The 72,089-nt window shown below is 34.9% G+C and overlaps 1 protein-coding gene and 1 long non-coding RNA gene across 2 annotated transcripts; one reads left to right on the plus strand and one right to left on the minus strand.

The window, feature by feature from the left end:
* The first annotated feature begins 18,390 nt into the window (after nt 1-18,390).
* On the plus strand, nt 18,391-35,514 carry LOC125935258 (COX assembly mitochondrial protein 2 homolog). Its single transcript, XM_049648898.1, has 4 exons — nt 18,391-18,681; nt 18,799-18,836; nt 22,457-22,512; nt 35,404-35,514. Exons 1-4 carry the CDS (start codon nt 18,473-18,475, stop codon nt 35,512-35,514), a joined length of 414 nt encoding a protein of 137 aa, XP_049504855.1. The 5' UTR covers nt 18,391-18,472.
* Nucleotides 35,515-59,183: 23,669 nt separating this feature from the next.
* LOC125934350 (uncharacterized) lies at nt 59,184-60,014 on the minus strand. The gene is made up of 2 exons (XR_007461341.1): nt 59,789-60,014; nt 59,184-59,274 (listed from the first exon to the last, which is right to left on the minus strand). It is a non-coding gene; the product is annotated as an uncharacterized LOC125934350 (long non-coding RNA).
* Between the last annotated feature and the right edge of the window lie 12,075 nt (nt 60,015-72,089).

The following is a 72,089-nucleotide window of genomic DNA, read 5'->3' on the forward strand; positions in this document are numbered from 1 at the left end:
GCAGTGCGCAGAGGGAAATATATGGATTTAGATACTCATAATTTTATTTTCTTCTTTTAACATCTTTCTAAAATACAAAGAGGAAAAGAGGAAAGAGAAGAGAAAGGAGTTATCTTTCTTTTCAGTAAGTGATGAGTCACTAGACTCTCTTCCTGAAATCATTATTATACTATATATTAACTAACTTGGATTTAAATTTTAAAATAATAATAATAATAAAAATAATAATAATAAGGAGATATCTTTTTTCTCAGCAAAATTATTAGATTTTGCTGGGCATGTGTGTATCTTCCTCCTTTTTTTGTCAGTAAGTGGGATATGGTCATAACTGATGTTATATTTAGTATTTTATAAAAAATTGCAAACAATTATAAAAATAAGAAATTAATGAACACCCGGTGTTTATTTTACCCATGTACTCACAAACCACCTTTAGAAAAATCTTAACACAATTCCATATTCATTTATTTCATTTTTCAAAGATACAAAAAGTACAACTATCATCAAAGAATGTTGTGTAAACCTCTCCAATTTCTGCCCCAGGCAGAATTAATTAGTATTGGCCTTTATTATGTTCATTCGTATTTGCTTTTTATTACATATATATGTCCATTAGTATTTCAAAATTTGGGGTTTTAAACTTCCTTGAACTGGTCTTAGTATGTAACTTTGGAGTTTGACCCTTTTTTGCTCAAAATACTGTTTTTGAGATAGCATATTCACAAATATAGCTACATATGTTTCTTTCAAGAATATACCTGGGTCATAAATTATGTTAATATTCATCTTTATTTAAACTTGCCAAAGAATAATCCTTTGTTTCTTTACTGCTGTTCAGAAGGCATGAATGTCTCAAATACCTATTTCTGATCTCGAGACTGCTCTCACCAGACCATTTCCATTTTGATGGATTTGAAATAATTATTTTATTGTGGCATTAGTTTGCAATTTCGTGATTACTAATGTGTTTGGCATTTTCCATTTTATTGGCCATTCTCATTTCCTTTTCTGTAAATACGTTATGCATATCTCTTGTCATTTTTTTCCTATTAGATACTGTGTGTTCTTTTATTGATTTGCTGACATTTGTATATTCTCCAAACACTTCCTGATTACATAGCTTGGGATTATTTTCTTCTAGTGTGAAGCTTACCTTTTTTGTGTATTTTTTAAAATATAAATGTTTGATGTCAATAAATATTCCTATGTCTGGAGGGCTTTGGTTTCTTTCTAAGAAATATATTCCTAAACTAAGGTCTTAATGATATATTTTCTTCTCAAAGTCTTAAGGATTTGCTTTTGACATTTACTTTATTCCACCAGACATTTTATCTTTTTGTTTAAGGAAGGGATCCAAATTATGTTCTTCTTATGTTAATAATCATTTTTTCCACCACCACTTACTAAATAGTCCATCTTTTTTACTCATCTGCAGTACTATTTCTGTAATATAGTAATATATGTGCAAATTTTTTCTCCACCCTATTGATCTATTTATCAACCCCTGTCTCTATCACTTCACCCTATATTAATTACTAAGCCTGAAAATGAAGCTTGATTTCTGATAAGAATTATCTTTCATACAATGTTCTTCAAAATTGTCTTACTTGTTTTTTGCCTCCCAGAGAACTTTTAGGATCAGTTTGAAAGGTTCTAAAAAGCAGTTTTGGTTTTGAACAGAAATAAAATTTATGGATTAATTTGGGGAAGAATGTATATTTTCAGGCTATTGATTGGCCTTCCTGTATATTTTTAAAATTTTTTTGGTATTTATTTTTGAGAGAGAGAGGGAGAGAGCGACGGAGCCTGAGTGGGGGAGGGGCAGAGAGAGAGACACACACATAGAATTCAAATCTCGCTCCAGGCTCCGAGCTGTCAACACAGAGACCAACGTGGGACTGGAACCCACAAACTGTGACATCATGACCTGAGCCCAAGTTGGAAGCTTAACCGACTGAGCCACCCAGGCACCGCTCCTTTATAATTGTTTTATATTTAGATCTCCCTATATATTCTTAACCAGTTTCAAACAGTTGGTTACATCATTTTAGGTTTATTTCTTTTTATTTTCTATTTATTTGTTGTTATATGGAGTATTTTCTATTATATTTTAAATAGATTATTTGTTTTGTATAAAAATGCTATCGATTTTTTACATTGACCCTTGTGTTCAACAACCTTGCTAAATTGTCTTTTTGGTTCTAATATTTTCTATGTAGAATTGAGGAAGGGTTTGGTGTACATATTTCCTCCATAAATGAGAGCAATTTGGTCGGTTATTTTCCAATTTCTATGCCTTTTACCTATGATTTATCCAAAAATGCCCTGAGTTTTTAGTAGAGGGTGTGTCAAAATTATGAGGTCATTGTGCTATCTTAATTAGAACTTCTTTGATGTTTGGTCCAAGTAAAGAAGAGGGCCCAGTGTGGCAGGCTGTACATCAAAAGAATAATGGAATGTTTTAGGAACAAATTACAAATTTCTTCTTTTTTAAGTTTATTTATTTATTTTGAGAGAGAGAGCAGGAAGAGCAGAGAGAGGGAGAGAAAGAGAATCCCAAGCAGGCTCTGCACTGTCAGCATGGAGCCTGATGCAAGGCTTGACCTTGAAACTATGAGATCATGACCTGAGCTGAAATCAAGAGTCAGACGCTTATTCAACTAAACCACCAGAGCGCCCCCACAAATTTCTTGTTTTTTTTTAATGTTGATTTATTTTTGACAGAGAGTGTTATGTGAGCAGGGTCAGGGCAGAGATAGAGACAGAGGATCTGAAGCAGGCTCTGCACTGACAGCAGTGAGCCAGGTGTGGGGCTTGAACTCATGAACTGTGAGATAAAATGACCTGAGCCAAAGTTGGATGCTTAACCGACTGAACTACCCAGGTGCCCCATAAATTTCTTATTTTTAATTTAGACCTTAGTTATCTTTGAAAATTTTCTCAAGATAAGAGGAGAATGCTGAAAATGGGTTTCTGTACTTCTTGGTGTTCTCCCTTAAAAGATGAAATTATCATAGGAGGACTTAACTCATTAAGAAGTGATTTTATTGATGTTAAGAATCTATATAATAATACATCATAATATATAGCAGAAGATAATAGAGGACCCAAATCTAAATGACATTTCTTTAGACTTACATAGTCAGCCCCCTTGGTTAGTTTTCTTCTTTAATTAGTGTCCAATTTTAAAATTCATACTTTCACCTTCTCTTGAAAATCAGAGATGAGGCAACATTCCAGATGGCAATATTCTAGTGGATTTAAATACTGCTTCCTCTCGAAATAGGGCATGCATTCTTCTGTGTGCCATAATCCAAAGTACTGCTTTTGGCTTCTTTTATGCTGAGACAAAGTGTCACTTGCCAATTTTCATCCCAGTTTCTGCTTTTATTTTTCCTCTCTTTTCACTGTAAGAGTTAAGATCTTCCCACATTTGTGCTACTCCCTATCTGCTATAGGCATTTGAGTGTTCTAACCTTCTTGTGGGCTTTTCTTATGTAAAGTATTTTCCAACTACCAAACCTCCTCCTTCATGAACATGGAGAGTCTAATTCATTGGCAATAAATTCCTTTTTGGAATCCACCCAGTTCTGATGAAACATAACCTCCATCTCTCCAACAATATACATTTCCCCCAGATTCCCTCCTTCCTATATTCTTAGTCTCTGCTTCACTCTGCTTTAATCAGTTTCTCGTGTAACTACGTCTTTAGTGAGTTCTGCTTCTATGCAGCTGACCTTTCCAGAAATCCTGAATATGCTTTTGCCTGTCTGCCCTGGTTATTAGTGGTGACCTGGCAGATTCAGTTCATTCAAACAGCAGCTACAGTGTAACACTAAGCTGCCTAAGGGCTTATGGACCTGCTCCTCTGGACCTGGAATCTCTGCTGTTCCTCCCAGATTGTCTTGTAGAATGTGAAGCCATGGGGACTGCACCCATGAGGTAGCTTCTCTCTTGAGGTTATGCAGTCTGACTGTTATATATTTCATACAAGGGAATTTTCTCATACATTCCACATTCACCTGAAATTTCATTTCATTTCATTATTCCTTTCAAAAGTGTTCAGTAATTACTGTCTCCATTTGTTATTTATATTTAGACTATTATCGTTTTCTTACTTTGTTGTTCCTCAGAACTCACAAAAAAATCTTCAGCACCTTTAATCTTCCTTTATAAATTGTTTCTTCTATCCTTTTTGTCATGTTCTTATCAATCTTACCCATTGCTTCTCTCAGAAGTTCTTATATGTGCACACAGCTCTTAGATAATGAGGTGCCAAAGCTGATCATAGTGACCCAGCATCATTCTGGACAGCCATTCAGAGAGGGCCCTTCTCATCCCAACTCTGGGATGTGGGGCCCTTCACATTCCCTTCCAAGTAATAATGGGAGTGTTTCTCCTCTGTGTCTCTACATTATTTTACTTTAAATCATTTACTAAACATGTCTCATATTAGATAGCTTTCTTCCTTCCTTTTTCATTCAATTATATCTTCTGACATTTATTAGTCAATAGTAAAAATGTTTTTATTCTGTCTTTTCATATCTCCTCACATGCTGACTAAGATTTATGTATTTTATGTCATTCACTTACTATAAATGCATTTGCTGGTATTATATGGTCTTGTGTGGCATGTCAAGCAACTAACAAATCATATTTTGTTAAGTTTTTAGCTCAAGATCAGACTATGACAAATAATCTTTCTATAAGATCATAAACATTATAAAGAAAAAGATTCAGGAGGACCTAAAATGTCGGTGCACCCAAGTAGCTCAGGCAGCTGAGCATCCTACTTTTGATTTTGGCTCAGCTTGGGATCCTAGAGTCATGGGATCGAGGCCCACACTCAGCATGCTTGAGATTTTCTCTCTCCCTCTCCCCTCTCCTCTGCTAGAGCTCTTTCTTTCCCTCTCTAAAATTTAAAAACAAAAACAAAAAACCTAAACTGTGAATGTATATATCCTTAAATACTTTTTTACATGTTAAAATGGTTAGTTTCAGTTTTGCATCTCTTGGGACTTATTCAAACATTTTAAAAACTGAAATGAATAGTAACTAACTTTAAAAAAAAAGTTTGGGTAATTAAATCTTAAATGTATAACATATTGGTATAATTTAAATCACATATTCTGTTCTTAAATAACATTCTAGTTAAAAACATCTCCTCCATTATAAATATTCTATAACAGTATATGAGAATTTGTGAGCTCCTCTTAGGTTTATCACACCTTAATACAATCTTTAAAATATTCCTTTTGAATTATGAAATATTTTAACACCAAATAAAGCTAAAGCAATGTTGACAAGTTTGCAATAACTAAATGGATTATAACTGATTTTCCTATTAAAAATCTAAATCAGTCTACTTAGATTATTTTCATCTCTAATGTAAATACTAATCACTTATCATGTGATTAGCGGTTATCTTAGAGGTCATCTCTGCCTCTGTGATATGCTCCATTATTCAGTTTTTGGTGCTGATCCAGCTGCATTACAGGGACAAAAGCAGAGAATTTCCATGCTGCTCCACCATCTTGGCCCCTCCTAAGCTAATTATCCATTATTCGGGTTTTAATATGTAATTTCCCCTTCCTGAGACCTAGAAAATATTTTCAAGGAATCCACAAAAATATTATAGTTAATTTTAATAAATTATTGAGCAGGTCAAATTATTTCATATAAAATCATGTTAAGAAGAAAGGACGTCTGTGAAGAAGGATAATGGTGGTTTATCCTTGGTTTAGGTAGGAGATCAGATCTGAAATACATAATGGAAGAAATGCAGAAGTAATAAGTACAATCTCTCTGTTACTCCTTTCTTCCCAGGTTAAATGGCAAAGGGCACTGTCACCAACACATAGAGTAATTTTGTAGGACAAGAAGAAGGGACCAAACCAGCATGTGTCTTTTTCTATACCTGTTATTTGCTGTCTCGGACTATTCCATGTTCTCCCAGACACAAACTTCCTACTTCCTCAACCCCAGTGTGACAGGCCCATTTGTTATCGGTGACCTGAGTGAACATCCAGTCTGGGTCAGAGATTTTCCAGTTAAGGAACTATACACATTCTACAGGCGCACCAGATGAAACGTTTTTCTTTTCTGCAAGAGAATGGGAAAGTGTTTGTTACCAAGGATCACAACCGAATTAATAGAAAACTATTCTTCTTTTCCTTTGAAAACAGCATGAAATTCAAACTGTATAACGTGATAAGATTAATTGGTTATTTTATTGGCTAATATTAAATTTAATTGGCTAATGAAAAAGTTTACATTATCAATGGGGAAATAACATTTTTTGAAGTCAACTTGGAATTATTTCCACACTCCACCATATAATCTTCTGTGTTTAAGTCCCTTCATCTGAAAATGGAAATAGTTACAGTTAATACCCTAAGGTTGTTTTGAAAATTAAAGGTGACAATGCTTATAAAGTGCTTAACACAGTGTCTACAGCACTGTAATCTTTCAATACATGTTAACTCATTATTTTTGTTATTATTATCTCAGAGTTGTTTTTATATAATCACCAAAGGGCATTTTAGGGTTGCACTGTGATACGTCAGCTATTTGGTTTTTTCCTGGGTAGATTATTTCATGTATAATAGTGGTGAGTGTTAACTAACTGTAGGTAAAGATTAGTTACAAATAGGAAAACAAGGTAGTCATATTTCACAATTATTAGTGCCGTACCAAAATAGAGCTCACCATGAACATAGAGGTTCTTAATAAATGTTGCAGGCTTCCTGGGTCAAAAGGAGTCAAAATAATAGTTAGAGACTATTGGGTAGCTAACTCTGAAATCAAAAACAGTAAGAAGTATCCATGATCCACATTCCAAGAATGCTTCAAGCAAAGTAAACATTGAATGACATTAAAAGAATTAATGAATTTTGTAAAATGGGACTACATATACTAACCAAGGAAGATGTTAGAAAATGACATCGTTACATCGTGTGAGCATACTGAAGTTCTCCAAACAATGACTAATGGTAACGTGTTTACTAAGCATTAGTCACTTTGGATGAAAAAAGTCTGTTAAATTCTCATAGTTACAACGTTTTAAATGTAATTACTGTTTTCTAGTGAACTATTTTAGAACTTTATTGCAATTTTCAATGTCACAAGAAGAAATTGCATGGACTGTGGCTTTTAGACCGATAGTGCAAAATGATAGAATATCTCAATTTATTAATTTTTAAAGGAACTATAGTTTACTTGAGGTCTGGATAAAAAGAAGACATTCTGCCTAATAGCAATATATCCCATGATCATAAAGAGAGACCTCACATTTATTATGCTAATTTGTACCAATTGATGAAGGGATCGGATGTAATATACTTGTCTCTTGAGACAAGTATAACAATAGGAAATTTGATCATGCCATATTTGCAGGAAGAACAGAATGTTAGGATAGGTAAAAAGGTAATATGAGAGGTAATTTGATTTGGTGAACTCCAAATGACTTTGGAGACTGCTCATGAAATTTTGATGAGTGGACACAGCTAGGTTGGAAGAGCCAAAGATCAAACTTCATACTTCTGGCTGTGTCTGTTTCTTTGTCTTTTCCTTTTGCCATCGAAAGATGCATTCAGTCTCTGAGAAAGAAAATTCTCATTGAAGGGAAACAATATATTAAATAGCATAATGCCACTGTTCGTAAGCTCACATGTAACAATTTTAATTTGTTTTTAATCTATGTGTAGAAAAGAGATACTCATTATCTCTTTATATTATACTAAACAAATAATTTCTATGAAGTCTAAAAGTTGGGTAAGGATAAATAATATGAAGTATAGAGATACTTCTTTAAAAAACAAATTAAAAGGTTAAATGAATGATAACTGGAGAACATAATATGATGGCAGACAAAGATGAGCCTTTTCAAAACTCATAGAAGCAAAGTACTTCAATTATTTGAGAAAGAAGTTCATGCTTAAAGAAGTAATACATAAAATATTACTTTATGCAATCAAAATATTCAATCATTCCCATCTGCCTCCAGGACTAAATCCAAATTCTTTACATTGATCTAAATTTACCTATTTCTTAACATTTCCCTACTCAAACAGTTTATTCAAGGAAAACTGTTTAATGTATTATCCCTGAAAATATTCTTGTGTGTGTCCTGATTTTAGTATTTGCTCACACTTTATGTCTTTTTTTAAATGCCCTTCATTTTTCTCCATGATCAGCTAAAATCTGTCTGTCTTCACAATACAGGTCAAGACTCATTTCACCTTTAAAGCTTCTCCTATCACTTCATCCCATGGAAGGCTATCCCTCTTTTAGTTTCCCCTGGCATTTGTCAAGATCTATATTATATTTGTCAAGATCTATATTAGCCTGGAACTAGCTCTAGGATTAGAACCCTGGAGATCTTGCCTTTGAAACCCTTATATTAAGTAGTAGGCTTTGCAGAGATGAATGTGCAATAATCACTTTTTTAGGTAAGGATGCTGCTGATGAAATGAAATGTGATCAAATTTTACATCCAGATATACTGTTTGCAGGGAATTCTACAAGGAATTGTTCCTTGACAAGCCTAGAGTTACCTACATATGAGTTATCTTTCTATCACTCTAAATCCTACTGTAAGAGGTAGGCTATGGTTCTTCAGAAGATTGAAAGATACAATCTTAGAAAATGTTAAATATTGTAGATCTACTTATAAAGCAGCTAAGAAGTGATTATTATGTACTAGGCATCAAGATAGGTACCATTTGGGAAAAAGCAATCAGTGACTGTAGAATATTTCTCTATGCTATTTGTCTTCAAAATGGCTTTGTCCTTATTTACTTTTGTCCTATTTTTTATGTTAATAATTCTACAAATAGAGAATAAACAGACTAAAAGAATACATTAGGTTTTCTGACAATGATTTAATCTATGTCCTTTAGTAGCTGCAGCTACCTTTATCTCTAAAGGGATATATATTAAATATTACATTAATATTATTAATATTATTAATTAAATATATTGCATGTTTATTAATATATATTAATAATATATATATTAATATATATTTTTAAGGTTGCTGATTCTTACAAATGAAATAAAGAGAAGGGTTAAATAATCAGCATACTTTGTATTATACATGAAGTGAATAATTTCCCATCAAGTCAGTTAAGAAACCAACAAAATAATAGGCATGAAATCATTAAATAAGAACTGAACCGGCTGCAGTGGGCGTAGGGGTAAATAAATGACAAAAGAAAATATTTAAATGGTATTCGATGAAAAGTTTTTTGTTTATTTATTTGTTTTATAGCCAACAGCAAGTGCCATTTTCAGATGACAGGAAGAAAGCCACTTGTTTTGCCACATGGAATTTTAAACCCTTCCATCACTGAGCCCAGGTCTGCAGCATAAAATAGCACACAAATGCAAGGGGAACAGAACAGGCAAAAAAAGTCTTATAAAAAAAAAAGGACTCCCCTAGTTGGCCAGAATGCATTTAGTCACAGGGCTTTGAAAGTCAAATGTCCAAAATAAAAATCAAATTCTGTATGAAATAAGGTACAGTTATTCCCATGCAATTAAAAACAAATACCTTAAATAATTATGCTTTTGGAGTTAGGGTTACAAGAGATTATGACAAGAAAACAACCCAAAGCTTCCAGCTCAAAATTTTTTCAATGTTTAAGTGGACACATTTTAAATGAAGTAAGCCTTCTGATTATTCAAGTTACATATATACTAAAAATATGTTGTCTGAACAAAGCATTTATTATTAGCATAAACTTATGAAGTCACTGTAGCTACCATTCAGCAAAAGGGTAATTTTTCGGATGATTGTTAAGCAGTTCATGAATTCCTAGAAAGGCAAGAGAATTAGATTAGCAGCTGTGCAGCCAGGAATAAAACCCAGACCACACTAGGATAACTCCAGTACCTACTGCCCCTTCATAGCACACCCTCTGATGCAGGGCAGTGTTCACCTCATTTATAACCCACCACCAATTCCTTTTTTCATAATTTATAGGTATGTGTGCGTGCAGATGTGTGCTGTGTAGATACCTTTATATACCTATATATAATCTGTACATCCATATATACTATCAAGTTCTTGTAGATCTCCTTCAATAGGGTGGGTTTAGCTGTTCCTCAGTACAGCCTTTGATGGTTTGCATAAAGTCCTGAAGTAGGAGAACACTCCAGATATCATGTATCTATATATAGAGATAGAGATAGATAATATCGATGTATTGATTGATACTTCTATCTCTGTCTCTATCTCTGTATCTATATATATTGATATATAGATATATCGATATATCCATCTCTATATCTCTCTCTATCTCTGTCTCTATCTGTATCTATCTATAGTGGGTAAAATGGGGAGAGCAAGTTTATTTGTGGTTTATTTACATCGTATGAGAAGTACTTTGGAATCTTTCATTGCACCACGCCCAGAAGGTATTGGATAGAAGTTGGCAGGAGGCCAGTCAGGCAGATGCAGGTGTACAGGGCCTGTGGAGGGAGTCCTCTTCTTTCCCTTCATTCTACCAACTTGGACAAAAACCATCTTGCCATATGTAGAAGAATATTTTCAGAGGTTAAAAGAGGAAAAAAAAACTGAATTAAGGATATCACGTGCCAGCAATCACAAAACTTGAATTCTCAAAAGGATTAAAGGACCCAGGAGAGCTAACGTTCTTTAACATTCATGAAACATACCCCTGAGATTAAACGTTGATTTCTCAGGAAAAAAGCATTAACTAAATTCTGATTCAACAAAATGTTTTCCTCCAATTTAAATTTAATTCTATACAGAAAAGCTTTCTTGTTTTGCACCCAAAAAAAGATTTATTTATAGACATTCTCTTTTGCAACTATGCAAGTGCTAGAAATTATAAGTGATGGTATGGCTTTCCCCATTCTTATTCCTTTCTAGTATTCCTTTGTCTCCAGTAATTCTTCCTTCCTGTGGTATTACTCTCTCAAAAGAAAAAAGATGGGGAACCTGGGTGGTTGAGTCAGTTAAGCGTGAGACTTCTGCTCAGGTCATGATCTTGCGGTTCACGAGTTCCAGCCCCCATGTCAGGCTCTGTGCTGACAGCTCAGACCCTGGAGCCTACTTCAGGTTTCCTGTCTCCCTCTCTCTCTGCCTCTCCCTCACTCGTACTGTCTCTCCCTCTCTCTCAAAAATAAACAATGAAAAAAAAAAGGAAAGAAAGGATTTACTAGGATAGAAAACTGTTATTTCATTCTTTTTTATTTTTGCTTTTATTATCAAAACCTGTTTAAATTTACTGTTAAATTTAAATCTACCTATTTAAATTTCTTCTTTTAAGAAGAAAGATGATTGTAACATTTTTCAGATTAAGTTGGCTACTATATTATAAACATCAAAAAATCTGCAGTTTAACAAATCCAGTCAATGAGCTATCGAAGTCTTAAGTTTTTCTGGTGACATTACACATTGACAGTATTCAACTGAGACAGCTCTCTGGTACATCAGAGAATAAGGGTGGTCTCCATTATTCCAAGTACTCCACAACATATTTGTTTCAAAATGTTTTTCAGAGATTACAGTTCTATTAAATGGAGATGATCATTTGTATAATGAAAAACATCTTAACTAAAGAAATTATAATGGAAGATGTATATCTGTTATTAACTTCTTGGCCTCAGTGTGATTTTTAATCTGGTCTGAAAAACAGAGGCTATTCGACTTACAGATATTGATGAGGGAACAAAACCTCCCTCTCAGCTAAAATTTTGTTCATATGGATATTGATATCTTTGAGGTAAAAAGATCTGGTGAATTCCTCCTGGTCTTTCTTGGCCAACAGTAACAATACCTAGTAAGTAACAAGATACAGCTGGCCCCCAGGTATGTCTGACTCAGGTTTCCACTATAGAACATGATGGTTGTTACCCAATTGTGCTATTTTATTATAAGCACTTTCTCTTCTCAAAAAAAAAATGTCAAAAATATGGCAATCATAATATGCCAATCTGTCATTTAGGCAGGGGAAGAATTGTTTCCTTATAAATTCTTGATTGAATATTTTGTCTACCAGCCTCCAGAGGGCTCTCTGAGTTACAAGGTGGTCTGGCAGTCTTCTCAGATATGACGGTTTTCTTCCTGGGTGCTATTTTCTCTTCTTCCAAACACTGATACAGGGCAACAGGGTTAACCATAAATGTAGAAAACCAGTCCATCAGCCCCCAGCCAAATGCAGGTTAAAGTGGTGACATAGAGAAGAATATACTATTTTTAAGACAACATAATTCTTTCCTCTACAAGTTTAAGGTCACAAACATAGTATGTCTTATTTCTAAAGAAATGAGAAAACTGAATCTAAGTGATAGTCAAAAATGCTGATAAGCAAGTGCCAGTGGGAAGAAGTAACTATCAGAGACCACCTATACACTACAAGTGAGCCCCCCACCCAATAGATAAGGACTTAAATCTAAGTGACCTGCCCCAAAAAGAGCAAGTAGATTTCTAGTCAGGCACAAGTTTAACATATACATATTCTACTACGTATTATATATACAGCAACATGAATAAGAAAAACTTCATATGATTGAACTAGAGGATATGACAGAAAGTAAGGTAAATTTAGGATGAAAGCTTGAGCAAGTAGAGCAAATGAAAAAGATTAATTCCCCTAAAGTCTCTCAAGACCCAGGTTCCAAAACAATTCTCATGTAAGAATTATAATGTAAAAATTTTCTAAATGCCAGTAACACAGTAATGCATTTGTAGTAATTTCAAAAAAAAGGGGGGGTGGAGGAAACAAAAAAAAGATAATGCCCAGTTGCCCACCAAGGATCTGAAGTCATACTTAATTAGGATGGGCCCTAATCCTATAAGATCGGTGTACTATATAAAGACACAAGACTCAGACACACAGAGAGAATCCATGTGACAAAGGAGACAGGGGTTGGAGTCATGGACCTACAAGCCAAGTATTACCAAGGACTGCCAGCCACACAAAAAGCCAAGAGAAAGTCATGGAACATATTCTCTCCTAGAGCCCTCAAAGAGAACATAGCCCTGCTGACTTCTTGACTTCTGATTTGATTGGTTGCTTCCAGAAAAGTGAGAAAATAAATTTCTGTTTTAAATAAACCGGATATACCAAAATAAATTTCTGATTTAAAGCCACCCAATTTGTGGTACCTTATTACAACAGCTCTGGGAAACTAATACAGGGAAGATACTCCCAGTGATTCCATCCAGAAAGTATCTTCTCTTCAGAAATGTTTGCATAGTTCTGAAATTCTCTAATGGAAATAGAAGGAAATAAAATGTAACATCTGTGAGTGGCATAATCTTACATCAGGGGAAAGCTAACGTGTTCACTTTGAATATCGGAAGAGAAATGGCTAGTGCAGAAGAAACACTGGTGATAACCGTGAAAGCATTTTAATTAACATATCATTTGATGCAAACAAAGGAACATATGTGTTATTCCAAAGCATAAAACTATAACAAATATGCTTGAACCACCACAGAACCCAGGAAGAGTGGTAGGAGATGAGGAAGGGAGCAAAATAGCCAGATTATACGGGATTTTGTAGCCCACATTGAGGACATAATCTTTCACTTGAGAAAAAAAGAGGAGCCATCCTAGGATTTGATGCAACTTAGATTTTAAAGCTGAACACTATGCAAGGGCCATGACATAAATATCTCTTCTATACACAAAGCTTGGGTGCAGTACTGTGTTTCCAAGTTGATTGGCCAAATGATAGATGAGCCCTTTTATGCAACATTGTTGCCTTCACAAAAATGTTCAGGATGAGAGAGCTGAAAGGCCAGCCTGCCACTCACTTAAGTAAAGTATAATCCTTATAGGAAGGCAGCATTACATACTGACTGAGACCACAGACTCTGGAAGCAAGCTGCCTGGATATGAAACCCTGTTCACCATATGCAAGTTTCAAGTCATCAGTTTCCTCATTTTAAAAATCCCTACTTCCTAGGACAGGGGGAGGTGATGTAAATACTAAATGTGAAATTGTATCAAAAGCCATGGTATCATCTTGAAACAGAATAAGAATTCACTTGTAGTCATATGATATATCATAGGATAGTTGTAAGGATTTAATGAGATAATCCAAGTAAGCACACATAGTAAGCACTCCATAATATATGTATCTGTGTGTCATTATTATTGCCGTTGGCAAAACCAACTTTCAAAATACATTATTAAACATTATGCATTTTCAGGCAATAATTTAATAGACTCCATTGTAGTTAGCATGCAGAATGAAAATGACAATTACAACAATTACAATTTCCATTTTAATCCAACGCAGTTCAACAGAAGATTAGATACTTGTATGAACACTAATGATGTTTGCAGAAAATTCATGACAAAAGAAATTGCAGGCATCTAGAAAAAGGGTCAGAGGAAGAACATAAAACAGAACCTTTCACAGTTATTGATATCATTCTTTTAAAATGTACACAAAATGTTTTCTTTGAGTCATCAGACATTTTTCCTGCAACGCACTGTTTACATCATATTTGTGGATGAAGATATTTTACTAAGATCATATAAAAGGAGATAAAATTGTCCTTTTGATCCCTACCCCACCTTAATCATACCTCATGCTCAAGAATCAAATAAACCCCAAATGGAATATTAGCCATAGTCATTTTGCAAATCAACTAACAAATATTTAATTGGTTTCTTGAAAAGATATATAGAAGGCTTTAGTGGAGTTTTATCACATTATGACAAATTCTGAAATAGATTGGCATCTGGGTAAATTGAAATCTCAATATAGATAATATTTTTCCCTATAATCACTTTGCAATGAGCAACCTACCATTTTATCTTTCTTTACCTAGAAGTTCTAGAGATTTTGCCCTTTAATTTAATGTCTAAATTGATTCCATTCTCTTCCCACAACTAATGACCACATTTGGTTCATTTTCAATAAAACTTAATGACTAAATTAAAAAGGTTAATCAGGTTTAAATAAAGATGAGGGTGACATTTCTTCCATATTTGTCTGGCTCCCAACCTGCTTTCTGCTAACTTTGAATTCTGTCTTCTGTGAAAATTATGCCCTCTAAAAACACGTGTTGTGAAAAAGGCCATATGGGGCAAAATTGAGTTTTGGCATCCAAAATGTAAGAATATTTTAAAATAAAAACATTATAACAAATGAGGTAGCCATTTAATTAACATTTTAGGTAGGGGTCATTGCTTTTCATTTGGATGAAGAGAAACCAAAAAGAAAACCCCAGGAGAAAATATAACATCAGAATACTTTACTAAACACTAAAAAAATGGGCATGAGACAGTAACATGAGGTCTAAACTGAATCCCATTGAAGGCTGTAATTAGCCCATGCTTTCGTATTTTGTACAATACAATGAAGCACTATTTTACCCAATATATCTTAATTAAAAGCAAAAACACAATACAACACAAAGCTACCATCAAAGAGGCGTTATTGGCACTCACATAATACAGAAGATGGGGAAGGATTTTGTTTTCTTTGTTTGGCAAGAAAATTGGAACTAGGCATTCTATTTTCCACACAGCTCTCAATATAGAAGCATTTGTGTACCAAAAATTGCATTTGCACTGTAAATTATATGGATGAAAGCCACGGAGAAAGAGATAGTTTGTTGTTTTATAATTCAATAGTAGTAATGCTTGGATTTCTTTTCTTTCTTTTTCACAAAGAAAATAATTATTGAAAGCTTGGTTTCTACCACAATGTGTTAGTTGAATATTCTAATGTACATGTTTTATATTCCCTTTTCACTAGGATGCATTAATTATGCTGTGGCATTAAAATATACACACAAAATAATTTTCCTGTCACCTCAATTTTAAATTTTCAATATCAAAGAAACCAGAACTATCCACTGTGGTCTGTTCTTTATAATTTGCTAATATGAGGGAAGAAAAACAATGAAGTAAATTCTAGCCTTTAACAATTATGAATAAATTCTCTCCCAGAACCCAGTTATCTCTATACCGAATATAAGCACGAATGTAAGCAATGAATATAAGTTGATTTATATGGCATCAAATACCCATGATGTGACCATTTATGAAGAGATTTTAACGAATGTAAGTGAACCAGTTGAAGATTAAAAATGAAAACAGAATTCTCAATAATCTGTATAGAGAAAGATAACCCAAATACCAGTCAACCATAAGACAGACCATATGGAGTATTTGAAGTTCAAACATCTTTTATTTTACATCTGATATCTAAGATGTTATTTCTATCAAATTCCTCAAGGGTTTATAAACTGCAATGCCTTACCAACTGGGGAACAAAATGCACAATGGTATACCAGCTGACTATTTCCACACAGTGCTGAATGAATTTCTCTAACTTATCATAAACCTTAAACTCAACTATGAGAGCTGGTCATTCTAACTGCCCTTGGAAAGTGGGAAGCAGGCGAAAGGTCAAGAAAGTACAGCCTATCATTAATATAATCTAGATGTATTAATTACAGATGAAGAATCAGATGAACTTACTTTCTCCAAGCCAAATAGAGAATACCAAAGGGAAGACCAGAACCCAGAACACCTATTTCCCAAGCTCTTTTCTTTGATACCAACATTACAAAGATGAAATGCTATTTTATTTATTTATTTATTTATTTATTTATTTATTTATTTATTTTTACTTTAGAGAGAGAGACAGAGCTTGAGGGTCAGGGGGAGTGGCAGAGAGAGAGAAAGAAAGAGAGAGAATCTTAAGCAGGCTCCATGCTCAATGCAGAGCTGGACACCAGGCTTGATCCAACCACCCTGGGACCATGATCTGAGCCAAAATCAACCAACAGAGCTATCCAACTCTACAAAAAATAAGCCAAATGACCAAAACAATCTGGAAGTTGTGAAGTAGGATTCAAGTGCCTATCCCAAACTTCTATACCATCCTTGTGATAAATGTACCATGTGTTGCCCCATGGCATAGTGGAAGAAAAAAATCCTACAAATGTGCCAAGGAGAACAGAAAAGTAATGGTCTTCAGTGAACAGTTCAGAACTTCATCTGTGTCTACTGGAAGAATTGTGGCAACTAACCTAAAACTGTGGAAAGTGAAGGTCTTTAATGAGATGGAATAAGAAGTTTAGATGGATTAAGCAGTTTAGGAAAACTATGAAACTAAGGTTTGCTGGAGAGTGCCTGAATCTAGGTCATATGTAAATCTTGATTTTAGCAATAATAGATTAAATCGTCAAAGTGTTGGGTCTGATAAATGTGGCTGAAATAACAGGATGGATATTCAAATATAAATCCATTAGTACAACACTTAGTTATGTCATAAATACCTAATCAGTGAATATTAGATATCGTTGATGATTTTATCACAGTGTAGCAGAATGCATTTGTGAAGATACATTCTTCATTAGATTCAAAAGTTGATAAGAAAAACTGTATCCATGGCAGAGCAGCGCCTGCTAAAGATCAGTGGGAAATAAGTTGGGTTGAAAAAGTTAAAGGAGAAACAAAAATGGGGAGATAAGTCAAAGGCTCAAGTCTAAAGACATGGTACATAAAACTACGTAACACCACGAAGTAGTCTCCAGTGGTGTGCTTACGTAAACAAATGTCCCCCTAATCTGCAGGAGGAAAAGAAAAGAGAGTGGTGGAGAGGAGAAAGACTGTTCTGCTTCTCCATCCCTTCTAGCTCCCCTGTGTGTTTAGACTTATTAAGGAATCCATCAGGAAAAGGTCATCTGTAGAGGCAGAAAAGTGGAAACGTTCTGCTCTAATGATTTATACTGCATAGTTTCCTTACTGGAGTTTTTAAGGGCAAAGTCTTCCCGAGTCAGTGTTAAGTTTGCTTCACTTTGAAGCCATTAATAACCTATTACATATTATTTTTTTTCAATTAAATGAAGTATCTGCTTTTTTGGTTTTCATAACAGGAAATATATTTAAAGAACTCAATTGTGCAAACTACAACTGAATGAATTTCATAGCAATATGTTTGTGGCCCTCTTAAATCCAAATTTCCAATTTACCAAATTTCAGAATTATTGGCCAATTTTTGTATAGGAAATCTTAAAGATAGGGATGTGCCATCTTTGTATTCTTTTGCTGCCCGAAGTCTAACAAGGTGACTGGTATATAGTAGGTACTTCAAATATATAAGGAATAAATATATGTGTAAACATGGAAATAAATGTTAACATGACAGAACCTTAAAGGATTAGATTTTATCTCAAAATGATTTTATTTTTTTATGTCGTGATTTAAAAGCCAGTGGTTCCTCTTTTATCATATACTTCACATACTTTTTCTCTGTCCATTTGCTCTAGTATCTAGGATTGCCTAAAAATAGTAATAGTTGGCCTGTGGAGGGCATGAGAGACTTCACCAATGCGAACCTGCCCAGCTCTGGTGCCCAGGTCACTGCTTTTTGGATGGGGAGTCTTGGCTGGTGACTTTTACTTCAGCCCTCCCAGTGAGGCCACAACTGGTGTTGTTCTGCTGTGCTCCATCACGTTCTCCTAAAGATGCATCCCGACTTATCTCGACACTGGCCCACTGAAGAATACAATGTCTTCATTAACTGGCTTAGGGAGTGTCACAAAAATTATAGCATTTGGGAAATTTTTAGTCATTGCAATGATCCTGATCAGGAGAGGAGAAAATGCTTGAATAGTGAAGACACAGAAAAGAAGACCAAGAGCAGGGAGTATAACAATGCATGCAAAAAAGATGTGTGTTTTGTTTTGTTGTAAGTGAACTCCACACCCAAAATATGCCTGGAACATACCACCCTGAGATGCAGAGTCGCATGCTCTTGGGACTGAGTCAACCAGGTGCCTCTGAAAAGGAGTTTTAATCCTGCAGAGGAATCTGAAAAACAAATTACAGGCATACCTTGGGAAAAAAATAGTGATAGTTGGCTTTGTTATGAATGCTATGATACCTCCAAAATTCAGTCTGGAGAATAAAAATATATCCACCCTGAGTGATCTAGTCACCTTTATATGTATTTGGAAAAACTTGGTAGGTAGTAACTTTTTTTCCCCAAATTCTAACTCAGAGAAATCCCTGCCTTTTTCCTATATACATATGGGACTCCTCCAGATCCCAGACATAGTAAAACAGACATTCTGGGACTTGAGTTCTAACTTGAGTAACTAGAGGATTTGAATTCTGTAGAATAAAATACAAAAAAAGTCTTGCATCTGTATACGTTGTGCCTCACATTCCTTAAGTAACTTGATTTGATTCCAGTTGAGATTGTGGAGGGTTCAAACAGGGCTTTCATGTTTGCTTGTTTTTAACCGCAGAACACCCCTGTATTCTAAGAAATTTGACAAATGAGTGCAGGACGGCAAGTCAATGCAGACTGGACACTGTCTTTAGAAAACCTCTGTGCAGATCTGTCACCACCTTGGCTGCTAAAACATTCAAGCACTGTAGAAACAGTGAGGAACCTAAATGAAATGGTAAATAATTGTCCTGTCATCTGAGCATAGATACGTGTTTGGAATCAGTATGCTTCCTGTCTTAGTCTGGTGAGATTGCCGTAACAAATTACCATAGACCAGGTGGTTTAAACAACAAAAAATTATTTTCCTACAGCCCTAGAGTCTGGAAAGTCAAAGAACAGGGTGCCAGCCTGGTCAGTTGGTGGTGCACGCTCTCTTCTTGGCTTGCAGACAGCCATCTTCTCATTGTGTTCTCACATGGGAGAGGAGAGATCTCTCTCTTTTCCTCTTCTTATAAGGCCACCAACCTCATCTGGTTATGACCTGGCCCTTAATTACCACCTGAAGATTCTCACTCTAAATGTAGTCATATTAGGGGCTGGGATTCAACATAAGAATTTCAGGGAACATAATTCAATCCAAAGCACTTCCCTTAACCAATTTCAGTTGCAAAGACCATGTGGGATAAATGAATGAATATAGACTGAAAAATGGCAAGGCCAGAGTCCGTTTGAGAATTAGCAAAGTCACTTAAATTGAAATGTGTGGTACCTTGAGCCATTGTTTTTGCAATGTTACAGATCTGACAATGGCAGATATTGGAAAAATGTGACCTAGTAGATGTTCTTTGTTTGATACAAAATTGTTGAAATAAATCAACAGGTATTTTCCCCGATTTTAAGTAAGTTTTAATGTAATCTTCAAGTTATCCCTTCTGGGCGATTCTGAGCATCTGAAAATAGCCATGATATTTTTCCCATTATAATTTCCTCATCCTACATGTGAGTGTGCCCCAATCCCTTTCTTCAACATGCTGATTGCTGCCCTTAATGCTGCTATACTATAGCACTAATATGATGCTCACTTCAGTTAGAAGCTTTCTGCATATCTTGCTTTCATTTCCTGTTCTATTTGCTATAAACATAGTTATTTCCATTCTGTTGCTTTCAGTCACATATGGCATTTTGAAACAGTTAAATAAAGAGATTATCAATATTAGATCTATCTCAGCTGTAAAACCTACATTTATAGAGAAATATGATCTATTCAATTTCATTTCTGAAAGCCCAGCATCCAAGCGATGGTCATAAATTCACATGATTACCCTAAGCATTAGATTTTGCATTTGGATCACTATTTAACTGGAAAAAGAAATCAAACATTCATGCAAGCAAGGAAGCAGCTCTCTATTAATGACATGTGCAAGGAAACTGAAAAATATAAATGATTCTGACCAAGATCATCAATAAAACTTGACACTCAAACAAAATGACTCTATAGTATCTCCTTTGGGGACAGAGAGCATGAGAAGAATATTAATATTTTGCCAAATTCAACATTTTTCAGGAAATCACTTTCTGTGTTACGAATTTGTCAGGAAAATTGTAAAATAGTAAAAATGATATATACTATTATCTGTAAAAATGCAAAGTACATATTGACCAATATTTAATTGAAGACTTCCTGAAAGAGCGTCAATAACATCAATTATTTTAAGCACAATATTATTATAATCAAGTCCGATTCAGAGCCTAAGGAATGATGTACGCAAAACAGTCACTTTAACAAATAAAACTTTTTAAAAAATCATAATCTTAATGGTTGCAGATTATAAACAAGTTCATTTAGAACATTCCTGCAGTGAAAAGGAATGATGCTTGCAGATCTGAAAAAATACATATGACAAATTAACATGGCATTTACTTTTTGTTATGATCTGGAAAGAATTCTGAAAATTATTATTTCACTGAAAAACAAATGCATTTGTTTTTCTTCCTTCAGCCCCTCTCCTGAAAATAATAGTCCAACTTAAACATGAAAGCAAAAGGGAGTCATCAAAGGGAGTTCCTTTCCTGACACTCCAACTTCTCCATGGTTGTTCTGATAGTATATCCCTTAAGAATGTTTGGGGACTAAGACATATAGATGTTATAATTGAAAACCAAACAGGGGCTAATGTCCACCACGGGGGAGATAATTAGAAAAATCATGTATTGGGCTACTGTTGTGAATGATAATCAAGTAGAGCTCTATCATTTGATTACAAGCCTCATTCAGTAGAGCCCACGTGTTCTTGGGCATGAAGTGATTAAGCAATAAGCATGCTGAGCTGCTGCTGGGGGGTAGAGGGATGGCAGAGATAGGAGGGATGGCAAGGAGTTGTTTATTAGCATAGCAAGGGAGTGTCACGCTGCTGAACAGTAGACAAGAGAACCAAACTGAAGAACAGTGTTCAGAGAAACTCAGAAAGGACACCATGATGTTGCATAGTCATTGCTGGTATGAAGCAGTAAAATGGGAAGCCCGTATTTTACAGATCATTTTCTTGCCATTGGAAATAATAGATTTGATAAAGACTGATCTTTGAGGTAGCGTAAGCATAAGTTATGGTTATCGTAACTAGTAGGTGTGCCATTTTCAAATGCATGCCCACTCCACTAATAAATGAGAAACTCCTTGATTGCGGTCTTGGCACTGTTAAAATGTTGCCTGATAAATTCTGATCCACCAGGTTTGAGAGCCTCAGGCACATGTAAACATAAACACCTTTGAAAAATCAGCACTATCTTCTCTGAAGCAAAAACAGATATCTGAGCAGAACACTGAGGGATAAGAGTAACCTGGGATGCATAAAATAAAGTCCAGAGCAGACCCAACAAAAGCAGAACATTTTGTTGGCTCCACCCTTAAGCGGGCCAAAATTGATATTAAAATCCACTATATATTCTTTATAGCGCATTTAAATGTTGACAAAATTTCTGGCTCATGGATCTGAATCGAAGGAACATCTTGAAGAACTTGTTTCTGTTTTTTTCCAAATGGAAACTCTCTCATAATTTATTTAAGGACTTTCACAAGATTCTTTTGGTATGAGTTAAGAAGAAAATAAAAGACTAGAAAATCTTTGGCCAAATCTCACTTAGTATACAACAAAGATCTCTTTGATATTTATTCCAGCATATTACAAATCTTAGTCTAATATCTGAATTTTTATCTAATCATCCATAGGATAATTTATTTTTATTTCCTCATTTCCTCCATTTCATCTTTTTATAGGATGTCCTTTTGGTGTGGGTGAAGCGTGGTCCATACAGTGTAATGTCATCTATGCGGTAAGTGCATTTGGTTCTTAACGTTTTACAACATACTATCAAGTAAGAAAGCTATAGCTAAGAATCTTTCACATTTACATATGTTCATCTTCAGAAACCTCACGTTTAAACTCCCTAACTATCAATTATTAAATTAGGGGGACAAATACATTCTTCGTGGCCAGCAGGCATTTTTTGAATAAATATAATGAAAATGTAAGGCAACCTAACACTATGCAAATGATTTGGCCTTTAATAATAATAAAACATGGGACATAGTCAAGAATATGAAACTTCGTAAAGCCGTGTGCTCTATGGAAACATGTAAGAAAATGTTTTTACTTTCAGGGAACAAGACAGTGGGGTAATTCTGAAAAATGTCTGGTAATTCTGATTGCACAGATCTTCAGGAAATCTTTCATATTTCCTATGAATGAATGTGTTCCAGTAGGGTTAACTGTACATTAAATCCTGTATCTCACATTAGAGATTAAAGGATATAATTCTCTAAATTGTAGTTATTCAAGTTATATGTGTTTGAAAAGCTACTGTTTGTTATTTTATATGTTATACATATTTAGAATACTGCCATAGCCAACATTCATAACACAAGTATAAAATCACATGAAATAATGACAATAAAAAGAGATGTATACTCAATTATGTTTTTAATGATTAAGGTTTAGATATTTTTTCCATGACCCTTTTTCTTTTCTGAAGCTAGATTTAAATTTTAAGTCTCACCTTTCGGCTCTAAAGACCCTAACAGGAATGCTCAAGAAATATTTTTTAAAAAGAGAACTAGAATATATGACATCACTTTGTATCTGTCATATTTAGTGTTATAAATTTTAAACTATATCTCTTGGATTCATTTTTGGCTACAAATGCATATTATAGTTGAAGAATGCCTTACAAAATAATAGGTATGTTCAAAGATAGGAAAGAGCCTTAGAATGTTCCTCTCTCCACTCAGAGATGACATGAACTCCATCTTCAGGCTGTAATCTACCGACCCAGTCATTGATGTCTAACAGACATAGTTTCCCACTTAATAACCCCTTAAACTTTATCTCTTTGACCCTCTGCTTTAATACCACACTTTCCAAACACTGCAGGATATCAAAAGAAAAATACAGAATTACTTGGCATGTTAAATTACTATTCCCAAAAAATGTCCTGTGGAATTTTTTGTGAGATAATCAATATATCTTTGAAAGCCTTAAACTTACATAAATGCTGAATATATAATTTATTAAATTAAGTTTCTCTACAAAATTTTCCCAATAGTTGCATCAAATTAGTTCTTGAATTCTCACTACCAGTACGGTAACCTGTATTAGTCAGGGTTCTCCAGAGAAATAGAATGAATAGAGTGTGCATACATATATAGAGTGAGATCTGGTTTTTTTTTTTTTTGTTTTTTTTTTTTCAACATTTTTTATATATTTTTGGGACAGAGAGAGACAGAGCATGAATGGGGGAGGGGCAGAGAGAGAGAGGGAGACACAGAATCGGAAACAGGCTCCAGGCTCCGAGCCATCAGCCCAGAGCCTGACGTGGGGCTCGAACTCACGGACCGCGAGATCGTGACCTGGCTGAAGTCGGACGCTTAACCGACTGCGCCACCCAGGCGCCCCAGAGTGAGATCTGTTTTAAGGAGTTGGTTCACAGAAGAGTAGGGAATGGTAAGTTCAAAACTTGTAAGGAAGTCCAGCAGGTTAGAAATTTCAACAGGAATTGACTTGCAGTCTTGAGTCTGAAGACAATATGAATGCAAAATTCCTTCTTCTTCAGAGAACCTCAGTCTTTCTCTTAAGGCTTCAAATGATTGGATGAGGCCCACCCACATCCAGTAGATTAAAGAATAATCTACTTTATTTAAGGTCTACTGATTTCAATTCACAGCTGAACATTTTTTTTTCATGGCAACACGTCTAGGCTGGTATTTGACCAAACAACTAGGCACCATAGCCTAGCCAAGTTGACATTTAAAGTTAACCTTCATACTAGCTAAGTCATCATACTGGCTAAGAAACTATGCTTTCTTCCCTTGTCTTCCTGAAAATCACACCAAAGCAACAAAGAAAAGGAACACCACCCTGTAACTTCAATTTTTTAGGGAAATTAGGAGGCAGCTATAATAAGCTGCCTTCATCTTACATGTGGGGGCTGCCAACAGAAGCTTAGATGGACACAAGCCATGAAGGAAGAAATCATAAGAAAGCAGAGAGTTCAAGAGGCCCTATCAGGGCAGTCCTCTGACTGCATCAGTGAAGATGAGGGGCTCACTCAGAAGTGCAAAATCTACATCTCTTGAACAGGAGAGAACATGATCTCTGGACCAGATATGATAAAGAGAAACAGAAGTTGCGGGATGTTGTAGGAGTGCACAAAGACACACACAGAAGCCACATTGGTAGGAAGCAGTCTGTCTCTATGGCAGCAGGAAGAGAGCTTTTAAGTTGTGAAGGCTGGAATGCTGCCTAGGATCCTTTCAAGCTACTTTCATAAGAACCATCTACAAATATCTAGTTTAGGAAAATGTAACTTATTCAGTGATAGGTACTAAAAAAAGATATGGCACAGAATCAGTATATAAATACTGTAAAAATGTGGTAAAGATCACCAGATTAACCAACAGATTAAAAATACTCAGAATTCTTTCATCTTCCACTTCATATATTTGTAGGGCTCCCTCTCCATCTCACTCGGCAAAGCTAGACTTGAGAAGAACCTGTGAAGCTCAAGATGATATCTCTTCCCATTACCTCTGACTTCTAAACCTTTCTGTCCCCTAGCCATCTTTCTTTTCCAAGAACATAGAAGGCATAGTCATCCCTCAAAGACTTTTCTTGTTCTTTCCTCTGCCTAGCATATTCTCCCCAAGACAGCAATATCACTCACTCCCTTATCCCCTTCAAATTTTAATCAACTGTCACCTTCCAAGGGTGATTGTCACAGGTCACATTATTTAAAATTGTGACAAACGCATCAACATTCCTTATTCCTCCACTGTGAGTGGTATTTCCCTGCATAATACAAGTCACAACCTGATATAGTATTTTCACAAAACTTTTATTTTATTCTGTATTATCTACTGCTATATCCTCAGTGCCTGCTACAGTGTAGGAATTCAAAATACATTTTTTAAAAAAAAATTAGTGAATGTACACTCTTCAGACAAATGTTTCCACAGAACAGATAAAGGGTATGCCCAAGCCTATTCTTAAAAATTTAAAAAAAAAAAAAACTGAATTCTTCACTTCCATGAAGGAAATTCAAAAAGAATAAATTTAAGAATGTAGGACAGAAAGAGGGGGACAAGGAAAATATGCAATAAGATTACTGGGTGCAGACAGGCGCAGTAAGAAAAAAATAAACACATATAGAAAAATGAAATTTGAAATTTGATGAAAGAGACACTTCAGAAAATCCAATAAAGAACATATGAAATAGAAACAAGCAAAACAAGCAAAAAAGTAATAGAAAATAACTGTGTATACAGATTAAAATAAACAAAATGTGACATATCCATATAGTGAAATGCCACCGACTCATAATAAAGGAAAAAACCATACTCAAAATACAGATGAAAGAAGTCAGATATAAGGCCTACATATTGTATGATTTCATTTCTGTGAAATCTGGAAAAGGTAAAACTATAGTAACAGCGACATGGATCAGAGATTGCCTAAGGCGAAGGGTGGGGGCAAGAATTGACAGCACCCAACATGAGAGAGGTTTTGGGGGTCATCAAAGAGTTCTAAAATTTGACTGTAATGGTTATTGTACAACTATATACATTTGCCAAAACCCACAGGACTCTATGCTTACACTAAAAAAAATCCCAATAATTCTTTTTGGTTTTGCTATTGATTAAGGATTAGAGAGAAAATAATGTATTAAGAAGACAGGCAAATAATACCTAATATACATATAATTAAACTTCTCTAAGAACAAGGTTCAAATAACATTTAAATACATAAAATCAAGAAAACTTTTCTGAAAGAAATTTATTCTGGTTTATTTATTAACTTATTAATTAAAGAATATCATTTACTATATATCAGGCACAGTATTAAACATTTTTAAAATGATAATATCATGACAACCTTCTTTGGCAAATCCAATTATTTTCCCTGTTACACAGATGAGGAGACTTAAATACAGAGAAGTTAAATAATTTTATCAAGTTTCAGCTAATAAGTAGCAATGCCCTTTGTACTTACATATTAATAGCCACATTATTTGGCAAAGCAAACTGAGTAGGATGCTCATCACCAGACATATGTTAGTAAAATTACTAGAGTTTAACTATAAGTAGCCAAGGGAAAATAACCAGATATCTAGAAGGGTAAAAAATAAGGCTGGCTACAGAAAAAGTCAATGCCAGAAGACAGTAGAAAACATTATAAAATAAAAAGATAACAAAAACAAAAAAGAAAGGCCGTTTATAAATTTTATAATAAGTGCAGGTGTCATGAAGTCATTAAAATTTAAAAATGAACAGATTCAGAAAATACTGTTCACATGAGCTCCTCTTAAAACTAAAACAATTGAGCAAAATGATAAAAGGGCAATTTAGACTAAAAGGCTAGGTGGTGATTAGGGTTCTTCAGAGAAACGGAAGCCATAGGATGTTTGTGTGGAGAGACAGAGAGACAGAGAGATTGTAAGACTTTGATTCTTGTGATTTTGGAGGCTGGTGAGTCCAAAATCTGCAGGGTAGTTAGATAGGCTGAAGACCCAAGAGAGCCAGTATTCTAATTCAAGTCCTAAGGCAGTCTGCCTTAGAGCTAAGAAGGGCCGATGATCCAGATGAAATCTTAAGGTAGTCCTCTTCTTTGGAAGAGGCCAATGTTTTTGTATTTTTCAACAGATTCAATGATTGAATGAGATCAACACACATTGTACAGAACAATCTACTTTACTCCTAGTCCACTGATTTAAATGTTAATTTCACCCAAAACATTGTCACAGAAACATCCAGAATGATGTTCGATGAGGTATCTGGACAGGCCAAAGCCCAGTCAAGTTTATACATAAAATTAACCATCACAGGTGGTAGAGACAATATTCTCTAATAAAAATGCAACAAAATTAGAAATTAACATAATAAGTAAATGTATGTATCTATAAATCTGGAAATAGAAAAAAATCTCTCTTAACTCAAACACTAATCAAAATTGCAAAACTTCTAAAAAAAAATAGTCCATATTTGAACATTTGGAATTTAGATAATCGGTGCTCAGAGAAAAATGCACAGCCTTTAATACTTAAACTGGTTAAAAAGAAAAAAAACAAAGTAAGGAACTGATTCAGTTAGAAGTACAGAAATAAATTGAAAGCAAGCATAAAGAAAAAAATAGCAATAAAAGTAGTATTTAGTGAGATAAAAATATGCAAACAACAAAAACAATTTTAAAAAACCCTAAAACTGCTACTTGGAAGAAAAAATAAGCAATAGAACATACAAACCGCTTGTTAATAAAAATTGATTAGAATAAAGCATATAGGGACCCCCGAGTGGCTCAGTCAGTTAAGCATCCTACTCTTGGTTTCAGCTCAGGTCGTAATCTCACCGTTCTTCAGTTCGAGCCCCACATTGGGCTCCACCCTGATAACATGGAGCCTGCTGGGGATTCTCTCTTCCTCTCTCTCTTCTCTTCTCCTGCTCATCTTCTCTCTCTCTCAAAATAAATAAATACACTTAAGATTTTTTAAAAAAGAAGAAGAAAGCATTTAATTGGAAGTTATTATGAAGAAAAATTCATAGAAATAGAGGAAATTGGATGACTAATAAAAGTGCTATTTCAATAATATAAAAATAAATTTGAAACCTGGATAACTGATATTTTTTCCTAAGAAAAACAATTTGTCAAACTTATATTCAAACTCTGGAAATCAGAAAAGGTTAATTTCCATAAAACAATTGAGAGAAAAATAGTCAAAGATTAAAGGGCTTCACAGGAGAATTCCAACATGTATTTAACAATCAGCCCATTGAAATGCTATTAAACGGCTCCAGGCATAAAAAAGAAAGCAAGCTTATAAAAAGAATATGACATTGATACTAAAGCCTTAAGACTTTGAAAACAAACTGTAGAATAATCTCACATAAATATTAATACAAAAATAGTAAATAAAATGCTGAAAAAGAAAATACAGCAAAATTAAAAGATAATTGTACCATGACTCAGTTTTGTTACATAAACGTAATGATGATTCAACATTAGGAATTCTATTAATATAAGTAGTATAAATCACCAACATCCATGATAAAAAAACATTTGAAAGAATTTAGCAACCACCCCTAATAAACATTTAGTTGAATTATATGGAAGGTTATTTTTGTAGGTGAAAAAATAAATCAAATATTGTTCAGCCTAATAATACTAAGTGAAACAGAAGCCAATGAATTCATAATAAAAAGAAATCTATCTCAGCTCACAAGCCAATGAATTCAGTTAGAGTAAGAAACTGTAGGTAAAACATTTTGGAAGGGGGTTGTAAAATTACTACTATTTGCTGAGATATGATTGCTTACCTGCAGAACCAAAGAGAATGAACTAGAAAATTATTACAAAACATTCAGCAAGCTAAAGGGATATTAAATTAATATTCAGAAACCAATAGCTTTCATATATGCAAATAACATCCAGTTAGGTAATACAAAGAAAGAAAAAAAAAACCCATTTACAATACCAAGGTTAAATAGGGAAGAATAGCAATAATAAAGATGAAAAAAATCTCTTTTAAGAAAGCTTTAAAGCAGCTTTGAAGGACAGGACTAGACATGAACAAATGTAACAGCATACTGTATCATTCAATAGGAATACTCAATATCATAAAGACTTTACTTCTCTGTAAGTTACTCTATAAATGTGATACAATCTAAATAAACAGTGCTAATTATGCAAACTATAATAACTAATCATATATAACCAAACATAATGTTTAAGTAGAAAAATAAAAGTCCCCGGCAAAACTCTGGAAAAGAATAAGGTAAACAGCAAGGAGGACCCTCCTTATGACATAAAAATGTGTTTATAATGTTGTATAATAAAGATTAGTAAAGTTTCAACATTAAAACAGTGAGGTGTTGGTTCATAAACAAGCAGAGCAATGGCCCAGAATAAAACATTCCAAAGTCCATATAAATAAATAAATATATATATATATATATATATATATATATATATATATATATAAATTTGAAAGAGGATAAAGTTAGCATATCAAATCAGTGGGGAAAAGATGAATTATTCAAAAATGGCATTAGAATTACTAGAGATAAGTAAGCTATATCCATACCTCACACCAGACACCAAGATAAATTCCAAAAATAGCAAATATTTAAAAAGTACATAAATGTGTCAGAAGAAAACAGGAATAATAACTTCATAAAACTGAAGAGACAAAAGCCTTTCTCAGTTTAACTCAAAATCCAGAAGTCATTAAAGAAAAGATAGATTTAACTACACAAACATAAAGAAAGACTGCAAGGCCAAAGAAAAAATATTATAACTATAGTCAAAGGGCAAATAAAAAGTGAAGACACAATATTTTTCAAAATCAGTTAAAATATCTCAATATATAAATTCCACAAATATTAGTATTAAAGAGTATCAATAAGAAAAAGAACAATAATCCAATGGATCTTTGGTAAAAGGATATGATCATACAGTTCATAGGAAGGCAAATACTTTTTTTCTAATGTTTGTTTATTTTGCAAGAGAAAGAGAGAGATAACACAAGTAGGGAAGGCATAGCAAGAGAGAGAAAGAGAGAGGAAGAGAAAGTGAGAGAGAGAGAAAGTCCCAAGCAGGCACCACACTGTCAGCACAGAGCCCAAGGAGGGACTCAATCTCATGAGCCATGAGATCATGACTTGAGCCAAAATCAGGAGTCAGATGCTTAACCAACTGAGCCAACCAGGTGCCCCAGCAAATGTTCTTTAAAATATTAAAAGTAAAGCATAAACTCAATGAGAATAAAAGGATACACATGAATGATACAGAAATGTCATTTTTTTAACCTATCAATTTGGAAAGAAATGATAATATTCCATTATATGCTATAGGTCAGACTGTGTGGGAAGCCAATTTCATATATTTCTAGAGTAAATACATATTTACAGCTTTTATGATGAACAATTTGGTAATATCTATGAAAATTTTAAATGCATATATATTTTGACCTAGTAATTTCACTTCTGGGAAGTTTTCCACGAATATATTGTGTTTTAAAGAATGTAAGCAATATATTACTAATTACATTTAAAAAGTTTTCTTAAAAAGCAAATGTTCATCAATAGGGAGCTGTTTAAACTATGGTGCATCCATATAATGCGATACTATGCAACTATAAAAAAATGAGAAAGCAAAAAAAAAAAAAATGAGAAAGCACTTAATGTGTGCATATAGATTTATTGTTAAGTGAAAACATCAGGGTATACAATAGCATGTGTAGAAAACAGGGAAATAAAAATACATATTCATATTTGTTTAAGTATAAAGAAACTGCTAATACTGGCTCTCTGTGGGACAGAGGTGATAGGGACAAGGAGAAGAGAAAGCCTTTTTTGATAACTTATATTTAATATGTTTTATAATTTGGGGCCTCAAAATATTATCTAGTAAAATAATTAAATTTTTAAAAATATATTATAAATTCTAATGCTTAATATTGCATGACTATCTCTGAAACTTATCTTTCAGTTAAATATTTATGATAGATTTAGAATCGTTGTCTTCATTCTATGTTTAAGTATTCAGTCAACAGTTCCAATTCTGTTTATTTTTGCATCATTCTCATTTAGTTTAAAACTATAGACATCTCATATTACACAGTTGCCCAATGTTTTATAGGTAGCATAAAGCATGAAATTTGAGTTCATATTGATTAAGAGATTTTGGGGAATGTTTTAACATAGTAAAAAAAAATTAAAACTTCAATAGAAGCATATCTACGTTTTAATGTAGAAATACGCTATTTAAGTCATGGATTTTATAGCCCTCCCATCCTTCCCCTCACTCCCAAATAAACAAGAAAACAATAGCACATAATATTGGAAACTAATGGGAAAGTCTCTTCAAATGAAGCCCTTCTCTTCTTTCCACCACCATAACCATACGCACCCACTTGGAAATGGATTCATAGGATTAGAGCAATCCAAGAAAACTATACTTACATTTGATGTTTTCCCAGACAGCGAACCAAAATTAAAATGTTGCCATGCTGTCCAAAAACATTTGTTGAAACTTGTATGTTTGATATGTGGAAAATGTTTATAGTTTTGACACCCTGTAGAAATTAGGACAAGATGTATCTTCAAGATCAGCAGTCACTGAATGGCTAGCATTCATCAACTCCAGTGGCAGTTAATCAGTACGTGCTGCCTCAGCATCAATGGAAGGACCAAATATGGCCCAATGGATAGGCCCTGAAACTCCAAGAAGAAAAAGAGGCAGCTAGGCCAAAACTTCTATTCATCTCACTGTCTTGTACTCCCTAGAGTAGACCAGCCACCAACCAAGTACAACCAATTGATTCAGGTCAACACAATGTGGGCCAGAGGAATTACCTAGCCAAGCCCTACCCAAATTTCTGATCCCTCACATTTTGAGATATAATAAAGAGTTTTCTATTTTAAGACACTAAATTCGGAGGTGTTTGTTACGTAGCAATATATAACAGGAACAATCAGACAGGAAAAACTATTAACTGACGGTATAATTTGGCATATTTTTTTAAACGAAAAATGTTTCATTTGATTTTCCATCTTCAAACAAGCAAAAAACCCTTTCCTAACAAAGTACTCTTTAACTAAGGTCAATTATCATCTCCCTATGAGTGTTTTGTCACTATTCAACCTCCATGCAATTAGGGTACTATGTCTCATATTAAGTAAATACTACATTTTCATAATGCAAAGTAAACTAGAAATTTCAAAAATTAAGAAATTATTTCCCCAATATTTGAGTAGATATTCATATAACGATAATATCAAAGATTCACCATGATGATATTTTATTAGATATCAACCACCTCAAAATAATGATAATTTTTCGATTATTTTAGTCCTTTTTCATTTTTCAACCCATAAATCCAATATTTCTAAAAGTGAAGATTTGACAGGTCTCTGACGGCCTGACAAGCCTCCTTTAATAACTCCTTCTTGGGAGGAACAGCACTGCCGACATGGGTCTGCGTAGAGAAGGCCTGTTTAATATTAGCTTTCCATCAGTCCAGTTGTGTGACTGAGACTCTGAGCTACATTGCTTTAGGCCTGCTGGCAAGAGAAAACCTGTTTAATTACCTGCCCCAGCTGTACTTACTAAGTGGAATGATTATTAAATCTGTCTCTCTATTTCACAGTTTCAGTATACAATTCAAATCTGTGCCAAAAGGAATGGGGGACACAGATTCTGTAGGAGTAGGCAGGATTAAAACCCTCATCGCGACAGGTGTCTTAAGAGTATTGTTGCCTAGGGCTCAGCCGACCCTCTGTCCTCTAATATAAAAATGGAAGGTTCTTAGATGCTCTGCCAACTTTGAAACTGAATATAACCTCTCATCATTTACCCACATTATTGTCCAGTTCACGTTCAAAGGCAGATAATAATAATTCTTGGCCTTTTTCTACTTTTTTTACCTGCCGAAGGATAATTTGAGCCCTTTACTCTTAAGTCCTAAGACATGATAAAACCACAAACTTGTATTGTTCTCATTTGTAAATTCCCATCATCTGTTTCTCAGAGTTCATTGCTCTCCTACCATTTGTGACAGAGGGAACAAACACCCACCCTTAGAGCAAACTAAGTGACCTGCTTCCATTGTAATTCCTGCTATGTTGAAAAATCATGCAAGGTTTGACTCTACCCCATAATATATCCGTGTTCAGAATTTACAAAAATAATGGTTAAATCATTAAAATGTTTACTAAAATAGGGCCTCCAAGAAAATGAAATGTGTTTATTTTGTAGTCTAACCTATAACTTTAAAGAGCCTCTGCACACTTTGCAGAGGTAAGCACCAAACTTTGGGAGTGTATACTAATGTGTACTCACGCTTTTCTAAAAACAGCTCTTCATTCATAAAATCCTTTTATTGTCTAATCTTGTAACTTATCTTTCTTTCTTTGGTATTTACTTTGCTTTATAAATCAGTGGCAAATTAAATCTCATTTTTTGTCTGTAAACTTTAAGATAGTTTTTGCTAAATTCTGCAACCAGAAAGTAAACTAGCTTTTGCACTAACTCCACTTGTGTCATTGATGATGTATCTAAGTGCCAGTTTAAATAATAGTCTCCCTTTTAGTGTTTCACAGTTAGAATTCATTTCTGTTTTGCAATTTTGTTTGGAATTTTAAATCAGGGTGTTGTTAGTGCCATGATTTAACAACGTGTAGGTTAAATGAATACAGTAGGCCATGAGAATTGGTCAGAGGAATACTGTATTTCCCTCTTGTCATTTATGATAGACAGAAATTTGGTGTGACAAACAGTATCAAATATGAATGCAAATCATACAAATAGTTTATCGATAAGCATTTATGGAATTAGTAAGGGAAAAACGGCACCCTTTCTGCACTCCATCAAACCATAACATTTTTGGTATAAATAATGCATTGTCATTTGGGGTATCTATGCATCCTGTATGACCAGCCATGTCTTCTTGAGTAAGTCACAGAGATGATATCAATATCAAATAAAATTCAACAAGTTAAGCATCTCTTTATGCTCATTCTTTATGAGGATTACACCAATAATTTTGCCCAGCTGTATGAAATGTCACAGAGCCTCGTGTAATCTTTGAGATCCAAATCATGGACATGAGGAATAATGTGGTGGAGGAAAAACACTCTCAACTTTCCATTCTGAGTCCAATCTGAGTTTGACTCTTAACCCTGCAACTCATTTTTTATGTTATCTGAGACTCATCATTTTTTTTCCTTTTTAACTTACTTATTTTTTTCCTTTTTTTGTATGAGTGTCTGTGATAAATAAAAATGCCTGGGTCTCCTGATCATAGGATGGTCATTTTTGTTTGCCAGTCTGTCAGCATCTTTTGAGGTTTTTGGGGGGAGGAAGGGTCTTGTTGTTCACTTGTCTTTTAGTAAGGTATAATTGACATACAACATTATATTTGTTTCAGGTGTACAACATGCTGATTCGATCTTTGTATATATTGCAAAATGATCACCATGATAAATCTAGTTAACCTTGAGTTACAATTTTTTTTCCCTTGTGACGAGAATTTCTAAGATCTACTCTCTCAGCAGCTTTCAAATACGTAATGTGATATTATTAACTGTGGTCACCATATTGTACATTATATCCCCACAAATTATTTATTTTATAACTGGAAGTTTTTACCTTTTCATTTCACTCTTCTTGATATCAGTTTTTCAGCTGCAAAATAAAGGCTTTGTTCTAACATGACCATTCGAAAGTTCTCTTCCAAGTTTGAAATTCAAAAGTTACTAAGTTTATTGTGTTATTGGACGGTTGTGAGTGTTAAATTACTGAATTATTTTAATATATGCAGTTTTAGCACAGGGTCTGGCACAGAGTGATCTAGTACAAAGTGAGTGTTCAAAATGTTTTCCTGTGGCCAAGTTTAGCCTGTCTTATGCTATGTAACTTCACATTCACATTAGAACAGATTAGCATCACCTCAAGTTCCATCATGATTCACTAGTCATCATCAGTATTTGGTTCTCCTTTCCCCCTGGGCATCCTGAAGGTTACATTTATCAGGTTTCTGTGTAAATTGTAAGTTGGATGAGAACGCATGACTCGTTCTGATCAAAGAAATGTAAGCAGAAAAAAAGCGTGTTACTCCTTGGCTGCGGTGAGAAATGCCTATGTACATTTCTTCTGACTATCCCTCCTCTGCTGCTAGGATATGACTCCATCGCTACAGGTACAAAATGGTGGCACTGTGGCAGCCTGGTCCCTGAGTGTTTGTATGGAGCAGATGTCCCTGACAGACTACACGGGATATATACCATGAGCAAGAAATAAACCTGCTGTTAATCAACAGAAAGTTTTTGTTCTTTTTCTGCAGCATAACAGCCTATCCTGAGTAACATCCTTCATGCCATTAAAATGAATTTACACAGTTTCCGAGCGGTATATTTAGCTGTGCCTTCCTCAGTGCCATTCAGATACAGTTATTTATTTCCTTCCCCTCAACTTCATAATTAAACCACAAACCAATTTGGTTAATAATTAATATCTTTATCCTGTGGGGGAGGAAAAAATAAATTTCCCTTTACTTTTCTAAGTTCTTGGTCGGGATTTGCCCCCCTCCCCACTGTGATAACAGGAGCAAAACAAACAAGTTTAATATCATGTATATACATGATATATATATACACATGGGAGAGACCCAGGAAAACTGAGTAACTCCCCCAAGTGGCACAGTCACCTCCTTAAATATCATCTCCATATAAAGACAAAAGAAAGATGTTGGGGGATAGGTGAGGTGGAGAAGAGCAGTTATGGGAAGTTATCAGTCAAAGCACATTAAACAAGGCTATGGTTGTTATGCAGATTTAAGTCTGTGCCTTCTCCTTCGGTAAGAGTTTCTAGGGAGTAGGTCATCTTTGTCTTCCTGGTACACAGAGGGAGACACCCTTACAAAGGGAGATTTCCCTTGTAAATGTAAATATCTATTACAGAAAGGTAACTTCTACTTGGTTTTCACAGCTTCTCCTAGGTCTGGTGTTTCTTATAAATAAACAGTCTAAAAGAATGTTTACTCCAAACAGGGATATTTGGGGGCAATAAATTCTGCTCCCCTTCATCTCCTAAATCTCTCCCACAGGTAGCCCTTCCCTTCTAGTCCTACCATTACTCCCCCAGGTCCAGGCCTTCAGCTGTTCTCACAAGGTTACATCTGTAGCCTCCTGACAGAGTCTCAGTGCCTCCAGATTACCTCACTCAGATCTCTTTACCCTTGATTAAATTTAAAATGCAATTTTGCCTTACTGGTCTCCTTTAAAGAAAAAAAAAAAAAAGTTTCCAATATCAGGAGTCCAAGCCTGGCAGTGTGACATAAAAAGCCCTTCCATGAATTTGCCTGTTAATCTCTCCATTTCCTACTTTTCTTTGCCTGGAAAACTAATATCTAGGAGATCATGAGTTGCCTATACTTCTAGATACACCATGGTGATTCATACCTTCTGACGTTGCTCATGCTATTCTATCTATCTAGAATGACCTCCCACTCTTTCTTCATCTGATTCATTCCTACTCATTCATCATGATTCAGTCAGTCTAGAATCCCAGATCCTGTTGTATTCTGCTGTGTGGCTACACCTACTCTGTGTGTACTTCTAAGCTTGTTATAATGTAACTGTTTGTGTCTTTTTTGCCTACTAGATCCAGAGCACCTAAGGCAAGGATATGCCTGTCATGTATCTTTGTATTTCTCGCCTGCCCTCTATAATGCCTGCTAGTGCTCTGTAAATGTTGGTGAAAAATTCTTACCCCTAAGGGTCACTGTTCTTAATGCCTGGAAAATCCCACGCTCTTGTCTCTGATTCAGCTTTTACTTGCCCCCATTTTGCCATCATATTGCGTCCTCACACAGCAGTCCTTCTGACTGAGCTTCTGTTTCAGTTTTCCTGCTGAGACAGAAGCTATGCCATAGACCAACCCCCTTCAACGTGGACTAGCCCCGCTGTGCTGTTGTCATTTCCTTGTTTTTCAAAGCTAAAGTCTGTTTCACATGCACCTTGCTAAGAGTTATCTTGCCAGGAACAAACTGATCACTTTGTGATTCATGATGTAGCCGTCTTTTTGACGTCAAGTATCACCTACATCTTTTCTTAGAACCTTCCTTCCTGATTCTACCTATTGGAATAAACTGCTCATATAGAGCTGTAACCCAAGTCAGGCCCAAAGGACCACCGTTCTACCTTCCACTTTTCAAAGATAATCACTCTCCTGCAATAGAAAGAACCATTTATGAACATCTGCCAGTGCCTCCATACTTTCCAGAAAACGTTAGAACGTGTCAGCCCAGTTCTAAAAGATCTTTCCACTTTTTTTGGAGGGAGGAGCAAGTAGAGAAAAAAAAAAAATAGGTAGTTCATATTGAAGTGGTAGGTGACATGGTGATATGGTCCCGAAGAAAAGAAATGTAGTTTGAAGCAATAAGACACCAGTGCATAGAGAAGCTGAGATCACCTGCATTAGCACCTGCATTGTACCTTTTCAATCTAAAGTCTTTTTAATCCGGACAATGCCACAATTTTCAGTTATTTCATGTTAAAACTATTACAAAGGGGAAATGGAATTTTATAATTAATATAATTGTATAATTCAAATACATGTATAATTCATTTTATAATTAGGTTCATTTCACAGACATTACACCAGGTAATAGTCACGGTTGCATCTACCACAAAGGCCTGGCATGTTCTCGAGGATCACTGAGTGTGTTGTTGGTGATCAGTTAAAGTCCCAAGTTTTAGGGTTAACTTGGAACCCTTTTGAGAAACAAATCCATTCCTCATCTGCACTACATCGGCATCTCTTCACAAAAGAAGCAGCACAGATTAACCTCCCTGGAGACAAGGTAGGGATTGGAAGAGCAGGTGTACAAGCCCCATTATGTGACTGAGCAACTTGTGGCATTCAAAAGGGCCCCACACTTTGTTGAATGCTTTATTGTCAATCTGTCAAGCTCTCAATATTTTTGAATAAGAGACCCACATTTTCACTGCCCACTTGGTCCCACAACTTAAGTAGCTGATCCTGGCTGAACCAGTAGATATGTGTTTCTCATGAAACCTTTCATTAAGGTGCCATTGACCATTCAGAGTCTGTAACATATGAATCAGGGGATACATGTGAAAGTGAGAGTTAATTCTTCCTTAGCTATAGTCCTTATCATTTCTAAAAGTCCTAGAAAATGTATAAAAGCTAGATAAAAGAAAAAAAACACATGACCCAGAAATACAGCTGTGCTCATCAATATAATCTCTACCAAATATTTAGCTTTATGTGTTTGGGGAAGGAAAAAGAATTTTCCCTTTACTCTCCTAGCTTTTCAGCTGAGAATCCTTGTAATAAAAGACGGATTAACAGGAGAACGACAACAACAACAACAACAACAACAAACCCAGAAGTGTAATAATATATATACCTCTTGTATACAAGACAAATACCCAGGAAAACTGAGTAACACCCCAACATGGCCCAAGCTGCCACCTTGAATTCCATCTCCAGCTAACTACAAAAGGTGTTGAGGGAGGGGGCAGTTATAGGATGTTATCAGGTAAAACACTATAAACAAGACTATGGTTGTTATGAAGCTTTAAGTCAATGCCTTCCCCGCACATAAGATTTTCTAGGGTTTTAGTCCTCCTTCTCTTCCTGGGACAGAGAGAGCCACCCTTGCAAATGCAGATATCCCTTATGAGTATAAATGTCTCTTACCAAAGGGTAACTTTTACTCTGTTTTCAGAGCTTTTCCTATGTTGTGCTATTTATTAAAAATGATCAGCCTAAAATAATCCTTATGCCAAAGAGACATATTTTGGAGGCAAATTCTTCTTTCCTTCATGTGCCATTAACAGAAAATTTGGTTAGGAAAAAGGTCATTTTTAAGCTCAAAGTCTCCTGCGAGGAAAATGTATAGATAAAAGACTAAACAATTATCTTGACAACAGTTAATGTGCTCCTCTCCCTTTGTAATCCAAATTGTAAGAAGAGTCGTTAACACTTCAGTTATTATATCAGTATAAAATTAAACTATTTTCTTTATAGTTCATCACACTGCAGCCCAGTTAAGAGTTGTTGCATTGTAAAGAGCTGTACTTTGTTTACAATTAATTCATTGAGCTTTCCTTTTAGTAGTCTTGATCAGAACAATTTCATTTGTTATTCATGCTGATTTACATAAATACTCCACAGCGTTTTCCTATTAAAGGACACTTAAAATGAAGGGCAACATTTGCTTCTCTCCTCTTCTATGCAATTTATTTCATGTTTTCTTTGAAGAGGGTTGTTATGATCAGCAGACAGGAGCGAGTGAAAACATAATTTTAAGTCTTGAATGGTGATCATTTTCAGTCTTTTAAAGACTGCTAGCCTTAATTGATTTGTCTCCATGTGAACTGAACTGTTATGTCTGAAGAGAAGCTTCCTTTAATCTCTCGTATACTCTGAGGACCTAAGCATAATGAATAACTTGCTTCTAACTCATTCATTCATTCATTCGTATAGTACTCAAAAAGTACTAGTTGGGTATCTGCTATGTGCAAAGCACTGTCCTTAGGCATAGGAGATATAAAAACAGGAAAAAACCAAACATGATCTGTAACCTAGAACATAAAGTCTAGTAGAAGAGATAACATTTAACAAGTAATCGTGAAAACAAAGGCAAATGGCCTCTGTGGCAAATATATGAAAGAGAAGTACTCAGAGCTAGGAGACATACGGAGGAAGTCAGATGGGTTCTAAAGCAACATATTTGAGTGAAGATCTGAAAAATAAGTAGTGTGCAAAGAGTAATTACAGTAATTATTTACATCAGAAACAAACATTTAGAAAACACATTTTAAAAGAAGATATTTCTTCAATTACAGTTAAAATTATGACATACTTGGCAATGTTTCTTTATAAAACATGTTCAAGAAATTCATGGAGGAAAAAAAGTCGATTTGAAGATGTAAAACAAAACTTTTAAAATGTCTATGCACTAAAAACTCATTATCAAAATTATGTCACTTTTCAACAAATTAGTCTCTAAATTCAATGCACTTTTCACCAAAATTTAAATACAGTCTTTCATTGAGTTTGATAACCTAACTAAAGAGAATGCATGTGAAAGAATAAAGAGCTAAAAATAGCAAAACCAAGGGCACCTGGGTTGTATCCAAATCCGGATTTCGGCTCAGGTCATGTTCTCACTGTTTGTGAGAGTAAGACCCCAATTGGGCTCCAGGCTATCAGTGCAGAATCCTGCTTGGGATTCTCTCTCTCCCTCTCTCTCTGCCCCTCCCTCACTCTCTCTCTCAAAATAAATAAATGTAAAACAAAAAACAAAACAAAAAACAAAAAAACGAATAGCAAAAACATTACTGAATAAAAACACTTACACTACAAAATATCAAAACTTCCTTTATACAGTAAGTTTTAGTATATTCATTATTGATACAAGAATTTTAAAAGTAAACCAAATGGAGAATTCATGATATAGGACAAATTTGATATTGTAAATCAGTGGGGGAAGTATGGACTACTTAGTACACGTAGGCATTTGGTTATATATGATCATAAAAACAAAATATGTCTCATATAACACACAATTGTAAATTTTAAGTCTAACTATAACATTAAAGCACAATAAATATGGACCGCTTTAAAACTCTGAGAAGAGAATGTAAGATAGTACTCTTACAATCTTAGGATACAGAGATTTCTGGATATGAAGCACCAAAAGCAATTTGTAAGTAAAAAACTGAAAAATTTAATTACATTAAAATTTAACATCTGTTCAATAAAAGACATCATAAACTAAGTTAAAAGAGAAGACACATAGGTGTGCCTGAATGGCTCAATTGGTTGAGCGTCCGACTTTGGCTATCATGATCTCATGGTTCGTGAGTTCGAGCCCCACATCGGGCTCTGTGCTGACAGCTCAGTCTGGAGCCTACTTCGGATTCTGTGTCTCCCTCTCTCTCTCTGCCCCTCCCCACTCATGCTCTGTCTCTCTCTGCCTCTCAAACATAATAAAAAAAAATTTAATAAAAATTTAAAAAATAGAGGACACATATAAGGAGAAGCTATTTGAAACACATGTGATGAGAATATTTTAATGTCTAGATGTAAGGCATTTTTATAAATCAATAGGAAAAAGACAATGACCCTATATAACATTGGATAAATTAGGTGAATAAGCAATTTATAAAAAAGGAAATTGCCAATAAAGTTATGAAAAATAGTGAACGTTATTAGTAATCAGGAAAATGGAAATGAAAACAGAATAGTTGACCAAATTTTAGGAAGCAAGTCAAGAAATGGATGTTTCGATATGAGGATGAATTGGTAAATCTGTATTAGAGAACAATTTAACAACATTTTATGAAATTGAAAATGTCCAAGCCTTAACCCAGCAATTGTACTCATAAGTATATATATATATATATATATATATATATTAGAAAAACTCTTACATTTAGGCATAAGTAAAATGTGGAAAAATATTCATTGAACTATTACTTATAATAAAATAAGATAATAAGAGGAGGCATAAATTACCACATGATTACACTGTTAAATATAACCATTAAAGTGAATAAATTAAGTCAACATGGATACATTTACAAAAAGCAATATTGCTTAGGTAGCAGGAACTGTGTAAACCATGTGAACCCATTATATGCATTTTTTAAGATGCAAAAAAAACTATACATACACACACGTTCAGGGATCCCTATCCGAACTCTTGTTCTTCAAACATAGGAATCAATAGATTCAGGTAAATTTTCATATAAATCTCCTCCTCCCCCTCCATCTAAATTCTCACTACTTGCTATTTGAAATTCCAGAAACTAATAGATTCAGATAATTTGCTATTCTTTGCTCCCTAATCCTGTACCCAAGCTCTTATTATCCAAATTCAGATAAAGATTATAACTGTACAGAGAGGGTAACTTTGAGTCTAAAATAATTACTGGGGATGCACCAGATTCCCAATAGTGTTGATTTAGGATTAGGAAGGAAGACAATGGAATAATAGCTACACAAGTTACTTTTAATGTTTCTGTAAAACATTTAGTGTTTAAAAAAATTCTGAAACAAATGTGAAAAAATATTTAACTCAATAAATAATGTGTAGACAATAATGTTTGCTGTTATTCTATGTATGTTTCCTAACACTCAAAATAATGCAGACTTTGAAAACTGTAAAGAATTCATTAGGATATGAGGTGAGTTAAGAATATTCCAGATAGAGTAGCATATGTGAAGATTTGTGGCAGGATGGAACATGATGCACTCAAGAAAGTTAACCAATTCTTGTGTTCTAGGGTAGAGAGGCCAAGAGAGGCAGGGATGTGAAGGGATGGTGTAGGCTCTCTAGGGACTGTTAGGATCCAGTGACTTTATTCTGAGAGCAAAGAGAATTCATAGAGAATTTCAGATATTTGTGCAAGGGTAAGGAGGCTTTGGGTGGTAATAAGATTGATCTTTTAAAAAGGATTTAATTTAGTTGCAGTATGAGAAATGATTTGGAGTGAATCCAGTGGATGTGAGTGGGTATTAGGAAGCCATTGCAGTACTCCAGGTGATTAAGAAAAATTGTAAGAAATATTACAACTTTAGCAGAAAAAAACTGAGTTAGGTATAGACATCAAGGTTGACACTTAACACTGATATACTCATTGGAAGATGGAGAGGACTACACAAAAATAAGAGTCCGATCCAACTTGATGATTCTTGCATCTAAAACTGAAAATTATTACCAAGAATGGCTTCTGAAGCACTCTTATGGTCCCTTAAGCCTAAATGAAAAGATAATAATAGGGGCGCCTGGGTGGCTCAGTCAGTGAAGCGTCTCTTGGTTTTGGCTCAGGTCATGATTTCACGGTTCTGTGAGTTTGAGCCCCATGTCGGGCTCTGTGCTAACACTGTGGAGTCTGCTTGGGACTTTCTCTCTCTCCCTCTCTCTCTCAGCCCCTCCCTTGCTCATGCTGTGTCTGTCTCTCTCAAAAATAAATAAATAGACATTTAAAAAAAATTTTTAAGATAATAATAATATAAGATAGTGCCTCCACATACAGAATTTAAGCCAAAAAATGTCTACTAATAGTTACTACACTGTTTTATTTAGATCTCCATGGGCTCCAATATATATATGTATATATTTTTAATATATATTTATAAATTAATATATATTTTAATATGATTTTTACAGGGACTAGATATCATCATTTAAGATTCAATTCAGATATCACTTTCCCTAAGAGATCTTCTCTGATCACTACTCATATCACATTAACTTCATAGGATTTATTACTCCATGAAATCATATGTTATCTTGTTATTGTCTCTAGGAGAGTATAAGTTCCCTGAGAGCAGGAAAATTATCTGTTTTATTTTTATTTTTTAAATGTATTTATTTTGAGAGAAAGAGAGCACAAGCAGGGGAGGGGCAGAGAGAGAGAGAGGGAGAGAGAGAGAATCCCAAGCAGGCTCCACACGGTCAGTTCAGAGCCCAATGCGGGGCTGGGACCCACAAACCGTGGGATTGTGACCTGAGTAGAAACCAAGAGTCAGTCGCTTCACTGACTGAGCCACCCAGGTGCCCATGTCTGTTTTTTAAATGTTCTGCTTCACCATCTACAGCAGCACTGGCACAAAGTAGGTACTCAACAAATAGTTGTTAAATGTATAAGTGAATAATTTCATAGGCACACGGGAAGAGAGCACAATAGAAAGACGGTTTTATTTCTCGATCCCATCAAATTTTGAGCAAAAAAGGAAAATAAAACAGAAAAAAAAAAAAAGGCTAAGTAATGTCTTTCAATGTATTTATAGATTCTTTCCTCAAAAGACCTTACAGTCATTTTCAGAGATGTCAGCCTTATTATCCATTACACATACACTGGCATTTGGTATGGAAATTCCATATGCGTGTAGTCCATCTCATAAATTCTGGTGTCATGCTTTACAATTAATAAATATTTACTACCACAATTGTCTACTTCAAATGCTGAGGAGCATATTTAAGGCTCCTTGGGAGACATAAATATTTCATGTTAAGCATTCTATGTGACAAGTACAAAATATAACAACAAAATTCAATGGGTGGAGCACATTTCACATAATCAATCATGTCCTAAGACAAGTGTTACAAATAAAATGGATGAGTTCAACATTTCTGGGTCAAATATAATTGCCACAATGCACTTACATATTTGATAACAGTGAAGTGAGTGGAAACATTAGATATGAAGCATATTTTACTTAAATATAATAATGCATATGAATATAAAATTGTTAAATTATATTATTTATATTGAGAAGGAATTGTTTTTAAGCAGACTGAATTTTAAAAGTATCTGAATAGTTCTAAGTGTAAGCATACACTCATAAACTGCCCACTGGTAAATAAGAGACCCAAGTTGGCAGATTTCTTGATGTATTTGTCACAAGGGACCAGGCTGCAATAACAAATACCCCAAATTTCAAGAGTTTAGGACGACAAAAATTTCTTCCTTATCCATGAAAATTCTACATGGTTCTAGGCCACTACCTAGGCCATCTGTCTACCATTCAGTGACTCGGGTATTCAGGCTGCTTTAATCATTTGATTCTGACATCTCAGCTAATGAAGACTACAACCACCACAGACAAGGAAGGGAAGACACTAGCAGGTCTCTAAGTGGCTTTTAATTTCATTACCCTAGTGTAGCACACATCATTTCAACACACATTTTATTTGCCTGGAACTAATTACATGTTCCCATGTAATTGCAAGGTGTTGGAAAGAGTGATTTTTTTGTGTGCCCAGGAAGAAGTGACAACCACACTTGATTTTTTTAAACTCTAAAACTCTTCAAAATTAGCATGATAACATATCACAAATCCATCACAGATTAAGCAAAATAGATTCCCCATCTAAAAAATATATTCTGTATAATCATGGTAAATTATCATTCAAGAGTTTACAGAATACAGATGGCAAGAAATAGTCCTAACATCTAATTTGATGTATGATAGAATTTAGTTGGCAGATGTTGGAATTACTTTTCAAAAGAACATTTGGTCAGCATCAAATTGTAACCAAATAAGCAAGCTTTTACTTTGTGGTACAACTAAATCAATCTTTCAACAAAAATTTTTAACGTCACTCACTGGGACTAGAAGGAAATTACTAGTAAAATGTAGAAAGACAGTCAAGAAAAGGATCTTTTAGCTCAGAAATATAGTTTGAACTGTCATCTCATTATTCTAAAATACTAAAGATTAGGCATATTTCCATTTTCAATATTATTCTCCTTAGAACGTTATTCTCTCTTCAAATATGCCCTGAAATTTTTGGAAATTGGTAATAATTTGTCATTCCTTATCAGAAAAAAAAAGAATCCTCAGCAAATATTTAACATAAATTTTGAGCCGAAAATTAAAATTGTAGAAATATATCTAGAAGATAATTCAAATATTTATTTGACTTTTACATTTGAATTTGGACTTTTGAGTTGAATGAATTCCCCAAAATACATACCATTTTAACTATCCACTAACAAACAAATTATTTTTATGGTAGAGTAAAATGTTATTAATTGTGTTATTTTTCACTTTTATATGCTCTTTTATCTTTATAATTCTTTCAAAATACTATCTTTTTCTGAACATTTTTACTAATTGAATTTATGTCACTCACATTTTAAAGTTGATGGTGTTAATTACAATTTATCATGGCTTCCCTACCTTTTCCAACAATTATTGTCTGAGCTTTGTTGTATATGACATTCCGAATAGACATATGAGAATATTCTCTTAGAAGTAGGTGGTTTGAATACTATTACTTAAAAGGAACTACATAAGAAAAAAAAGCAGGAAAAAAGCAATTATAGTGCTTTTTAAACCCACATAATTAGTCAAATAAAGAAGGCAAAATATGTAAAAAAAATACAAAAAAACAAATGAAATAATATAGACAGTAAAGTTTAATTGATAACACATGCATGTATACATCCTATAAATAGAGACTACACAATTTTTTAGCAACATGAAACAATTTTTAGGATTTATGACTTATTGATCATAAAGAATAAAGTCAGTGAATCCAAAGAATGCAAAACATGTGACTACATTTTTATACCATAATACACTAAGTCAAGATGTTAATAACATAACTATAAGTGAACAATAAGAAAATAAAACTATAAAATTATTTAAACAACTTAATATAAGCAACTAATTAGTAATATAAATGAAGGTGTTTTATAAATGAAAATAAAACATATTTTAATGTGTTTTCTTAAAATAAGAAATGGTAAAGAACAATTGGAGAAGACTTTGAAAGTTATGAGATGTTGTGTTATGGTAATATATTTTATATCTTACTCTAGTGGATTTTCTGATGAAATTAGAATCCCCACAATTATCATACATAAAAATGCCAAATAAAACACCAAAATTGAATTTAATAATTTATTAAAAATTAGTTCACCACATCCAAATAAGGTTTTTCCCTAAACAAATTTTTCCCTATACAAATGTTTTTGTATAATTTATAACACCAATAAAATTGAGATGAAAAGCTATATGATCATCTCAAAAGATACTCAAAACATATTTGATGAAACTTGACCATAATCCCAAGAAATATTCTTAGTAAAATAGGAATAGATGAGCACTCCCTAAAAAAATGCTATGGAATATCTATCTTAAATGAGCAAACAACACATTAATGAACAAACATTAGAGGCTTTTCTAATAATATTTTGTTTCATAATAAGGATGGATGCCTGTCATGCTAATTACTATTTAACCCCCTTCTATCCAATGAATAAGAAAAGAAATAGAAATAATAGATGCAAACTTTATAAAGTCAAATCTGTTATCATGTTTAAGATTTATGGTCTATCAAGAAAGCCTAAAATAAAATACTAAGCTACAATTAGATTTAAAAAGCAAGTTTATTGAGGTAATAGACAAAAAAACCCCTAATATTACAAATCTAAAATATATCTAATAAATTTGCAATAACAATTCACAAAGTACCCTTAAGAAGATAACTTAAAAATATAAAATAAATAAAAATATGTGAATAATGTATAGAGAAAAGTATCAAATTTTGCTAAAAAATATAAAACAGGTTTGACTATATAAGAGATACAGAAAGTTCTTGACGGGAATAATGAGTGTTATGAATATGGTAATTTCCTCCAATTTAACATAATTCCAATTAACATCCTCATTAAATCAGTTTGAATTTGATAAAATTACATTTTAAAAAAATGATTATGTAAAACAGAAGAATTTTGAAAAAGAAAGTCGTAAAGGGAAATAAGAACCAAATTAGATTCCCATGAATTCATCCACATATCTCCTAAAAAGAATGTTGTTAAAGCTTTTAATTAAAATGGGTCTGGCAAGAAAACCAAAAAATGTTCTAGGTCTTCTCTCAATTCATCCATTTTGCAGCAACTTGGTTTACTTCAGGGAAATGTAAGTTGCTTAAAAAGAAGCATTGACAAAATAGCACGCACTGACTAGAAACAGGTCCAGAATTTCATTAATGTCTACAGGGATTTTAAGAGACTGCCCACAGAAATAAAAATTTAAAACAAACATAAACAGTAGTTTTAAAATAAAAGAAATTGTGTGTCCTTTTATCAAGAGAATATTTTTCCTCTTGAAATGAGATTCTTTCTAAAGACAATTACTCACCAATTTGTCATAAATCTAATGATTTTAAGCTTTTATTTCTCATTTGAAGTAAGCTTAACACAAATTTTTATGAAATGTTCATAATCTTAATTATTTTTTGTGAAATCTATATGTTTATTTGCAAGTAAGAGTGAATGAAGAAAAAGTTAATAAGTTAATCTACTCAGAGGGAAACAAATTTAAATACTCACTTTCCAGAGAATATACAGCATTATCATAGGCAATAGCCTCCTATATTTCTCCCTTCATTCAGAGAAATGAATATTCCACAGACATGGATTTAAATTAATATTTAGGTATATCACGGGCACCTGGGTGGCTCAGTTGGTTAAGCATCTAACTTTGATTCAGGTCAGGATCTCATGGTTCATGGGTTCGAGCCCTGCGTCGGATTCTGTATTTTCAGATCCTCTGATCTCCCTCTCTCTCTGCCCCTCCCCTGACTGCTCACTCACTCTCTTTCAAAAATAAATAAACATTGAAAAAAAAAGAATTAAAAATTAAGTTTATCAAATATATTACTATAATTTGAAAAAATAAAATGGTACTTAAAAGCTACATAATTGAAAAGCTACATAATTGAAGTTCCCTGCAGTTTTTGCATATATCCCACTACTTCTTAGGAGTTTTAATGTGTATATTGTCCCTCTAAATCTTCTTTAGTGATTTTAATTGTAAATTCCAACTTGTAAAATAACTTTACCATTTTTAAATTTCTTTTGCTTTCAAATACCTTGTACCTCTTTGTCCATCTCTCTGCTTTTTCTTTCTTCACCTCTTCCTCCTCTTCTTCCTGATATTGATGATGATGATGATGATGATGATGATTCTTCTCTTATCATTATTATCATTATTATTATTGTTTTAAGCATTTTCCTTGCAAACACACACATCTAGGTTTTGCTTTGAGTTGTAATCTATGTCTGTTTTTTTAATGGATAATTTCAGTCTATTCATATTTAGTGTAATTAATAATATATTTGACTTTATTTTAATTTACTCTTAATTATTTTAGATTTTATTTTATTTTATTCTTGGCCTACTTTTTGCTGGCTGTTTTACTGATTTCTATTCTAGGTTTCTCCTCCCAATTAGTTTGAAGATTTTTTTCCTTTCTACAGCAATGTTTTGTATCATTACTTTCTTAAACACACATGATTCTACTATTATTCATTCTATTACTATTACATTAACCAATTTTCCTCATGTATACTCACTGCCTCTCTCACAATGATGTTTCAATTCCCATCTTGCTTTGCTTTATTTCTTCCTTCCATAGAATAAAACCTTTAAAGTAGGGTTTCTTCTCTTTCTTCCCCCTTTTATTTATTTATTTTGAGAGACAGAGTGAGCAAGTGTGCAAGCAGGGAGAGAGGCAGAGAGGGAGAGGGGGAGAGAGAATCCCAAGCAGGTTCCATACTATCAGCATGGAGCATGATGCAGGGCTCGATCTCACAACCATGAGATCATGACCTGAGCCAAAATCAAGAGTGGAAAGCTTAACTGAGTGAGCCACCCAGGTGCCACTTTATTTTCCTCCTCATGATGAATGAAACATTTGGCATGTTTTTATCTCCTTCCTGCCAAACCTCAAGTGGTAGTGTTCACAGTTAGTTTGGATTAGAATTTCTCTCACAGAATGTCTTGTCTGTTTTAAACAATCTTATTGTGTTACATATTTCCAGGAAGTCTATCCTTAATCGTTATATTTCTATCTCCATATTGCTATGTACATCTATATCTTATGTCATTATTATTTCACTAATATTTCCTTTATGGAGAGGGGGTTTGTTCATGTTCATTTTAGTTAGAAACTTTCCTCTGACCACAGGTGCATTGGCCACTCTCATTGTTCACTCATGGGATCTTTACCCTTCTCTCCAGGCACTTGACAGGATCTACACTTTCCATCCCTTGCAGTGGGACCCTGACACTGGTCTAGTCAATGCTGAGAAGCAGAAATAGTGTTTGTCACTTGTTTCTGTGTGAGAAATTCCAGAGCTCTCTTATCAAGGACATTAATTTGAGTCTTAGCAATGATCAAAAACTGATTGGACTGAGACTAATATTTTTAAATTACATATCTTGTTTATAAGTTCCAGAAAGTTTTACTTTTGGTATGTTTGGCTTTTCCAAATTACCATATTCATTCAGGTATCCAGATATCTCCTCAGGCATTTTATTTTGCTGGGCTTGTAGCTGGGTGTTTCAACCTGATTGTTCTCTCTTTGCTAGACCTCTCAGATGGTGGCTTCTTTGGGTTGGGTGGCAGCTCAGTGGGGGTACAACTCATTGTTATGATATCCTAAATGGTGGGACTCCTACAGGTGTATAGTATGAAAGGTAAAATGCCATTCATCACTTTATCCCATTTCAAAGCCACAGACAGATATAAGTAATCATTGGTTTGGCAGTCTTTCTACACTCTTAGAGCTTCATGAGTAGTGGAGGCTCAGCTCACTGACTCAACTCTCTACCAGTTATCTGGGAATCTGCGATACCCATACACTAATATAGTTCAACATCCAACTGTCCCTTGGGTCCACAGTTGGCTTGAAAAAGCTTTTCTTATAATCAGCTGCCCTCAGGGCTTCATCCCTGGTTTCTAACGCAGAAAGTCCAAGTTGCCGTTTGGCTCAAAGATAATAGAGTGCACGACACTTCAAGACCTCAGGAAAGTCAGAGACCTCACACACACGGAGTTCCCTACTGGTCCCAGGAAGGCAACTAACTTGGAACTGGGGAGCAGGAGAAGAGAAGGAGGGATGGAAAAAGCCAGTCCCAGGATTCTCTCACCTAAAGGCTCTCAACTCTTTTGTTTCTTTTAGTGTTCATCACCATTGTCCTAAGTAAGATATTTAATACTGGTAAGTCTTTATTTGGCTTTGGCAGCAACTATTGACTTCCTGTTGATGTTTAAATTCTCTTATTCCACCATCACCACTCCCAATTCCTCTCCCACAACATTCCAATATTGTAATATCATAATGTTTGGTGAAATCATTATTCAATTTTTATATATTTACAGTCTTGTAAAGGCTTTATTTACTGCTATGTCAAGTGATTTATGTTTTCTTCTCAATACAAGCTTTTTTTCTTAGAGTACATTACTGCCTTTTAAGATTTTCTTTGTTTTCTGTGTATCTATTGCTGATATTTGTCCAAATGTTCCATCAAAGCTGTCAAATGCCTAGTAATGATTTTCCATAATACCCAAATACTTCAGAAAACTTGAACTTCTTCCACGCAGCCCTCTAACCACCTGCTCTAATATGAAGGATTACTTCTCCCTGTGTCTGAAACACAGCTGTCACTCTGGAATTTCAATTCCTCATTGTATTAGGGAGACTTTTTCCTAGATAGCACGTTTTTTTTAACATCTGTCGGTTTATCATTTATATTTCTTAGATACATTCTCTAGAACCTTTCTAAGGCAGATTGCATGAGGACTAAATTATTAAGTCCATACATTTTTAAGATTATGTTTTTTCTTCTCTCACAGCTGATTGATAGCCTGACTTTAGTATTACAGGATGAAAACCATCTTTTCTTAGAATATTAGAGACATTATTTCAAGAACTTCTTGGAAACAGGTTAGCATTGAGAGAAAAATGAATGACATTTTGATATCCTATCATTTGTATTAGACCAGTTTCACACAACATTTTGAATCTTTTGGAAATGCCTCTTTACTCTTAGTGGTTCAAATTACACAATGATATGTATACATTGGTATGAGTTTGTTTTTTGTTTTCTTCATTTTATCGGACACTCAATGGAAAGTTGATCTGAAAACTGGTATCTTTAAGATATGAGGAATTTCTGGTATTATTTATTTGATACCATTTCCTTATTTTTATAGTTCTCCTTTCAATTTAACTTCTATTATTTGCAAGTATATAAAGTTTGTTTTCCACCTCCCAGAATGTTAAATGCCCAATTCAATGAATGTTGAAAAGGATTTAAACTGTAAATTAAAACTTTGATTATAGGAAATGATTCATGTTATAAAGTCTAAGAAACTAATCAAAGCATAAAATTATTAGGCTATGAATGAAATGTAAGATAGTTGTACCAATGCTAATTAATTAACTTCAGAATTTAGAAAAATAAGTATATTATGCATACATATTATCATAATTAGTCCTTAAGGAAACATCAAATGGGAAGAATGATTAATAATAAGAGGTAGCTGTGACATAATAAGACATATGCATTTGTACTCTGTCCCAAGTTCCTGAAACAGTGCTCTTAAAACCCTTAAAATTTCCTGAGTGATGGAAGTGATAGGAGTGTCTCACACAGAGTTCCTAAATGCTTTGGACTTTACTGGGTGTTAGGAACATCTTTTGTTCTAATGAGGCAATTCTTGCTAGGCTCCTGGATGGGGGCTGGTAACCAGAAAGGCCAAGCATGATTAGAAGCTTGGAACTTTCACCTGCAAACTTCATCCTCCAGAGAGAGGAGAGGCATTGGAAATTGGAAGTTGATCATGCTTACATGATGAAGCCTCCATAAAAATTTTCTATGCTACAGTGGGCAGAGAGCTTCCAAGTTGGTGAACATATCCGTACACTGTGAGGCTGGTGCACCCCAAATCCGTAAGGACAGAAGCTCCTGAATTCAGGACCCTTGCACATCTCATCCTATGTACCTCTTCTTCTGACTGCTCATCTGTATCCTTCATTATATTTTTTATAATAAACCGTTAAACATAAATAAATATTCCTTTGAAGTATCTGAGCCATTATAGCATATCATTAAAACCAAGGGCAAGGTTAAGGGAACTCTCGATTTATAGCCTATTGGTCAGAAGTACGATTGACAACCTTTGACTTATGACTGGCATCTGAAATGCAAGGCAGTCATGTGGTACTGACCCCTTACCCTGTGAAGTCTGCACTAACTCCTGGTAGTTAATGTCATAACTAAATCAGAGGACACCCAGGTTATGTCAAGGGAGTTGGAGAATTCATTGCTGTGGGGGGAAAAGCCCCACACATCTGGTGTCAGAAGTGTTGTGAGTAGAGGAAAACAAGATTTCCCATTCGTAGCAAATAAGACATTTATTATGTCCAGGGACCATGCTAAGTTTCTTACATTTATCACTTATTTGAATGCATATAGCCATTTTAAAGATGAGAACATTAAAGGGGAAAGCGTTCAGAGAACAGTTGCAGGTGCACACTTAGTAAGCAATGGAGCAGGGACTGTCACCTAGGTCTGATGGCATAAAATGTCCATGCCCCATGTTTTGCTGCCTCTCAAGTTTCTGTGTTTGCTGTAGTTCAGTAGTTTCTGTCATCTGGGGATAGCCTTATAAATAAAGTAATATTTCACATGTCACTACATGACAGAAAGACAGAAACCTAGTGATACTTTAAGCTTACTCTAGTCATGAAATATAGCGTAAAAAGAAGTATACCTTCAAAATGAGATGATTAAAGGAATTAATTTGAATAGCTTGGTGACTCCCCATCAACCTGAACCTTCAGACAGGAAAGGTGAAAACCTATTTCTTTGCTCACACAGTTGCTATTTCTTCTCTCCTTTCTTACTTTCTACTAACACATCTTCTTGGAATCCACATCCTATGCATTATGGGGGATGTAAAATGAATCGGATAATGAATTCTGCCCTCAAAGAACTTAAAAGGCTATAAAGTACCAACTCTCATTATGAGAGTTCAGGGAAGGTGAAATGACTCCTGGCTGAGATTAGTTTGAGAAAGTGTGTAGAGCTGGGCACGGAGAAGAGTGAGCAGCTCCTTCAGAGTAGCAAAAGCACACAGAGCATGAAGGAAGAATAAAGGAAAATTATGACTGAAAAGCAGATTGGGCTCAGATGCCAGAAATCCTAGTATGAAAAGCAAGGTTTTTTTGACCTCATTCTGAATCAACAGCCTATATACTTTTTTTTTTTTAATTAAATACCCTCCATCAGTTAAAAACAAGAATAAAATCAGTAGCAAAATAAAACTTTAGAAATTGGTAAAAAATAAACCAGTAGTGGTGTGTGGTGTGGATAACAAACATAGTTCCAGATAGGGCTATAGCTATCGTTAGCTACCATCTCTAGGCAAATATCCACTTAGATTGAGGGTTAGCACTAAATATAGTATGCGTAAATCTTCCTGATTATTGTAAATACTATTTGGCAACTTCCCATAGTGTCATTTTAGAACACACTTGTTTTCTCTTCTAACAAGGCTGGCAAAATGCCCACAAACCAAGTGGAAAGCAGCAACACCACTATTTTCACCTGTATCTACATTATTTATGATTCCTTCAACCTGCAATTTCTTTATAGGAGTATCTTAAGTCCCTTATTTTGTGAAAGTTCGTGTAGTTAAAACTAGATAATACAGCCTGTAACTCCACTTAGTCTGGCACAAAAAAATTGAATAACAACACACGGACAAAACAAGGAAAAAAAAGAGGCTCTACTGTCCCCTTCTGTCTACTGTGTCACTTTTATGAGACAAATAATAATATAAATCAACTTAGTATCTGAAGGTCATGATAATTCTCCAGATGGATGTTATGAGCGAAGTGATAAGACCTTAAACTATTTATGTTCACTAAATACTAAGTTATTTCTAATTGCAGGAATAGGGTGTTGCCAAAATATAACTTTAAAAGAAAATATGATCTTTTAAAAGTCATATTTTAAAGTGTCCCAATCTTGGGGTGCCTGGGTGGCCCAGTAGGTTGAGCGTCCGACTGCAGCTCAGGTCATGATCTCACCGTTCGTGGGTTCAAGCCCCACATTGGGCTCTCTGCTGACATCTCAGAACCTGGAGCCTACTTCAGATTCTGTGTCTCCCTCTCTCTCTGTCCCTCCCCCCTTCACACTCTGTCTCTGTCTCTCAAAAATAAGTAAACATGTAAAAACAATTTTTAAATAAGTAAATAAAGTGTCCCAGTTTCTTATAATATAGTTGAGATTGTTTGAATTACGATGAACAGAATAGCTGACAAAATGCAACTTAACGCAGTAGTTCTTAAACTTGAGTATGCATCAGAATGACCAAGAGTGTTTGTTATAACACAGAATGCTTGGTCTCATCCCCAGTGTTTCTGTTTCAGTAATCTGAGGCAGGACCCAAGAATTCTCTTTCCTAACAAATTTCTCGGCAATGCCAACATTGCTGATCCAGGGACCACGCTTTGAGAACCACCTGCTTAAGTTTACAAATATTCTGAAGAGGTAGGTTGTTTCAGCCTTGCTTAAGTCAGCAACAAAGTGGCTTCATCGATGTCCCATGTGCTTTCCACCTCTCCTCTCTTCCATTTTCATGGCTTTACCCACATTATCACAAGATTCTGCTGTAGCTCCATGCATCATGTGGTCATACAACCATATCTAAAGACAAGCAATGTGGATAAGTTTTTCCTATCATAAAAAACAAAAACAAAAACAAAAACCCTTCCTCAAAGCCTCCAAAAGGCCTTTTCCCTCAGCTTCCATTAGCCAGGATTTGATAAATGTTATTGCCTAGCTTTAAGAGACGTTAGTGAAGGGAGTATCTGGCATTTGGGACCTTGAAGACTGACTTTTGCAGCCCAGAAGGCAGAGAGATGGGTAAGAGCAGCTACCTTCCGTGAGATTACTGCAGCCTTGCCTCCTCAAGCCTCATCAGACTGACCGCAAGGAAGCGTTCAGATTTGTAAAAAGAAATTTAAAAAATACGACTCAGGTTTAAGGTAGTCTATATTAAGTAAAACCAGGTCCTAGAAGCCCTCATTATGAAAACCAGCTTCCTAGAAAAACACACAGGACAAACTCATAAGGGTTGGGGGAGGGGTGAGAAGTAGAAGTCTCGGTCTAATTAAATACATGCTAATTCTATAAATTAACCCCAATCTACGAAATGAACCATCCCTAGTGTCTGAAAAACAGAGCAATAGGACATAAGAGTCATTACTGCTACTAAGTGGCTTCACATAATATTTGCTACGTTACTTCACCCCTGGAAATAGGCGTAAGACATTGGATTGGCAATACTTCACTGTATTTAACTCAAAATTTGGGCTAAATTAAAGAAAATGGAGTGTTTCTATCCAAAACTGGCTACATAATTTGTAGGTCCAGTGCTATATAAAAATGCAGTTCTGTTGTTCAAAAACTATTAAGAATTTCAAGATAGTGACAGCAGAACGTTAAGCCAAGCGTGGAGCCCTTCTGGACACAGGGCCCTGGGTGGCTGCACAAGTCACTCACCTGGGAAGTGGCATTGCTGGTACCCTGTTCTTAGTTCCTGCAATGCCTTTGAGCTCCAGATTCTTCTCATTCTCTTATGCATTTTCTTCTTATTTGCCTCACTCAAGTATGGGGAGGAGGGACTACGGTACTTTTGTAAACAAAAAATCTTCTCTCGGTTATAAATCATCCCACCCTCTAGTGGGTGGGAGCAAACGCAGGTGACTTTGGTTTAAATAGCAATATGTTTCCATTCCATTGCATAAGGACAGATAGATGAATAAGTAGCTGGATGGACTGAGTGACTCAGCAAGTAGGAAGATTTTGTCAATTTGAGATAACAGGGTGTGCATGTGTAGAAGGTGAAAATTTTAGACCTCTAATCGAAGAAAAAAATAACAGAGAAGATTTATCTGCATTTGAAATGTGAATATCAATGAGGGTCATCAGTTATTCTGAGAGTTACAGAACAGACTTTTAAAAGTTAAAGCACTCCACCTCCATGTCAAGTTCAATGCAGGAGCAAATTTTATCAGTCTGGTGTCCTTGCAGCATCAAAGGAACATTCGTCTGTTCCCCGTTGTAGCACCCAGGAACAGGGCACGTTTTGCCTTTATAGGGAAGATGAAATGCTAGCCTGATAAATCACCTGCCAATTGAATCGATGTGGAAGGCTAATGTAGCTAAGTTGGGCTTAGCTCCCTCCTAAGGGAGGGCTATGGAAGAGAGATTTTGCAACTGCACAAACAATGCTATTTTAGTAAATTACTTTTTGCTTTAGAGAAAGGATATAGCCGTGAGCTCTCTGAAGTGGGTTTTCTCTTCCTTCTGCCTCTTCAGGGAACTAGCTCCCTTTTGGTATCTTTTGTATAAATTACAATTTGCATATGTATTGGGCTTACTTGATGAGGTAGTTCCTCTACACCACAGGAGCTTTCCATTATGTGTCTCCTTTTGAAGAACCAATGAGACTACCCTATTTTGGTAACAACCTTATAGTACTCAAGGAAACATTTACTATGCCATCTGAATAGTTATGATGTCCCTGAAGTGAATTATAATGCAATTAATTAAATAACTTGTAGAATCTAACTTCATGTAAAAAAAAAAATGGATTTCCAATCATTCTGACTGAGTGAATGTTCTTATATTTCAAATATGGCTAATTATATCTGTTAAAATTTCTCTGGAGGACTGGCGTTATTGTATATGGCTCCAAATTGGTGGCAGTTGAATTAAAATAGAAGTCATTATATCTGCCATATAAGAAAGTCAACGCTCCCCAGACAACCAGTGAAACCGGAGAGGCTGTCATTTGATCAATCTGACCAGGATTAACCTCCACAAACAATTGTTTGGATTTGCTGTTTCTGTCACTGGTGACAAGGAAACATGAGTTTAAAAATTGATTATCTTTTCCTGTACGAGCTTGTGACAATATTCTAGAATTGTGGATATGTACCAATGACACTGTTTCTAAAACTTACTTTAATGTTTGACATTAAAGTTTTAGATTACACCAAAATATTCAAGGGGGGGTGGGAATCCAGGGTATTTTAAAGAAGGGCTGAGATTTTACAAATGTAAAAAACTGGAAAAAGTTTTTAAGGTAGATGATGATTTAAAATATTTTCTTAAGGAAACAGTTCCATTCAAATACATAATGTGTTCTTTGGGATTAATGCTATACCATTTTATGTGAGGAATACATGTGTTATTTTGCATCATGAAAACCCATTTTTCCCCATGTTTCCCTAGAAAATTCCTTCAAGCCCAAGATCAATCACTGCCTTCACTTGGAGGCTTTCCCAACTCCCAGAGACCAATAGGTGATCCTTCATTATGTTACCATAACACTAGTACCACTCCTAAGAGGTAATGGTGTGTGAATTTTTGAGATAATATTGGAGATTGGGTTTGGAAAACTAGATTGATCATATTGTTGAGTTTAGTTTCTATCTTGTAACCAATAGCATGAGAGGGAGGAGAGTTATGTTTTATTTTTTTGTTGTTGAAAATGGAGATTTTGGAAGATGTAATTTAGTGGTTTGAATAATTTGTTTTTTAGGAGATATCATTCAAGCAACATTGATTAAATGGCTACGAAATGCAACAAAATCATATTGATTGTGTGGAAATGAAAAAAATAGTTCTTATTCTTAAGAAAAAAAAAGCTTATGATCTAGCAAGCAGGGACTAGAAACACAGAAAAAAGTAACCATAATGCAAGAAAAAGAATGGGAAGTATATCAACTTTGAAATTAACTAAATTTTACAAGTTGAGAGATGGTTCTAGTCTAGGACTAAATAGCAAAAATTATGAAGAATGCGCCAAAATTCTCTTTAGCTATAGAACACATATCAAAATTAGGGAAAAAATAGAGAAAAAAATGCTCTTTGGAATAAAAAAAAGACCAAAGATAATTTATAAATGTATAAACTATAGATTGGAGAATGTTTTATTATAGTTAAAATAGGATCCCATAAGTTTAAGCTATTGGCTGTCAAGTACAGAAACATTAGTTAATAACCAGTTTATAAATGGGTTCAAAATTTCCAAATCAAAGAAAGGAAAATATATGTATATAGGAGGCATTTAAGGCATAAAATAACTATGAGCCAAATTAAAAAACAAAAATTTGAGAAACTTATTTCTACAAGCGCTCTTAAGAAACATGCCATCTAGAATCTTAGAGGCTTTTCTGTATACTAACCCTCTTGACTTCTCTAAACTTTATGAAAGGGCCAATGTGACTGTTGAGAGAATTACTTGTTTCTTATTCTGTAGAATTAAACTGGATTTAATCATCACCTCATATACAGCACATCCCTTTTCCCTTCACCCCCCCACCACCACACACACTCTAAATTTAATTAAAATAACTGAAATGAAACTAGAGATAATTTGTTTTTTAAATAGACTGCCACATGCTCCATTTACATAAAACCCATTAGTTTGCATTAAATACAAATTAGCTGCTGATATGAATTAAATCACGTATAAATAGTTCAGAATAGCCGCAGAACCAGGCATTTTAATTAATATAACTGTTAACCAGATTTATTTGTAAGGTAATCAAGACTCTTACTCATTTATTCTTCAGTACAATAGGCCAAGCGACACTGGCTGTCCTAGAACAGGCCATCATTTCTATAGGAATACAAATCCAGGAGGAAGATTGATTAGGTTCTTCAACTACAAAGTGTTCAAATGATGAAAGCATGCCAGTTTAGAAATTATGGCATCTGGAAGATAAATGCAGAATCTCTTCAAGTAATTAACACATACAATTTCTTGATCACCTGAAATATCCAGCTTTTTGTTTCCCTCTTTCCATAGCTTAGTCATGGTTTAATTTAAAACAAGATTTTTAAGACCTAGGAAATAATTTTCCTTTGCTGCTATTCTTATTTGGACTAATTTATGCATCACTAATAAGTATTTCATAGTTAATAATAACTTCCCAAACTAATTAGAATTTAGAGTTTAGCAAGAGTGTCTGTTAGTCCACACTCATTTTGTTCCAGGTAACTGAACCTTAAAGTGACTTAATATACTTAGATTCACGTGGTTAGGAGCACAGAAATGAAAACCCACATGCTGACTTCAGGCACAGCTAGATCCAACACTCTAATTAGGTCTCAAGAATGAAAATGGCTCTTACCCTGTCTGAGGAATGCTTTTCTCTGTAACTTCATTTCTTTGGCAGGCTCTGCTATCATGGTGGAAAGATGGCTGCCAACAGCTCCAGGCTTCATATAATCTCTCAACAACACCAATTTTTTTCTCAATAGTTCCAATGACTGTCTCTCAAAATGAGCCTTATTTGCTTCGATAATTTATGCCTCTCCCTATGACAACACAATGGAAAAGAGAACAGAATGCTCTGATTCACCTCAGTTATGTACTCACCACTCTGGAAACTAGGGAAGGGGCCAGCCCCAACTGAATCATAGGAATTGAAAGGGGGAGGATGTTTTAATAAAATAAAAGGTTGGTTGCTTTCCTAAAAAACTGATGGGGGAGGGGCACCTAGGTGGCTCAGTTGTTGAGCATCTGATTTCGGCTCAGGTCATGATCTCAGGGCTTGTAAATTCCATCCCCAAGTTGGGCTCTGTGCTGACAGCCTGGAGCCTGCTTTGGACTCTGTGTCTCCCTCTCTCTCTGCCCCTCATCCACTCTCTCTCTGTCTGTCTCTCAAAAATAAATAAACATTCAAAAAATTTTTTTCTTAATTGATGGGGAAGGGGAATTGACACGGAGAATGCAAAGAGGAACAGATATCCATTAGAGTATTATAGTCCTGTTTTGATGTTAAATTGTCAGTCTTCCTCAGTCACCTCATTTAGGCCCTGATTTATCAATCCGTAAAAAATCAAAGGTCCACAATCAATATTTACCTACAAAAATCCCTGATGCTAGCAACCACAGGACTTGTAAATGGCATCCATGGGTATTCAGCAAACAAAGTACCCATACAGAAAAGCCTTCATCAGCCTTAAATCATGCTTTTGGACACCCAGTGTTAAAATATGAATGCTACATTATGTGCGGATTCTGACTGAAGGTTAGAGAGGATAAATGAGACAGGTTTAATTGACTGTAACAAAAGTCCTGGGCATTTGTAAAAGAAAAATACCACTTAAGTCATTATATTTAAGATTTTGACATAAAAAAAGCAGCATCTCATAGTAGCTGATGAGCCTAAGTAATTGCTTATATTTTCTTCCCATTTCGGTAACAATATTTCATTCTATTGTATCCCATCCTCCTTAGTCTTAAGTGTTATATTTTGAATGGCAAATATTGAGACACCAAGGAACAGACATTCTTAACCTTTTATATGCTATGAATCCCTTTGGTAACTTAATAAAGCCTAGGAACACAATAGGATCTTTCTAAAAATATTTTAAATTAAAAAAATAGAATACAAAGGAAACTAATTGTATTGAAATACAGTTATCTAAAAAATGAAATTGTAATATACGTCCTTCTGTAATAACTTTTAATAAAAAGTGATACCATTGGAGCATAATAGATGATATGTGAAATATTGTAACTCTAATATGATATGAAAATATCCAATATTTCAATTGGGTATAATGTCACAAGAACTAATACTAATGTGGTTTGTGGCCTATATTCACAATTGAAGGAAATGTAAATTTCAGTTCAAGGTTACTGAAAATAAAGATGTAAATTTTCCCATCCTCAAACATGGACTTCTGCCAAAGGACATTTGGTCATGACTTGAAGGGAAAAAATGTGCAAATCACTGTAATAAGGCATGCTATCCATCAGCTCTTGGACCCTTATTGCAATTTTCTTATTCATCTCTAGTTGATTCCCTGCCATATTTTCACAGTAGCAATTCCCAGTTTTATTACCCATTCCTATCCCAACCTTTCTCTGTGTGGTTAACTTTGCCTCCTACATTACTTACAGAAGGAAAGCAAACTGTCATTAGTTTCCTTTCTCTATACCCTAAAATGTGTTGAATCTTCATTTTCACTATTTCTCTTGAGTATAAGAGATTATAGAAAACCTATGCCTGCCTATTAATTGATGCTTAATGAGAGAAATCAAGGAATATAAAGAAAGGAAGAAACCATTCTAGCAATCCTATAGCCAGGTCTCATAAAGAAAGGTAGAGGCTATCAAGGATAAAATAGGAGCTCTGGTGCTCTATTCCTTGCTTGTGAGTATTCAGGGCCTCACTTTCTCCCATTAAAGATAGTGAGGATTGGGTTGGGTGTGAAACTGTGACAATTCATTTATTGGAAGAGAGAAAGTGAGAAATGTGGCATAACCCAACTCTATTAGATGCCATACAAGCTGAAAAGGAGAAAAGCATTTGGATGGTGTACAGTGGGATCTCACAAAGGAAATCGGCCTCACCCTTTCAACATCCTGCTTCTCTTGTACACCCTTCAACAGAGTATACCCTAGGTGTATCTCTTCCCTCCTGATGTTGTCTTTAAGGAACATCGTTCCATAGTCAAGAAGTTTATTTCCATTTTTTTTAACAGAATATTGATTTTATCATGAAAGAGAATGGATTTGCTTTATAGATGTTTTCACTGAAATACATGCACTCACAAAGCAAAATGCCTAGAGACCTTTGGAGCCTTTCTTTCCCCTGTGGGGAAAAGGAGTTGAATGAAATGATTCCGCATTCAGAGTTATGATTACCACATGACCACATGGGCCTTCCATTACCCAATTTGTTTGCTTCTAAAGACAGGGACATTTAAGGAATCCTGACAACTTATCAAAATTCTGGCCAGATTAATTTTACAAATAGACGTTTTGCGGATGTAATTTATCATGGAGAAAAGTTTTGCTCTTTAGGGGACCCATTTTCCCATGTGATTTATTCAAAGATCTGTTTCTCTTAGGTGTTTGGGCTTACTATGGGAGAAAGACTATCTGACGCTTTTATTTCTGTGGAAAGAGTGTGGTAATCATAGCTCATGCTTACTTCTTAATTAAAGTTTGCCCCCCTGGCTAGCCGAAAGACCCATGAGGCTCATCTTCAAAGCAGGCATTCATTGCTCACTACTCCGGAGTCCTGCAGTTAAGATGACTCAGCTATTTTCTGTCTCCACTTTAGCATGCCTGCCTCTGCCCAATAACACTAGTCTAATCTCCTTTTCTCTATTTCAGTTCTCTTGCTTGCTTATTATCTACCACCTCCCCCATTTTATTCCCGTCTGTCTTCAAATCACATGGATTCCATAGGCTGGTGACTTCCCCATAATGCCTTCTTTCAGTGTAACTCTCAACTTCTTTCTATAGCCCTCTACTGTTGCCAGCTGCTGCCTGTATTTTTATACCTCCAATCCAAACCCTCCAAGGGAAAAGGGGTTTTGGGTCAGTCAATCACCTTCAGTTTAGGGAGCAAGATGCCTAGGGACCTTTGGAGGCTTAACGTGCTTGTTAGGGCTCTAGGGACAGGCTCCCTTGCAATCTTCCATCTAAAATGGTTTTAGAGTCAAATTGCTGATCCAATCATCAGTTGACAGAGCGGTGGCATTATGTGGCAGAAATCATACCAACAAGAGCCCAAGAAGCTGCCAGGAATAGATAAGGGGTTAAGACAGACACTAGATATGTGTCCTTTCTTGCGATTTCAGGGGACGAACTATGCTCTATCCTCCAGAGTTCTCAGTTTTCCATGCCCTCACCCTGATAAGAAAATATAGGAGCTTTGGGAACTAATCAGATTTAGTACTAAACTGGCAGTTTGTTTTGATTGTTTGTTTATATTTGTTTTTAATGTCAGAACAGTTACTCCTATCTCCCATTTAAGTTCCCTAAACATTTCATCCTGGTGCTGTGCTGCTCTGTGTTTAGAACACGTGAAAAGGCTGAAGCCCATTAGAACCACAGACTATCTATTATTCATCATTTTTATCTCCAGTGTCTAGTATCATGCCTGATACAGAGAACATTCACAATAAATATTCCATGAATGAAAATAAGCCTATGCAACATGAATTACAACCAAAATCTGTTAGCAGAAAAAATACAAATAACTTGATTGCCTGCAGTTTGGGATTATCTAACTAAGTAGGATACATCCACTTAGTTGCATATTCTCTGTCTTGCCAGAGATAGAATTGCAAATTCACCTGTGCAGACGTGTATGTTTGTATATATGTTGGTGCATATGTCATCAGTCCTTGAACATATACTTTCTCCATCTCTACTTACATGCAAAGTACATTGGAAATATATTTGGTGTAAAACAGATGCATTCTTTTTTAACTGGCTGAAATAAATTATACCTGTGTATTTTTTTAGATACAGATAAGAAACATTTAAGCGTGTGTGTGTGTGTGTGTGTGTGTGTGTACAGAGACATGCATATATCAAAAAGGGAAAAGATTGGAAATACTAAAAAGCATGAAGGTAAGATTGGTTCAGGAAAATAAATTAGTTTATTCTCTTTAATGTTTACACAATATGCTATATAATGCTAGAATAACATATTTTCCACTGTGTATGAGTAATAGGTAGCAGGTACTGTATCCATAAGGAGATAGACACAGGCAGTAGTGCCTAGAAAACTCAATCCCTTCACAGGCAGCTGACCTTACGAGTCGGAAAGAAATCAGTCCAGTTACATAAAACATTGGCAGAGCATGTAATAACTGAAGTGGCACTAATAGTGAAATACAGCAAATGCTCCAAGTCCTTTTCATATAAAAAAGAGGTCAAGCTTCCAGATGTTTCCACTGATTCATAAATAATTGGCTACTGTTACAGTTACACTGCATTTTAATGGAGTTAGGCCATGTGGCTAATATTAGTTTGAGTCATGTAAATAGTTCAACCGATATTTAAGAAAAACTTAAAATCGGCTTAAATATCATTTATTGATAAGGATGGCCATAACATCCTTTTTATACCAACTTGTCTTTCTGTCCAATGTAGTATTTAGATCGTAAAGCCTGCCAAGTAATAAAGTTATTAAATAGGTACAAAACTACAAAGTCATTCTTGATCCCAGAGACTGTCTCTGAACATTGCAATGCATGTTGAAAAGGTTTATTCTTTTAGCAATACTTAAAATCCCACATGTAATATCTGCTGCCCTCCCTGAGGCTCACATTATTTACTGCATGTCTCTTCTTTTTTAACCTGATTGTCCAAAGGTCTCTGGAGACAACTTTTTTTTTCAAGAAACTAACTTATTTTGAGTCGTTATTGTTTTTTTTTTTTTTTTAAATCTGTACTCCGCTGAACATTCCTGCCCTAGAATTTATCTGTCACACCTCTGACCACATCCTTCTTCAGTCAAGCCTTAATTAGCATTTTGATACTTTCTCCACAAAGACTCAGTAAAGATTGATAGCAGGTGCCGGCATAGCTATTTTATATTGAGTAGTCAAGAAAGCCTGCATTAAGGTGGAAACATTTAAGCTGATATTTGCATGATTAGAAGTCATGTAAGAGCAAGGAAGAAGTGATTAGAGGGCCTTAAGGCAAGAATAAGTTGGGCATGGTCAAGAACAGATAGAAAAGCAGTGTGGCTGAAGAGTGCTGAGCAAGTATCACAGTGGAGAGAAATTGGGACAGGGCATGCTCTGGCCAACCATGAGAGCTTGGGAAGCCAGGGTAAGGCATTTGAAATATACTTTCCACATGATGGGAAAACACTGTGAATTTTACATAGGGGAAGAACATGTAATAATTTATATTTTTAAGAGAACACTGTACTGCTGAATGGAGAATGGATTGATTGAAGAACAGAAGTAAGGGCAACTAGGTAGAAGACTCCTATGGAAATTCAGCTCAAAGATGAAGGTAGCTTGAACTAAAAAGATTTGAAAATAGAAATAGATGGATTCAGGAATATTTTGGAGATAGAATCAACCAGTCTTGCTGATAAACTACATGTGGGTATGAGGGAAAGGGAGAACCAAGGATGGTCATATGCAATATTTGACATGAGCAACTAAGAGGATGATGGTGTCTTAGTCAGTGTTCCATTTGAGTCCAAAAGGAGGGAAAAAACGAATGACCCAGATCAAGGTAGTTAGGAAGGAGTTAATTTCCTCTTACTCAAGAGGATGTCAGCCTTTTTGTTCTATTCAGGCCTCCGGGTGATTGGATAGGACCCACCCACACTAGAGAGAGTAATCTGCTTTACTCAGTTTAATTTCATCCAGAAATATTGTCACATACACACCCAGAATAATGTTTGACCAAATGTCAGAGCACCCTGTGGCCCAGTCAAGTTGACATATAAAACTAACCATCACAATCTGTTTTGTATCCATTTCTCATGCCTTTCATCCTGTTGATGTGGATTCAATGCAGATGCTTCTTTCTAAACGCATACATTGCATAGATGCACTGGATGCATCCAGGTCACCTATCAAGGACAGCTCTCCTATAAATAAACAGTAAAGATTTCACAAATCCTTTCCCAATTTTGGTTATCTGCACAGTTGCTATATGCACAGGGGAGGTGAATATAGCCAAAAGTTTGAGGACGATGAGATACAAGGTTTGAGACAACACCAATACTTGAGGACCTAAAACTCCATCAATTTCTTCTAATTAGATGGAAGATTATATTATGGAGATGGGGCCATAAATGCAGTTTGGACCCAAGTCTATTTATAGGAATTCCACACTATGGATAGTTACACTGGTGCCAATCTGTGATTATTCATTGTTGTTCAACCCTGAAACTAATTACCTGGTCCCTTGAGTATACAATCAGCATAAATATATATTGTATTTCCAGAACTTCACATTGCCTGTCTGATTGGTACAGTAAGTATCATCATTATGGAGGAAAGGCCAAGTGAGAGCTTCTGAAATTGCCTACTATACCCACTTTCCCTTGGTCAAAATAGTAAATAGGAAGCAATAGAACATCTCAGGAGGAATAGTGTTGCAAAGATTAGTACCACTATCAAACCTTCATTGGATTCAGGGATGATATTTTCCTTCATCTGGCTCTTAAAAAATGGATGGAATGTGGCAAATGACAGTAGACTAATGTAAATTTCTCCAGATAGTCACAGCTGTCATGCTAAATGCGTCCTTACTGGAGCAGATCCACAGCCTCTCTATTTTGGTATAAGGCTATTGATCAGATGACAAATGTTTTCTTCTTTAACCCAAACAAGAGGCAAGGAAAAAGCAGTTTGCATTCACGTAGCAATTGTAGCAGTTCAGATTCAATGTATTGCCCCAGAGTTATTTTATCTTCTCTGGTTTTTTATAGAAATATGGTTATAGGGACAAGATCATCTTCACATTCTACAGAATATCAGGTAGTCTACTGTATTTATGACATCAAACAGATTAGATCTGGTAAGCAGTGGACATCACTGTGGCCACCCTAATAAAATACTTCTGTGTCAATGAGAGGGAAATAAAGCTTCAAAAGGTCCAGGAGCCTCCCATGTTCAAGAAGGTTTTTAGGGCCCAGTATCTGGGGGCACGCTGAGTTATGTCCTCTAAAACAAAAGACAATTATTTCACTTTGCGACTCCTACTACTAAGAAAGAGACACAGTGATTGGTGGGCTGCTTTAGATTTTGAAAGCAAAACATACTGTATTATAAGGCATAATCAAGGGCTAGATTTAAGGAATCAAATCAGCAGATTATTATGACTAGATCCTTGTCAGAATGTTTAATCCCAAATTGTGGATCAATGCTCCAGGGTCAATAAATTCTCCACTCTCCAGCTTTATAGTCTGTATTCTTCTGGTGAACATTCTCATTTCTATTCTAACATGTTCCCTGTTCCCTCAGTACCTGCTGGTATATATTAGCCAATTTCTAAAACTCCTCAAGCAAATAGGCTTGAACAACAATAGTTGTATTTCTCAGAATGGCTGTGCTAAGAGATCTACCCTGGTTATTGTCCTGAAGTCAATGAGAAGCAGTGGGTGCAAATGCTGAGGGCAACAAGCATCATCTTGTAAGGCAACTTCCTCAGATGTGGCTATTGCATCGTTTCCATGGGAAAGGAGTCTGCTTCTGCAAAGAAGAGGAAAGGAGTTGCTTCCACCATCCTACAGTTTTAAGGGAATCTAGAGAATGAAGAATCTCAGCCTTCCCCAATCAAATGGCCTCATGATAAGTCTTAGAGTCCCTATATTTTTCTGTTAAAGACCTGATTTGATATGGGAGAGGTGTTTCAGATATGTATTCAGCACAGTCTGATTTCTGATTATAGGGCAACAGAGTTTCTTAAAAGATGCAGTAGAGGTCCCTGGACTTCCGTAGGCATTTGATTTTCTTTAGTCTATTATTTTCTTCTGCAAAAGATTCCACTGCCATTAACAAAAGCCAGCCACTCCACAATTCTTATAATTATCTTTCCCCCATAACATTAAAGAGCAACTGCCATTGTAAAAAGTAGCACCTTACCTTCTATCTGAACCTTATCCTATTTTAACTGTAGATCAAATCTTTAGTAATTGTGAAGCTACTATACACCATGAGATATCAACCTGCATATTATTAACAAATGAATTCTTAGAGTGCATGAGTTTTGTCTTCGAGGGTTGTTTCTGATCCTAGTTTTAATCTGAGTTCCCCAGAAAGCAGAGACTAAAGTCTTGAACTTTTACTAGAGAGAGACTGAGGAGAAATGAGAAGTGAGACAGAAAGAAGGAAGTATCAGTAAAATGATGTACTATTTAACTGGCCACCGCATTGTATCAAGTGCAACCAATTGATTGGTTGATTTCACTTACACCTTCTTCCAAGAGGCCATGTAAACAACTACTTCTCAGTTCTGTCCATACTCAAAAGGAGAAGGCAAATATATTAATCTGTTCCTGTATCCTATAGATCACTCCACAGGCCTCCTGTCTTCCATTGGTTTGACCCACAGAGTTTTAACTCACACACACCTAGCTTGTACATGTGTGGATACTGAGGGGGCCCTGAGAAGTCTCAAGCTTTAGTGTGAACCAAGAAGCTACAGGCATAAAACTAAGGGTATACAGCCCAAACTTGCAATGAGGCAATCTTAGGTTGTACCATTGTGAAGTTGATGGAAGCCCATGTAGAACTGGGTTGTCTCAGCAACAACTAAAACAAGAGATGGGAGAGACTAGGAGAATAAAAAATGTATAGAAGAAGTGTCTGATAGATAGACCAAAATTATGGGCTGGAAAACCTACCGGGAGCTAACAATAAGACTACCCAGTACGGTTTGAATGTTTTTATTTGTGTAGATATATCTTACTTATATCTACCCTGTCATTTTTATTTGGAAAATCCATTTGCATAGTAGGATTATAATATAAAAACAAGGATTTTTCTCTCTATATATGAATATCTTCACCTTGGTGCAAATTTTTCTATTTTAACATATATGAATTGTCAGTAAGAAAACTAAAGAAAAATAAAGCTGTGTTTTGCTGTCTGTGGTCATCCACATGCACACACACACACACACACGTTGCGGAAAGGCAGAGAACTGCTATCTTCACTAGTAAATGGAAAAGTGTGAGTATTTAAAAAAATTAGAGGCATGAGCCATTTATATTTTTCTGTAGACCTTATCCTGGTTATTGAGGTTGCATATTCAGAGTAAAATAAATTATTGTCCTTTTTAACTTTAGAAACACCCAAAAATACATAGATACATGGATATTCAGTCAGAATATACTCAAAGGTGTATATGTGACTCTGTGTTTTTGTGTGTGTGTTTGTGCATGCATATGTGTGTACGGAAAAATCTCTTTCTTTGAAAGACCTTAGTTTATCTCCCACCTCCATGTTTCAAACAACTCTAACCACACAGATGCAGGTCCAGATTAATTCTGATAATCTACAGCAATTGTCAATGGTATCTATAAATAAAGATAATTATTGATTTTTGCATAAATAAAAATTAATGGCATAAATACATGCATGAGTATAAAATAAATAATTTTCGAAGTAAAATACATGTTAAAAAGTATTTGTTTGTGAGTTGGATTTGTATTGGATTGAATAGTAAAATACTGTCTACTTTTTTTTTTTTTTTTTTTACAAATAAACAAATTCAGTTCACAGGTGAACAAAGCAAGGGTTAGGGATGCTGACCCCCAATGTAGGAGAAAATCTCCACTTTTGACTCCCCCAAAATTTAATTACTGATAGCCTGCTATTGAAGAGAAGTCTTACTGATGACATAAACAATTAACACATATTTTGTATGTTAGATGTATTATATACTGTATTCTTGCAGTAAAGTAAGCTAGGGAAAAGAAAATGTTATTAAGAGAGTCTTAAGGAAGAGAAAATACATTTACAGTACTATCCTATAAAAAATCCAAGTGTAAGTGGATCCACACAGTCCAAACCCAGGTTGTTAAAGGGTCAACTGTATTTCCAGAAAGGAATGGATGGTGTGTATATGGGAAAACAGTTGAAAAAGTAGACTGCCAGTTACAAATGAGGTAAAGGTCTGGGAAATTTTTTCAACTTTCTTTTTAGATAATGTTTTTAAATGTTTAAATGGTCTTTTAGACGTTTAGACTACACCCTATGGGAATATATTGAGAACTAAAGAGAAGCTTTATCACAAACTCCCAATAAAGCAGAATTCTGCCACAAGAGCTATAAAAATGATGTGATAAAGATGGAGAAGTGAAAGTGAGAAAGTGTCAAGATGAACAAAATTTTGTTGGAGTCCTAACTTCAATCTGGAGAATTAGCAAAGCCTTCACTATTAGATACAGGACATTTAGAATGCACATGGATTTTACAATAAAATTTCAAATGATTAGCCTTAGGGATTCCTAGTTATAGGAAATTTTAAGCAAGTAAAAAATACTTTCAGCAAGTAAAATAATATTAGATTGTAAATGGTATTATTCAAAAGAGATAATTTAACCTGACCATGCAAATAATTCAGAGACAATCTAAAATAAAGTATATTTATGACTCTGGGAAGTTCTTAAGCACTGACATTCTCAAGTTGATATAAAATAAGTCCTCTTTACATGTTCCTTGGTGCTGCCACCAAAAGGTCATGCTGGTGAGGCAAACAATTGACCCTATAAAAGTTTCAGTCTTGCAACTGGGGAGGAAATTTGCCATTTAGTTTTCATGCAGTTACTAATGACACAAAACCATATTTTTATATTGTTTTTTTTCAGAGCTGGAGAGTAATGAGCAACTCTATTTTTAGAAATTTTTGGTAACTTGTGTTTGCAGGTACCCAAGATAGTATTTGATTGTGTCATGCTATCAGATGTATCCAAATCTGAAACTGGTAGATCATACCAGTGTTTAACAAAATCCAAATGCATTTAACAACAGATAAACCTCTACACAAGAAAAAGGCTGTGTTTTCAATGTTAAATGATCTTTATATAGTTATCCAATACCAAACATGTAGGGTTTTCATAGAATCCTTACTAACTATAATTAAATATTTATTCCTTTAGATCGTACAGAGCATACATTAGGCTGATTATAACCAGTGGACAAAGTAAACATCATCTAATTAATTTATGCTATACTCTGAATTGATAAGCCTCTCTTCTTTGTGTTCTATTCCATTCATTATTTTATACTGGGTCTGCTGCCAAATCACTCTCAATAGAAACTCTACAGGCATCAGTTTTTCCAATAACAAGTCATATTTTTATGGTGAATTCAGTATTTTAAATAGATTTACATGAACCCATTTTTCAGTTAGTTAACATGAGTGAAGAAGTTTATTATTTTTAAGTTTTCTTTACAATTTATGTTAATGAATTATTTGGAAAGAAATATCAGAAGCTAAAAAGGTGATATTTATAGTATATATGTAACCCACATAACTCTGTGAATTAATATACACCTATATAAATGGGTACTAAATTCAGTATTTTTAAACAGTCACAATTCTGTACAATATCATCTTTTAATATATTTACAGAAAACAAAATAGAATAGTGATTAAATATTCCACATGAATATCAGTGTTTCAAGAACATCTTTGGCTGGAGCTGGTTTTGAGTCTTCTTCCTCCCAAATATTGGGTGTTTTGCCTCCTTGTTCAGTTGGTGGTTTTGCCCATTGTTGGTGTGACTGTTTCCCATCAAATATCAATGTTATGGGAACCTATAATTTCCTCACAGTTCTGTATTTTTAGATAAATGGAAGTTCACGAAATTCTTCTTTGAAGGGAAATATGAAAACTCTTTCAACAAGTTTAAGCAAAAGTTGAGAGTTTATTACAACCCAGAAAAATCAGAGCCAAATATTTAATTACTGATGCTTACCAGCTATTAATCAGTGATGCCAGCATTCAGAAAGAGCCCCTCCCTGTCAGTAAGCTAACCAACCTTTAAGGTTTTTCATTACACCCAAGTCTCCTTGCCTCTTGGCATTAACTCAATAGATCCTAGGCTTTCAAATGTGTGTGTCATAAAGCCTTGTTGCCAAATTATTGCATGATGTAGTCGGGCACTAGCAATAAGTCATGTGATTAGAAACTGAGAT

Source organism: Panthera uncia (assembly GCF_023721935.1).
Source record: "Panthera uncia isolate 11264 chromosome A1 unlocalized genomic scaffold, Puncia_PCG_1.0 HiC_scaffold_17, whole genome shotgun sequence".
NCBI classification, from domain to species: domain Eukaryota; kingdom Metazoa; phylum Chordata; class Mammalia; order Carnivora; family Felidae; genus Panthera; species Panthera uncia.

What these genes read in the sequence shown, in the direction of transcription:
- LOC125935258 (XM_049648898.1), top strand. Translation starts at nt 18,473, where the DNA reads ATGCATCCCGACTTATCTCGACACTGGCCCACTGAAGAATACAATGTC. An exon ending in AATGCATGCAAAAAAGATGT is followed by an intron (nt 18,682 to 18,798) that starts GTGTTTTGTTTT and finishes TCTGAAAAGGAG; the next exon opens with TTTTAATCCTGCAGAGGAAT. An exon ending in AGTGTAATGTCATCTATGCG is followed by an intron (nt 22,513 to 35,403) that starts GTAAGTGCATTT and finishes CTCTGCTGCTAG; the next exon opens with GATATGACTCCATCGCTACA.